Below are 71,808 nucleotides of genomic sequence, written 5' to 3'. Positions count from 1 at the left end.
CCCTTTGGAGACTACAGGGCCAAAGGAAATATCCTCCGATAACAAAGAGAAAGAAGCTTTCTGAGAAACTTCTTTGTGTTCTGTGAAATCATCTCACAGAGTTACAGCTTTCCCCTCAAGAAGCCTTTCGCTAAGACAGTTCTTGTGGAATTGGCCAAGTGATATTTGGAAGCCCATAGAGGGCTATGGAGAAAAAGGAAATATCCTCAGATGAAATCTGGAAAGAAGATTTCTGAGAAACTGCTTAGTGTTCTGTTAATTCATCTCACAGAGTTACATCTGTATTTCGTGGATCTCTTTGTTAGACTTATTTCTGTGGAATCTGAGAACAGATATTTCGGATCCCTGTGGAGACTATAAGGCCAAGGAAATATACTCCGATAACAAAGAGAAAGAAGCTTTCTGAGAAACTTCTTTGTGTTCTGTGAAATCATCTCACAGAGTTACAGCTTTCCCCTCAAGAAGCCTTTCGCTAAGACAGTTCTTGTAGATTTGGCAAAGTGATATTTGGAAGCCCATAGAGGGCTATGGTGAAAAAGGAAATATCCTCAGATGAAATCTGGAAAGAAGCTTTCTGAGAAACTGCTTAGTGTTCTGTTAATTCATCTCACAGAGTTACATCTGTATTTCGTGGATCTCTTTGCTACCCTTATTTCTGTGGAATCTGAGAACAGATATTTCTGTTCCCTTTGGAGCCTATAGGGCCAAAGGAAATATCCTCCGATAACAAAGAGAAAGAAGCTTTCTGAGAAACTTCTTTGTGTTCTGTGAAATCATCTCACAGAGTTACAGCTTTCCCCTCAAGAAGCCTTTCGCTAAGACAGTTCTTGTGGAATTGGCAAAGTGATATTTGGAAGCCCATAGAGGGCTATGGTGAAAAAGGAAATATCCTCAGATGAAATCTGGAAAGAAGCTTTCTGAGAAACTGCTTAGTGTTCTGTTAATTCATCTCACAGAGTTACATCTGTATTTAGTGGATCTCTTTGCTAGCCTTATTTCTGTGGAATCTGAGAACAGATATTTCGGATCCCTTTGGAGACTATAGGGCCAAAGGAAATATCCTCCGATAACAAAGAGAAAGAAGCTTTCTGAGAAACTTCTTTGTGTTCTGTGAAATCATCTCACAGAGTTACAGCTTTCCCCTCAAGAAGCCTTTCGCTAAGACAGTTCTTGTACATTTGGCAAAGTGATATTTGGAAGCCCATAGAGGGCTATGGTGAAAAAGGAAATATCCTCAGATGAAATCTGGAAAGAAGCTTTCTGAGAAACTGCTTAGTGTTCTGTTAATTCATCTCACAGAGTTACATCTGTATTTCGTGGATCTCTTTGCTAGCCTTATTTCTGTGGAATCTGAGAACAGATATTTCGGTTTCCTTTGGAGACTATAGGGCCAAAGGAAATATCCTCCGATAACAAAGAGAAAGAAGCTTTCTGAGAAACTTCTTTGTGTTCTGTGAAATCATCTCACAGAGTTACAGCTTTCCCCTCAAGAAGCCTTTCGCTAAGACAGTTCTTGTGGAATTGGCAAAGTGATATTTGGAAGCCCATAGAGGGCTATGGTGAAAAAGGAAATATCCTCAGATGAAATCTGGAAAGAAGCTTTCTGAGAAACTGCTTAGTGTTCTGTTAATTCATCTCACAGAGTTACATCTGTATTTCGTGGATCTCTTTGCTACCCTTATTTTTGTGGAATCTGAGAACAGATATTTCTGTTCCCTTTGGAGACTACAGGGCCAAAGGAAATATCCTCCGATAACAAAGAGAAAGAAGCTTTCTGAGAAACTTCTTTGTGTTCTGTGAAATCATCTCACAGAGTTACAGCTTTCCCCTCAAGAAGCCTTTCGCAAAGACAGTTCTTGTGGAATTGGCAAAGTGATATTTGGAAGCCCATAGAGGGCTATGGTGAAAAAGGAAATATACTCAGATGAAATCTGGAAAGAAGCTTTCTGAGAAACTGCTTAGTGTTCTGTTAATTCATCTCACAGAGTTACATCCGTATTTCGTGGATCTGTTTGCGACCCTTATTTTTGTTGAATCTGAGAACAGATATTTCTGTTCCCTTTGGAGACTACAGGGCCAAAGGAAATATCCTCCGATAACAAAGAGAAAGAAGCTTTCTGAGAAACTTCTTTGTGTTCTGTGAAATCATCTCACAGAGTTACAGCTTTCCCCTCAAGAAGCCTTTCGCTATGACAGTTCTTGTGGAATTGGCCAAGTGATATTTGGAAGCCCATAGAGGGCTATGGAGAAAAAGGAAATATCCTCAGATGAAATCTGGAAAGAAGATTTCTGAGAAACTGCTTAGTGTTCTGTTAATTCATCTCACAGAGTTACATCTGTATTTCGTGGATCTCTTTGTTAGACTTATTTCTGTGGAATCTGAGAACAGATATTTCGGATCCCTGTGGAGACTATAAGGCCAAAGGAAATATACTCCGATAACAAAGAGAAAGAAGCTTTCTGAGAAACTTCTTTGTGTTCTGTGAAATCATCTCACAGAGTTACAGCTTTCCCCTCAAGAAGCCTTTCGCTAAGACAGTTCTTGTAGATTTGGCAAAGTGATATTTGGAAGCCCATAGAGGGCTATGGTGAAAAAGGAAATATCCTCAGATGAAATCTGGAAAGAAGCTTTCTGAGAAACTGCTTAGTGTTCTGTTAATTCATCTCACAGAGTTACATCTGTATTTCGTGGATCTCTTTGCTGGCCTTATTTCTGTGGAATCTGAGAACAGATATTTCTGTTCCCTTTGGAGACTACAGGGCCAAAGGAAATATCCTCCGATAACAAAGAGAAAGAAGCTTTCTGAGAAACTTCTTTGTGTTCTGTGAAATCATCTCACAGAGTTACAGCTTTCCCCTCAAGAAGCCTTTCGCTAAGACAGTTCTTGTGGAATTGGCAAAGTGATATTTGGAAGCCCATAGAGGGCTATGGTGAAAAAGGAAATATCCTCAGATGAAATCTGGAAAGAAGCTTTCTGAGAAACTGCTTAGTGTTCTGTTAATTCATCTCACAGAGTTACATCTGTATTTCGTGGATCTCTTTGCTAGCCTTATTTCTGTGGAATATGAGAACAGATATTTCGGATCCCTTTGGAGACTATAGGGCCAAAGGAAATATCCTCCGATAACAAAGAGAAAGAAGCTTTCTGAGAAACTTCTTTGTGTTCTGTGAATCATCTCACAGAGTTACAGCTTTCCCCTCAAGAAGCCTTTCGCTAAGACAGTTCTTGTGGAATTGGCAAAGTGATATTTGGAAGCCCATAGAGGGCTATGGTGAAAAAGGAAATATCCTCAGATGAAATCTGGAAAGAAGCTTTCTGAGAAACTGCTTAGTGTTCTGTTAATTCATCTCACAGAGTTACATCTGTATTTCGTGGATCTCTTGCTAGCCTTATTTCTGTGGAATCTGAGAACAGATATTTCGGATCCCTTTGGAGACTATAGGGCCAAAGGAAATATCCTCCGATAACAAAGAGAAAGAAGCTTTCTGAGAAACTTCTTTGTGTTCTGTGAAATCATCTCACAGAGGTACAGCTTTCCCCTCAAGAATCCTTTCGCTAAGACAGTTCTTGTGGAATTGGCAAAGTGATATTTGGAAGCCCTTAGAGGGCTATGGTGAAAAAGGAAATATCCTCAGATGAAATCTGGAAAGAAGATTTCTGAGAAACTGCTAAGTGTTCTGTTAATTCATCTCACAGAGTTACATCTGTATTTCGTGGATCTCTTTGCTAGCCTTATTTCTGTGGAATCTGAGAACAGATATTTCGGATCCCTTTGGAGACTATAGGGCCAAAGGAAATATCCTCCGATAACAAAGAGAAAGAAGCTTTCTGAGAAACTTCTTTGTGTTCTGTGAAATCATCTCACAGAGTTACAGCTTTCCCCTCAAGAAGCCTTTCGCTAAAACAGTTCTTGTGGAATTGGCAAGGTGATATTTGGAAGCCCATAGAGGTCTATGGTGAGAAAGGAAATATCCTCAGATGAAATCTGGGAAGAAGCTTTCTGAGAAACTGCTTAGTGTTCTGTTAATTCATCTCACAGAGTTACATCTGTATTTCGTGGATCTCTTTGCTAGCCTTATTTCTGTGGAATCTGAGAACAGATATTTCGGATCCCTGTGGAGACTATATGGCCAAAGGAAATATCCTCCGATAACAAAGAGAAAGAAGCTTTCTGAGAAACTTCTTTGTGTTCTGTGAAATCATCTCACAGAGTTACAGCATTCCCCTCAAGAAGCCTTTCGCTAAGACACTTCTTGTAGATTTGGCAAAGTGATATTTGGAAGCCCATAGAGGGCTATGGTGAAAAAGGAAATATCCTCAGATGAAATCTGGAAAGAAGCTTTCTGAGAAACTGCTTAGTGTTCTGTTAATTCATCTCACAGAGTTAGATCTGTATTTCGTGGATGTCTTTGCTAGCGTTATTTCTGTGGAATCTGAGAACAGATATTTCGGATCCCTTTGGAGACTATAGGGCCAAAGGAAATATCCTCCGATAACAAAGAGAAAGAAGCTTTCTGAGAAACTTCTTTCTGTTCTGTGAAATCATCTCACAGAGTTACAGCTTTCCCCTCAAGAAGCCTTTCGCTAAGACAGTTCTTGTAGATTTGGCAAAGTGATATTTGGAAGCCCATAGAGGGCTATGGAGAAAAAGGAAATATCCTCAGATGAAATCTGGAAAGAAGCTTTCTGAGAAACTGCTTAGTGTTCTGTTAATTCATCTCACAGAGTTACATCTGTATTTCGTGGATCTCTTTGCTACCCTTATTTTTGTGGAATCTGAGAACAGATATTTCGGTTCCCTTTGGAGACTACAGGGCCAAAGGAAATATCCTCCGATAACAAAGAGAAAGAATCTTTCTGAGAAACTTCTTTGTGTTCTGTGAAATCATCTCACAGAGTTACAGCTTTCCCCTCAAGAAGCCTTTCGCTAAGACAGTTCTTGTGGAATTGGCAAAGTGATATTTGGAAGCCCATAGAGGGCTATGGAGAAAAAGGAAATATCCTCAGATGAAATCTGGAAAGAAGCTTGCTGAGAAACTGCTTAGTGTTCTGTTAATTCATCTCACAGAGTTACATCTGTATTTCGTGGATCTCTTTGCTAGCCTTATTTCTGTGGAATCTGAGAACAGATATTTCTGTTCCCTTGGAGACTACAGGGCCAAAGGAAATATACTCCGATAACAAAGAGAAAGAAGCTTTCTGAGAAACTTCTTTGTGTCTGTGAAATCATCTCACAGAGTTACAGCTTTCCCCTCAAGAAGCATTTCGCTAAGACAGTTCTTGTGGAATTTGCAAAGTGATATTTGGAAGCCCATAGAGGGCTATGGTGAAAAAGGAAATATCCTCAGATGAAATCTGGAAAGAAGCTTTCTGAGAAACTGCTTAGTGTTCTGTTAATTCATCTCACAGAGTTACATCTGTATTTCGTGGATCTCTTTGCTAGCCTTATTTCTGTGGAATGTGAGAACAGATATTTCGGTTCCCTTTGGAGACTATAGGGCCAAAGGAAATATCCTCCGATAACAAAGAGAAAGAAGCTTTCTGAGAAACTTCTTTGTGTTCTGTGAAATCATCTCACAGAGTTACAGCTTTCCCCTCAAGAAGCCTTTCGCTAAGACACTTCTTGAGGAATTGGCAAAGTGATATTTGGAAGCCCATAGAGGGCTATGGTGAAAAAGGAAATATCATCAGATGAAATCTGGAAAGAAGCTTTCTGAGAAACTGCTTAGTGTTCTGTTAATTCATCTCACAGAGTTACATCTGTATTTCGTGGATCTCTTTGCTAGCCTTATTTCTGTGGAATCTGAGAACAGATATTTCGGTTCCCTTTGGAGACTATAGGGCCAAAGGAAATATCCTCCGATAACAAAGAGAAAGAAGCTTTCTGAGAAACTTCTTTGTGTTCTGTGAAATCATCTCACAGAGTTACAGCTTTCCCCTCAAGAAGCCTTTCGCTAAGACAGTTCTTGTGGAATTGGCAAAGTGATATTTGGAAGCCCATAGAGGGCTATGGTGAAAAAGGAAATATCCTCAGATGAAATCTGGAAAGCAGCTTTCTGAGAAACTGCTTAGTGTTCTGTTAATTCATCTCACAGAGTTACATCTGTATTTCGTGGATCTCTTTGCTAGCCTTATTTCTGTGGAATCTGAGAACAGATATTTCGGATCCCTTTGGAGACTATAGGGCCAAAGGAAATGTCCTCCGATAACAAAGAGAAAGAAGCTTTCTGAGAAACTTCTTTGTATTCTGTGAAATCATCTCACAGAGGTACAGCTTTCCCCTCAAGAAGCCTTTCGCTAAGACAGTTCTTGTGGAATTGGCAAAGTGATATTTGGAAGCCCATAGAGGGCTATGGTGAAAAAGGAAATATCCTCAGATGAAATCTGGAAAGAAGATTTCTGAGAAACTGCTAAGTGTTCTGTTAATTCATCTCACAGAATTACATCTGTATTTCGTGGATCTCCTTGCTAGCCTTATTTCTGTGGAATCTGAGAACAGATATTTCGGTTAACTTTGGAGCCTATAGGGCCAAAGGAAATATCCTCCGATAACAAAGAGAAAGAAGCTTTCTGAGAAACTTCTTTGTGTTCTGTGAAATCATCTCACAGAGTTACAGCTTTCCCCTCAAGAAGCCTTTCGCTAAGACAGTTCTTGTGGGTTTGGCAAAGTGATATTTGGAAGCCCTTAGAGGGCTATGGTGAAAAAGGAAATATCCTCAGATGAAATCTGGAAAGAAGCTTTCTGAGAAACTGCTTAGTGTTCTGTTAATTCATCTCACAGAGTTACATCTGTATTTCGTGGATCTCTTTGCTAGCCTTATTTCTGTGGAATCTGAGAACAGATATTTCGGATCCCTTTGGAGACTATAGGGCCAAAGGAAATATCCTCCGATAACAAAGAGGAAGAAGCTTTCTGAGAAACTTCTTTGTGTTCTGTGAAATCATCTCACAGAGTTACAGCTTTCCCCTCAAGAAGCCTTTCGCTAAGACAGTTCTTGTAGATTTGGCAAAGTGATATATGGAAGCCCATAGAGGGCTATGGTGAAAAAGGAAATATCCTCAGATGAAATCTGGAAAGAAGCTTTCTGAGAAACTGCTTAGTGTTCTGTTAATTCATCTCACAGAGTTACATCCGTATTTCGTGGATCTCTTTGCTAGCCTTATTTCTGTGGATTCTGAGAACAGATATTTCGGTTCCCTTTGGAGACTATAGGGCCAAAGGAAATATCCTCCGATAACAAAGAGAAAGAAGCTTTCTGAGAAACTTCTTTGTGTTCTGTGAAATCATCTCACAGAGTTACAGCTTTCCCCTCAAGAAGCCTTTCGCTAAGACAGTTCTTGTGGAATTGGCAAAGTGATATTTGGAAGCCCATAGAGGGCTATGGTGAAAAAGGAAATATCCTCAGATGAAATCTGGAAAGAAGCTTTCTGAGAAACTGCTTAGTGTTCTGTTAATTCATCTCACAGAGTTACATCCGTATTTCGTGGATCTGTTTGCGACCCTTATTTTTGTGGAATCTGAGAACAGATATTTCTGTTCCCTTTGGAGACTACAGGGCCAAAGGAAATATCCTCCGATAACAAAGAGAAAGAAGCTTTCTGAGAAACTTCTTTGTGTTCTGTGAAATCATCTCACAGAGTTACAGCTTTCCCCTCAAGAAGCCTTTCGCTAAGACAGTTCTTGTGGAATTGGCCAAGTGATATTTGGAAGCCCATAGAGGGCTATGGAGAAAAAGGAAATATCCTCAGATGAAATCTGGAAAGAAGATTTCTGAGAAACTGCTTAGTGTTCTGTTAATTCATCTCACAGAGTTACATCTGTATTTCGTGGATCTCTTTGTTAGACTTATTTCTGTGGAATCTGAGAACAGATATTTCGGATCCCTGTGGAGACTATAAGGCCAAAGGAAATATACTCCGATAACAAAGAGAAAGAAGCTTTCTGAGAAACTTCTTTGTGTTCTGTGAAATCATCTCACAGAGTTACAGCTTTCCCCTCAAGAAGCCTTTCGCTAAGACAGTTCTTGTAGATTTGGCAAAGTGATATTTGGAAGCCCATAGAGGGCTATGGTGAAAAAGGAAATATCCTCAGATGAAATCTGGAAAGAAGCTTTCTGAGAAACTGCTTAGTGTTCTGTTAATTCATCTCACAGAGTTACATCTGTATTTCGTGGATCTCTTTGCTGGCCTTATTTCTGTGGAATCTGAGAACAGATATTTCTGTTCCCTTTGGAGACTACAGGGCCAAAGGAAATATCCTCCGATAACAAAGAGAAAGAAGCTTTCTGAGAAACTTCTTTGTGTTCTGTGAAATCATCTCACAGAGTTACAGCTTTCCCCTCAAGAAGCCTTTCGCTAAGACAGTTCTTGTGGAATTGGCAAAGTGATATTTGGAAGCCCATAGAGGGCTATGGTGAAAAAGGAAATATCCTCAGATGAAATCTGGAAAGAAGCTTTCTGAGAAACTGATTAGTGTTCTGTTAATTCATCTCACAGAGTTACATCTGTATTTCGTGGATCTCTTTGCTAGCCTTATTTCTGTGGAATATGAGAACAGATATTTCGGATCCCTTTGGAGACTATAGGGCCAAAGGAAATATCCTCCGATAACAAAGAGAAAGAAGCTTTCTGAGAAACTTCTTTGTGTTCTGTGAATCATCTCACAGAGTTACAGCTTTCCCCTCAAGAAGCCTTTCGCTAAGACAGTTCTTGTGGAATTGGCAAGGTGATATTTGGAAGCCCATAGAGGTCTATGGTGAAAAAGGAAATATCCTCAGATGAAATCTGGAAAGAAGCTTTCTGAGAAACTGCTTAGTGTTCTGTTAATTCATCTCACAGAGTTACATCTGTATTTCGTGGATCCTTTTGCTAGCCTTATTTCTTTGGAATCTGAGAACAGATATTTCGGATCCCTGTGGAGACTATATGGCCAAAGGAAATATCCTTCGATAAAAAAGAGAAAGAAGATTTCTGAGAAACTTCTTTGTGTTCTGTGAAATCGTCTCACAGAGTTACAGCATTCCCCTCAAGAAGCCTTTCGCTAAGACACTTCTTGTAGATTTGGCAAAGTGATATTTGGAAGCCCATAGAGGGCTATGGTGAAAAAGGAAATATCCTCAGATGAAATCTGGAAAGAAGCTTTCTGAGAAACTGCTTAGTGTTCTGTTAATTCATCTCACAGAGTTACATCTGTATTTCGTGGATGTCTTTGCTAGCCTTATTTCTGTGGAATCTGAGAACAGATATTTCGGATCCCTTTGGAGACTATAGGGCCAAAGGAAATATCCTCCGATAACAAAGAGAAAGAAGCTTTCTGAGAAACTTCTTTCTGTTCTGTGAAATCATCTCACAGAGTTACAGCTTTCCCCTCAAGAAGCCTTTCGCTAAGACAGTTCTTGTAGATTTGGCAAAGTGATATTTGGAAGCCCATAGAGGGCTATGGAGAAAAAGGAAATATCCTCAGATGAAATCTGGAAAGAAGCTTTCTGAGAAACTGCTTAGTGTTCTGTTAATTCATCTCACAGAGTTACATCTGTATTTCGTGGATCTCTTTGCTACCCTTATTTTTGTGGAATCTGAGAACAGATATTTCGGTTCCCTTTGGAGACTACAGGGCCAAAGGAAATATCCTCCGATAACAAAGAGAAAGAATCTTTCTGAGAAACTTCTTTGTGTTCTGTGAAATCATCTCACAGAGTTACAGCTTTCCCCTCAAGAAGCCTTTCGCTAAGACAGTTCTTGTGGAATTGGCAAAGTGATATTTGGAAGCCCATAGAGGGCTATGGAGAAAAAGGAAACATCCTCAGATGAAATCTGGAAAGAAGCTTGCTGAGAAACTGCTTAGTGTTCTGTTAATTCATCTCACAGAGTTACATCTGTATTTCGTGGATCTCTTTGCTAGCCTTATTTCTGTGGAATCTGAGAACAGATATTTCGGTTCCCTTTGGAGACTACAGGGCCAAAGGAAATATCCTCCGATAACAAAGAGAAAGAATCTTTCTGAGAAACTTCTTTGTGTTCTGTGAAATCATCTCACAGAGTTACAGCTTTCCCCTCAAGAAGCCTTTCGCTAAGACAGTTCTTGTGGAATTGGCAAAGTGATATTTGGAAGCCCATAGAGGGCTATGGAGAAAAAGGAAATATCCTCAGATGAAATCTGGAAAGAAGCTTTCTGAGAAACTGCTTAGTGTTCTGTTAATTCATCTCACAGAGTTACATCTGTATTTCGTGGATCTCTTTGCTAGCCTTATTTCTGTGGAATCTGAGAACAGATATTTCGGTTCCCTTTGGAGACTATAGGGCCAAAGGAAATATCCTCCGATAACAAAGAGAAAGAAGCTTTCTGAGAAACTTCTTTGTGTTCTGTGAAATCATCTCACAGAGTTACAGCTTTCCCCTCAAGAAGCCTTTCGCTAAGACAGTTCTTGTGGAATTGGCAAAGTGATATTTGGAAGCCCATAGAGGGCTATGGAGAAAAAGGAAATATCCTCAGATGAAATCTGGAAAGAAGCTTTCTGAGAAACTGCTTAGTGTTCTGTTAATTCATCTCACAGAGTTACATCTGTATTTCGTGGATCTCTTTGCTAGCCTTATTTCTGTGGAATCTGAGAACAGATATTTCGGATCCCTGTGGACACTATAGGGCCAAAGGAAATATCCTCCGATAACAAAGAGAAAGAAGCTTTCTGAGAAACTTCTTTGTGTTCTGTGAAATCATCTCACAGAGTTACAGCTTTCCCCTCAAGAAGCCTTTCGCTAAGACAGTTCTTGTACATTTGGCAAAGTGATATATGGAAGCCCATAGAGGGCTATGGTGAAAAAGGAAATATCCTCAGATGAAATCTGGAAAGAAGATTTCTGAGAATCTGCTTAGTGTTCTGTTAATTCATCTCACAGAGTTACATCTGTATTTCGTGGATCTCTTTGCTAGCCTTATTTCTGTGGAATCTGAGAACAGATATTTCGGATCCCTTTGGAGACTGTAGGGCCAAAGGAAATATCCTCCGATAACAAAGAGAAAGAATCTTTCTGAGAAACTTCTTTGTGTTCTGCGAAATCATCTCACAGAGTTACAGCTTTCCCCTCAAGAAGCCTTTCGCTAAGACAGTTCTTGTACATTTGGCAAAGTGATATTTGGAAGCCCATAGAGGGCTATGGTGAAAAAGGAAATATCCTCAGATGAAATCTGGAAAGAAGATTTCTGAGAAACTGCTTAGTGTTCTGTTAATTCATCTCACAGAGTTACATCTGTATTTCGTGGATCTCTTTGCTAGCCTTATTTCTGTGGAATCTGAGAACAGATATTTCGGTTCCCTTTGGAGACTATAGGGCCAAAGGAAATATCCTCCGATAACAAAGAGAAAGAAGCTTTCTGAGAAACTTCTTTGTGTTCCGTGAAATCATCTCACAGAGTTACAGCTTTCCCCTCAAGAAGCCTTTCGCTAAGACAGTTCTTGTGGAATTGGCAAAGTGATATTTGGAAGCCCATAGAGGGCTATGGTGAAAAAGGAAATATCCTCAGATGAAATCTGGAAAGAAGCTTTCTGAGAAACTGCTTAGTGTTCTGTTAATTCATCTCACAGAGTTACATCTGTATTTCGTGGATCTCTTTGCTACCCTTATTTTTGTGGAATCTGAGAACAGATATTTCGGTTCCCTTTGGAGACTACAGGGCCAAAGGAAATATCCTCCGATAACAAAGAGAAAGAATCTTTCTGAGAAACTTCTTTGTGTTCTGTGAAATCATCTCACAGAGTTACAGCTTTCCCCTCAAGAAGCCTTTCGCTAAGACAGTTCTTGTGGAATTGGCAAAGTGATATTTGGAAGCCCATAGAGGGCTATGGAGAAAAAGGAAATATCCTCAGATGAAATCTGGAAAGAAGCTTTCTGAGAAACTGCTTAGTGTTCTGTTAATTCATCTCACAGAGTTACATCTGTATTTCGTGGATCTCTTTGCTAGCCTTATTTCTGTGGAATCTGAGAACAGATATTTCGGTTCCCTTTGGAGACTATAGGGCCAAAGGAAATATCCTGCGATAACAAAGAGAAAGAAGCTTTCTGAGAAACTTCTTTGTGTTCTGTGAAATCATCTCACAGAGTTACAGCTTTCCCCTCAAGAAGCCTTTCGCTAAGACAGTTCTTGTGGAATTGGCCAAGTGATATTTGGAAGCCCATAGAGGGCTATGGAGAAAAAGGAAATATCCTCAGATGAAATCTGGAAAGAACCTTTCTGAGAAACTGCTTAGTGTTCTGTTAATTCATCTCACAGAGTTACATATGTATTTCGTGGATCTCTTTGCTAGCCTTATTTCTGTGGAATCTGAGAACAGATATTTCGGATCCCTGTGGACACTATATGGCCAAAGGAAATATACTCCGATAACAAAGAGAAAGAAGCTTTCTGAGAAACTTCTTTGTGTTCTGTGAAATCATCTCACAGAGTTACAGCTTTCCCCTCAAGAAGCCTTTCGCTAAGACAGTTCTTGTAGATTTGGCAAAGTGATATTTGGAAGCCCATAGAGGGCTATGGTGAAAAAGGAAATATCCTCAGATGAAATCTGGAAAGAAGCTTTCTGAGAAACTGCTTAGTGTTCTATAATTCATCTCACAGAGTTACATCTGTATTTCGTGGATCTCTTTGCTAGCCTTATTTCTGTGGAATCTGAGAACAGATATTTCTGTTCCCTTTGGAGACTACAGGGCCAAAGGAAATATACTCCGATAACAAAGAGAAAGAAGCTTTCTGAGAAACTTCTTTGTGTTCTGTGAAATCATCTCACAGAGTTACAGCTTTCCCCTCAAGAAGCCTTTCGCTAAGACAGTTCTTGTGGAATTGGCAAAGTGATATTTGGAAGCCCATAGAGGGCTACGGTGAAAAAGGAAATAACCTCAGATGAAATCTGGAAAGAAGCTTTCTGAGAAACTGCTTAGTGTTCTGTTAATTCATCTCACAGAGTTACATCTGTATTTCGTGGATCTCTTTGCTAGCATTATTTCTGTGGAATCTGAGAACAGATATTTCGGATCCCTTTGGAGACTATAGGGCCAAAGGAAATATCCTCCGATAACAAAGAGAAAGAAGCTTTCTGAGAAACTTCTTTGTGTTCTGTGAAATCATCTCACAGAGTTACAGCTTTCCCCTCAAGAAGCTTTTCGCTAAGACAGTTCTTGTGGAATTGGCACAGTGATATTTGGAAGCCGATAGAGGGCTATGGTGAAAAAGGAAATATCCTCAGATGAAATCTGGAAAGAAGCTTTCTGAGAAACTGCTTAGTGTTCTGTTAATTCATCTCACAGAGTTACATCTGTATTTCGTGGATCTCTTTGCTACCCTTATTTCTGTGGAATCTGAGAACAGATATTTCTGTTCCCTTTGGAGCCTATAGGGCCAAAGGAAATATCCTCCGATAACAAAGAGAAAGAAGCTTTCTGAGAAACTTCTTTGTGTTCTGTGAAATCATCTCACAGAGTTACAGCTTTCCCCTCAAGAAGCCTTTCGCTAAGACAGTTCTTGTGCAATTGGCAAAGTGATATTTGGAAGCCCATAGAGGGCTATGGTGAAAAAGGAAATATCCTCAGATGAAATCTGGAAAGAAGCTTTCTGAGAAACTGCTTAGTGTTCTGTTAATTCATCTCACAGAGTTACATCTGTATTTAGTGGATCTCTTTGCTAGCCTTATTTCTGTGGAATCTGAGAACAGATATTTCGGATCCCTTTGGAGACTATAGGGCCAAAGGAAATATCCTCCGATAACAAAGAGAAAGAAGCTTTCTGAGAAACTTCTTTGTGTTCTGTGAAATCATCTCACAGAGTTACAGCTTTCCCCTCAAGAAGCCTTTCGCTAAGACAGTTCTTGTACATTTGGCAAAGTGATATTTGGAAGCCCATAGAGGGCTATGGTGAAAAAGGAAATATCCTCAGATGAAATCTGGAAAGAAGCTTTCTGAGAAACTGCTTAGTGTTCTGTTAATTCATCTCACAGAGTTACATCTGTATTTCGTGGATCTCTTTGCTAGCCTTATTTCTGTGGAATCTGAGAACAGATATTTCGGTTCCCTTTGGAGACTATAGGGCCAAAGGAAATATCCTCCGATAACAAAGAGAAAGAAGCTTTCTGAGAAACTTCTTTGTGTTCTGTGAAATCATCTCACAGAGTTACAGCTTTCCCCTCAAGAAGCCTTTCGCTAAGACAGTTCTTGTGGAATTGGCAAAGTGATATTTGGAAGCCCATAGAGGGCTATGGTGAAAAAGGAAATATCCTCAGATGAAATCTGGAAAGAAGCTTTCTGAGAAACTGCTTAGTGTTCTGTTAATTCATCTCACAGAGTTACATCTGTATTTCGTGGATCTCTTTGCTACCCTTATTTTTGTGGAATCTGAGAACAGATATTTCTGTTCCCTTTGGAGACTACAGGGCCAAAGGAAATATCCTCCGATAACAAAGAGAAAGAAGCTTTCTGAGAAACTTCTTTGTGTTCTGTGAAATCATCTCACAGAGTTACAGCTTTCCCCTCAAGAAGCCTTTCGCAAAGACAGTTCTTGTGGAATTGGCAAAGTGATATTTGGAAGCCCATAGAGGGCTATGGTGAAAAAGGAAATATCCTCAGATGAAATCTGGAAAGAAACTTTCTGAGAAACTGCTTAGTGTTCTGTTAATTCATCTCACACAGTTACATCTGTATTTCGTGGATCTCTTTGCTAGCCTTATTTCTGTGGAATCTGAGAACAGATATTTCGGATCCCTGTGGACACTATATGGCCAAAGGAAATATACTCCGATAACAAAGAGAAAGAAGCTTTCTGAGAAACTTCTTTGTGTTCTGTGAAATCATCTCACAGAGTTACAGCTTTCCCCTCAAGAAGCCTTTCGCTAAGACAGTTCTTGTGGATTTGGCAAAGTGATATTTGGAAGCCCATAGAGGGCTATGGGGAAAAAGGAAATATCCTCAGATGAAATCTGGAAAGAAGCTTTCTGACAAACTGCTTAGTGTTCTGTTAATTCATCTCACAGAGTTACATCTGCATTTCGTGAATCTCTTTGCTAGCCTTATTTCTGTGGAATCTGAGAACAGATATTTCGGATCCCTTTGGAGACTATAGGGCCAAAGGAAATATCCTCCGATAACAAAGAGAAAGAAGCTTTCTGAGAAACTTCTTCGTGTTCTGTGAAATCATCTCACAGAGTTACAGCTTTCCCCTCAAGAAGCCTTTCGCTAAGACAGTTCTTGTAGATTTGGCAAAGTGATATTTGGAAGCCCATAGAGGGCTATGGTGAAAAAGGAAATATCCTCAGATGAAATCTGGAAAGAAGATTTCTGAGAAACTGCTTAGTGTTCTGTTAATTCATCTCACAGAGTTACATCTGTATTTCGTGGATCTCTTTGCTAGCCTTATTTCTGTGGAATCTGAGAACAGATATTTCGGTTCCCTTTGGAGACTATAGGGCCAAAGGAAATATCCTCCGATAACAAAGAGAAAGAAGCTTTCTGAGAAACTTCTTTGTGTTCTTTGAAATCATCTCACAGAGTTACAGCTTTCCCCTCAAGAAGCCTTTCGCTAAGACAGTTCTTGTAGATTTGGCAAAGTGATATTTGGAAGCCCATAGAGGGCTATGGTGAAAAAGGAAATATCCTCAGATGAAATCTGGAAAGAAGCTTTCTGAGAAACTGCTTAGTGTTCTCTTAATTCATCTCACAGAGTTACATCTGTATTTCGTGGATCTCTTTGCTAGCCTTATTTCTGTGGAATCTGAGAACAGATATTTCGGATCCCTTTGCAGACGTTAGGGCCAAAGGAAATATCCTCCGATAACAAAGAGAAAGAAGCTTTCTGAGAAACTTCTTTGTGTTCTGTGAAACCATCTCACAGAGTTACAGCTTTCCCCTCAAGAAGCCTTTCGCTAAGACAGTTCTTGTGTATTTGGCAAAGTGATATTTGGAAGCCCATAGAGGGCTATGGTGAAAAAGGAAATATCCTCAGATGAAATCTGGAAAGAAGCTTTCTGACAAACTGCTTAGTGTTCTGTTAATTCATCTCACAGAGTTACATCTGCATTTCGTGGATCTCTTTGCTAGCCTTATTTCTGTGGAATCTGAGAACAGATATTTCTGTTCCCTTTGGAGACTACAGGGCCAAAGGAAATATCCTCCGATAACAAAGAGAAAGAAGCTTTCTGAGAAACTTCTTTGTGTTCTGTGAAATCATCTCACAGAGTTACAGCTTTCCCCTCAGGAAGCCTTTCGCTAAGACAGTTCTTGTGGAATTGGCAAAGTGATATTTGGAAGCCCATAGAGGGCTATGGTGAAAAAGGAAATATCCTCAGATGAAATCTGGAAAGAAGCTTTCTGAAAAACTGCTTAGTGTTCTGTTAATTCATCTCACAGAGTTACATCTGTATTTCGTGGATCTCTTTGCTAGCCTTATTTCTGTGGAATCTGAGAACAGATATTTCGGATCCCTGTGGAGACTATAGGGCCAAAGGAAATATCCTCCGATAACAAAGAGAAAGAAGCTTTCTGAGAAACTTCTTTGTGTTCTGTGAAATCATCTCACAGAGTTACAGCTTTCCCCTCAAGAAGCCTTTCGCTAAGACAGTTCTTGTGGATTTGGCAAAGTGATATTTGGAAGCCCATAGAGGGCCATGGTGAAAAAGGAAATATCCTCAGATGAAATCTGGAAAGAAGCTTTCTGACAAACTGCTTAGTGTTCTGTTAATTCATCTCACAGAGTTACATCTGCATTTCGTGAATCTCTTTGCTAGCCTTATTTCTGTGGAATCTGAGAACAGATATTTCGGATCCCTTTGGAGACTATAGGGCCAAAGGAAATATCCTCCGATAACAAAGAGAAAGAAGCTTTCTGAGAAACTTCTTCGTGTTCTGTGAAATCATCTCACAGAGTTACAGCTTTCCCCTCAAGAAGCCTTTCGCTAAGACAGTTCTTGTAGATTTGGCAAAGTGATATTTGGAAGCCCATAGAGGGCTATGGTGAAAAATTAAATATCCTCAGATGAAATCTGGAAAGAAGATTTCTGAGAAACTGCTTAGTGTTCTGTTAATTCATCTCACAGAGTTACATCTGTATTTCGTGGATCTCTTTGCTAGCCTTATTTCTGTGGAATCTGAGAACAGATATTTCGGTTCCCTTTGGAGACTATAGGGCCAAAGGAAATATCCTCCGATAACAAAGAGAAAGAAGCTTTCTGAGAAACTTCTTTGTGTTCTTTGAAATCATCTCACAGAGTTACAGCTTTCCCCTCAAGAAGCCTTTCGCTAAGACAGTTCTTGTAGATTTGGCAAAGTGATATTTGGAAGCCCATTGAGGGCTATGGTGAAAAAGGAAATATCCTCAGATGAAATCTGGAAAGAAGCTTTCTGAGAAACTGCTTAGTGTTCTCTTAATTCATCTCACAGAGTTACATCTGTATTTCGTGGATCTCTTTGCTAGCCTTATTTCTGTGGAATCTGAGAACAGATATTTCGGATCCCTGTGGAGACTATAGGGCCAAAGGAAATATCCTGCGATAACAAAGAGAAAGAAGCTTTCTGAGAAACTTCTTTGTGTTCTGTGAAATCATCTCACAGAGTTACAGCTTTCCCCTCAAGAAGCCTTTCGCTAAGACAGTTCTTGTGGAATTGGCAAAGTGATATATGGAAGCCCATAGAGGGCTATGGTGAAAAAGGAAATATCCTCAGATGAAATCTGGAAAGAAGATTTCTGAGAAACTGCTTAGTGTTCTGTTAATTCATCTCACAGAGTTACATCTGTATTTCGTGGATCTCTTTGCTAGCCTTATTTCTGTGGAATCTGAGAACAGATATTTCGGTTCCCTTTGGAGACTATAGGGACAAAGGAAATATCCTCCCATAACAAAGAGAAAGAAGCTTTCTGAGAAACTTCTTTGTGTTCTGTGAAATCATCTCACAGAGTTACAGCTTTCCCCTCAAGAAGCCTTTCGCTAAGACAGTTCTTGTAGATTTGGCAAAGTGATATTTGGAAGCCCATAGAGGGCTATGGTGAAAAAGGAAATATCCTCAGATGAAATCTGGAAAGAAGCTTTCTGAGAAACTGCTTAGTGTTCTGTTAATTCATCTCACAGAGTTACATCTGTATTTCGTGGATCTCTTTGCTAGCCTTATTTCTGTGGAATCTGAGAACAGATATTTCGGATCCCTTTGGAGACTATAGGGCCAAAGGAAATATCCTCCGATAACAAAGAGAAAGAAGCTTTCTGAGAAACTTCTTTGTGTTCTGTGAAATCATCTCACAGAGTTACAGCTTTCCCCTCAAGAAGCCTTTCGCTAAGACAGTTCTTGTAGATTTGGCAAAGTGATATTTGGAAGCCCATAGAGGGCTATGGTGAAAAAGGAAATATCCACAGATGAAATCTGGAAAGAAGCTTTCTGAGAAACTTCTTAGTGTTCTGTTAATTCATCTCACAGAGTTACATCTGTATTTCGTGGATCTCTTTGCTAGCCTTATTTCTGTGGAATCTGAGAACAGATATTTCGGATCCCTTTGGAGACTATATGGCCAAAGGAAATATCCTCCGATAACAAAGAGAAAGAAGCTTTCTGAGAAACTTCTTTGTGTTCTGTGAAATCATCTCACAGAGTTACAGCTTTCCCCTCAAGAAGCCTTTCGCTAAGACAGTTCTTGTAGATTTGGCAAAGTGATATTTGGAAGCCCATTTAGGGCTATGGTGAAAAAGGAAATATCCTCAGATGAAATCTGGAAAGAAGATTTCTGAGAAACTGCTTAGTGTTCTGTTAATTCATCTCACAGAGTTACATCTGTATTTCGTGGATCTCTTTGCTGGCCTTATTTCTGTGGAATCTGAGAACAGATATTTCGGATCCCTTTGGAGACTATAGGGCCAAAGGAAATATCCTCCGATAACAAAGAGAAAGAAGCTTTCTGAGAAACTTCTTTGTGTTCTGTGAAATCATCTCACAGAGTTACAGCTTTCCCCGCAAGAAGCCTTTCGCTAAGACAGTTCTTGTAGATTTGACAAAGTGATATTTGGAAGCCCATAGAGGGCTATGGTGAAAAAGGAAATATCCTCAGATGAAATCTGGAAAAAAGCTTTCTGAGAAACTGCTTAGTGTTCTGTTAATTCATCTCACAGAGTTACATCTGTATTTCGTGGATCTCTTTGCTAGCCTTATTTCTGTGGAATCTGAGAACAGATATTTCGGTTCCCTTTGGAGACTATAGGGCCAAAGGAAATATCCTCCGATAACAAAGAGAAAGAAGCTTTCTGAGAAACTTCTTTGTGTTCTGTGAAATCATCTCACAGAGTTACAGCTTTCCCCTCAAGAAGCCTTTCGCTAAGACAGTTCTTGTGGAATTGGCAAAGTGATATTTGGAAGCCCATAGAGGGCTATGGTGAAAAAGGAAATATCCTCAGATGAAATCTGGAAAGAAGCTTTCTGAGAAACTGCTTAGTGTTCTGTTAATTCATCTCACAGAGTTACATCTGTATTTCGTGGATCTCTTTGCTACCCTTATTTTTGTGGAATCTGAGAACAGATATTTCTGTTCCCTTGGAGACTACAGGGCCAAAGGAAATATCCTCCGATAACAAAGAGAAAGAAGCTTTCTGAGAAACTTCTTTGTGTTCTGTGAAATCATCTCACAGAGTTACAGCTTTCCCCTCAAGAAGCCTTTCGCTAAGACAGTTCTTGTGGAATTGGCAAAGTGATATTTGGAAGCCCATAGAGGGCTATGGTGAAAAAGGAAATATCCTCAGATGAAATCTGGAAAGAAGCCTTCTGAGAAACTGCTTAGTGTTCTGTTAATTCATCTTACAGAGTTTCATCCGTATTTCGTGGATCTCTTTGCTAGCCTTTTTTCTGTGGAATCTGAGAACAGATATTTCGGATCCCTGTGGACACTATATGGCCAAAGGAAATATACTCCGATAACAAAGAGAAAGAAGCTTTCTGAGAAACTTCTTTGTGTTCTGTGAAACCATCTTACAGAGTTACAGCTTTCCCCTCAAGAAGCCTTTCGCTAAGACAGTTCTTTTGGATTTGGCAAAGTGATATTTGGAAGCCCATAGAGGGCTATGGTGAAAAAGGAAATATCCTCAGATGAAATCTGGAAAGAAGCTTTCTGACAAACTGCTTAGTGTTCTGTTAATTCATCTCACAGAGTTACATCTGCATTTCGTGGATCTCTTTGCTAGCCTTATTTCTGTGGAATCTGAGAACAGATATTTCTGTTCCCTTTGGAGACTACAGGGCCAAAGGAAATATCCTCCGATAACAAAGAGAAAGAAGCTTTCTGAGAAACTTCTTTGTGTTCTGTGAAATCATCTCACAGAGTTACAGCTTTCCCCTCAGGAAGCCTTTCGCTAAGACAGTTCTTGTGGAATTGGCAAAGTGATATTTGGAAGCCCATAGAGGGCTATGGTGAAAAAGGAAATATCCTCAGATGAAATCTGGAAAGAAGCTTTCTGAGAAACTGCTTAGTGTTCTGTTAATTCATCTCACAGAGTTACATCTGTATTTCGTGGATCTCTTTGCTAGCCTTATTTCTGTGGAATCTGAGAACAGATATTTCGGATCCCTGTGGAGACTATAGGGCCAAAGGAAATATCCTCCGATAACAAAGAGAAAGAAGCTTTCTGAGAAACTTCTTTGTGTTCTGTGAAATCATCTCACAGAGTTACAGCTTTCCCCTCAAGAAGCCTTTCGCTAAGACAGTTCTTGTGGAATTGGCAAAGTGATATTTGGAAGCCCATAGAGGGGTTTGGTGAAAAAGGAAATATCCTCAGATGAAATCTGGAAAGAAGCTTTCTGAGAAACTGCTTAGTGTTCTGCTAATTCATCTCACAGAGTTACATCTGTATTTCGTGGATCTCTTTGCTAGCCTTATTTCTGTGGAATCTGAGAACAGATATTTCGGTTCCCTTTGGAGAATATAGGGCCAAAGGAAATATCCTCCGATAACAAAGAGAAAGAATCTTTCTGAGAAACTTCTTTGTGTTCTGTGAAATCATCTCACAGAGTTACAGCTTTCCCCTCAAGAAGCCTTTCGCTAAGACAGTTCTTGTAGATTTGGCAAAGTGATATTTGGAAGCCCATAGACGGCTATGGTGAAAAAGGAAATATCCTCAGATGAAATCTGGAAAGAAGCTTTCTGACAAACTGCTTAGTGTTCTGTTAATTCATCTCACAGAGTTACATCTGTATTTCGTGGATCTCTTTGCTAGCCTTATTTCTGTGGAATCTGAGAACAGATATTTCGGATCCCTTTGGAGACTATAGGGCCAAAGGAAATATCCTCCGATAACAAAGAGAAAGAAGCTTTCTGAGAAACTTCTTTGTGTTCTGTGAAATCATCTCACAGAGTTACAGCTTTCCCCTCAAGAAGCCTTTCGCTAAGACAGTTCTTCTAGATTTGGCAAAGTGATATATGGAAGCCCATAGAGGGCTATGGTGAAAAAGGAAATATCCTCAGATGAAATCTGGAAAGAAGCTTTCTGAGAAACTGCTTAGTGTTCTGTTAATTCATCTCACAGAGTTACATCTGTATTTCGTGGATGTCTTTGCTAGCCTTATTTCTGTGGATTCTGAGAACAGATATTTCGGTTCCCTTTGGAGACTATAGGGCCAAAGGAAATATCCTCCGATAACAAAGAGAAAGAAGCTTTCTGAGAAACTTCTTTGTGTTCTGTGAAATCATCTCACAGAGTTACAGCTTTCCCCTCAAGAAGCCTTTCGCTAAGACAGTTCTTGTGGAATTGGCAAAGTGATATTTGGAAGCCCATAGAGGGCTATGGTGAAAAAGGAAATATCCTCAGATGAAATCTGGAAAGAAGCTTTCTGAGAAACTGCTTAGTGTTCTGTTAATTCATCTCACAGAGTTACATCTGTATTTCGTGGATCTGTTTGCTACCCTTATTTTTGTGGAATCTGAGAACAGATATTTCTCTTCCCTTTGCAGACTACAGGGCCAAAGGAAATATCCTCCGATAACAAAGAGAAAGAAGCTTTCTGAGAAACTTCTTTGTGTTCTGTGAAATCATCTCACAGAGTTACAGCTTTCCCCTCAAGAAGCCTTTCGCTAAGACAGTTCTTTTGGAATTGGCAAAGTGATATTTGGAAGCCCATAGAGGGCTATGGTGAAAAAGGAAATATCCTCAGATGAAATCTGGAAAGAAGCTTTCTGAGAAACTGCTTAGTGTTCTGTTAATTCATCTCACAGAGTTACATCTGTATTTCGTGGATCTCTTTGCTACCCTTATTTTTGTGGAATCTGAGAACAGATATTTCTGTTCCCTTTGGAGACTACAGGGCCAAAGGAAATATCCTCCGATAACAAAGAGAAAGAAGCTTTCTGAGAAACCTTTTGTGTTCTGTGAAATCATCTCACAGAGTTACAGCTTTCCCCTCAAGAAGCCTTTCGCTAAGACAGTTCTTGTGGAATTGGCAAAGTGATATTTGGAAGCCCATAGAGGGCTATGGTGAAAAAGGAAGTATCCTCAGATGAAATCTGGAAAGAAGCTTTCTGAGAAACTGCTTAGTGTTCTGTTAATTCATCTCACAGAGTTACATCTGTATTTCGTGGATCTCTTTGCTACCCTTATTTTTGTGGAATCTGAGAACAGATATTTCTGTTCCCTTTGGAGACTACAGGGCCAAAGGAAATATCCTCCGATAACAAAGAGAAAGAAGCTTTCTGAGAAACTTCTTTGTGTTCTGTGAAATCATCTCACAGAGTTACAGCTTTCCCCTCAAGAAGCCTTTCGCTAAGACAGTTCTTGTAGATTTGGAAAAGTGATATTTGGAAGCCCATAGAGGGCTATCGTGAAAAAGGAAATATCCTCAGATGAAATCTGGAAAGAAGCTTTCTGAGAAACTGCTTAGTGTTCTGTTAATTCATCTCACAGAGTTACATCTGTATTTCGTGGATCTCTTTGCTAGCCTTATTTCTGTGGAATCTGAGAACAGATATTTCGGTTCCCTTTGGAGACTACAGGGCCAAAGGAAATATCCTCCGATAACAAAGAGAAAGAAGCTTTCTGAGAAACTTCTTTGTGTTCTGTGAAATCATCTCACAGAGTTACAGCTTTCCCCTCAAGAAGCCTTTCGCTAAGACAGTTCTTGTGGAATTGGCAAAGTGATATTTGGAAGCCCATAGAGGGCTATGGTGAAAAAGGAAATATCCTCAGATGAAATCTGGAAAGAAGCTTTCTGAGAAACTGCTTAGTGTTCTGTTAATTCATCTCACAGAGTTACATCTGTATTTCGTGGATCTCTTTGCTAGCCTTGTTTCTGTGGAATCTGAGAACAGATATTTCGGATCCCTTTGGAGACTATAGGGCCAAAGGAAATATCCTGCGATAACAAAGATAAAGAAGCTTTCTGAGAAACTTCTTTGTGTTCTGTGAAATCATCTCACAGAGTTACAGCTTTGCCCTCAAGAAGCCTTTCGCTAAGACAGTTCTTGTGGAATTGGCAAAGTGATATTTGGAAGCCCATAGAGGGCTATGGTGAAAAAGGAAATATCCTCAGATGAAATCTGGAAAGAAGCTTTCTGAGAAACTGCTAAGTGTTCTGTTAATTCATCTCACAGAGTTACATCTGTATTTCGTGGATCTCTTTGCTAGCCTTATTTCTGTGGAATCTGAGAACAGATATTTCGGTTCCCTTTGGAGCCTATAGGGCCAAAGGAAATATTCTTCGATAACAAAGAGAAAGAAGCTTTCTGAGAAACTTCTTTGTGTTCTGTGAAATCATCTCACAGAGTTACAGCTTTCCCCTCAAGAAGCCTTTCGCTAAGACAGTTCTTGTGGATTTGGCAAAGTGATATTTGGAAGCCCATAGAGGGCTATGGTGAAAAAGGAAATATCCTCAGATGAAATCTGGAAAGAAGCTTTCTGAGAAACTGTTTAGTGTTCTCTTAATTCATCTCACAGAGTTACATCTGTATTTCGTGGATCTCTTTGCTAGCCTTATTTTGGTGGAATCTGAGAACAGATATTTCGGATCCCTTTGGAGACTATAGGGCCAAAGGAAATATCCTCCGATAACAAAGAGAAAGAAGCTTTCTGAGAAACTTCTTTGTGTTCTGTGAAATCATCTCACAGAGTTACAGCTTTCCCCTCAAGAAGCCTTTCGCTAAGACAGTTCTTGTGGAATTGGCAAAGTGATATTTGGAAGCCCATAGAGGGCTATGGTGAAAAAGGAAATATCCTCAGATGAAAACTGGAAAGAAGCTTTCTGAGAAACTGCTTAGTGTTCTGTTAATTCATCTCACAGAGTTACATCTGTATTTCGTGGATCTCTTTGCTAGCCTTATTTCTGTGGAATCTGAGAACAGATATTTCGGTTCCCTTTGGAGACTATAGGGCCAAAGGAAATATCCTCCGATAACAAAGAGAAAGAAGCTTTCTGAGAAACTTCTTTGTGTTCTGTGAAATCATCTCACAGAGTTACAGCTTTCCCCTCAGGAAGGCTTTCGCTAAGACAGTTCTTTTGGAATTGGCAAAGTGATATTTGGAAGCCCATAGAGGGCTATGGTGAAAAAGGAAATATCCTCAGATGAAATCTGGAAAGAAGCTTTCTGAGAAACTGCTTAGTGTTCTGTTAATTCATCTCACAGAGTTACATCTGTATTTCGTGGATCTCTTTGCTAGCCTTATTTCTGTAGAATCTGAGAACAGATATTTCGGTTCCCTTTGGAGCCTATAGGGCCAAAGGAAATATCCTCCGATAACAAAGAGAAAGAAGCTTTCTGAGAAACTTCTTTGTGTTCTGTGAAATCATCTCACAGAGTTACAGCTTTCCCCTCAAGAAGCCTTTCGCTAAGACAGTTCTTGTGGAATTGGCAAAGTGATATTTGGAAGCCCATAGAGGGCTATGGTGAAAAAGGAAATATCCTCAGATGAAATCTGGAAAGAAGCTTTCTGAGAAACTGCTTAGTGTTCTGTTAATTCATCTCACAGAGTTACATCTGTATTTCGTGGATCTCTTTGCTACCCTTATTTTTGTGGAATCTGAGAACAGATATTTCTGTTCCCTTTGGAGACTACAGGGCCAAAGGAAATATCGTCCGATAACAAAGAGAAAGAAGCTTTCTGAGAAACTTCTTTGTGTTCTGTGAAATCATCTCACAGAGTTACAGCTTTCCCCTCAAGAAGCCTTTCGCTAAGACAGTTCTTGTGGAATTGGCAAAGTGATATTTGGAAGCCCATAGAGGGCTATGGAGAAAAAGGAAATATCCTCAGGTGAAATCTGGAAAGAAGCTTTCTGAGAAACTGCTTAGTGTTCTGTTAATTCATCTCACAGAGTTACATCTGTATTTCGTGGATCTCTTTGCTAGCCTTATTTCTGTGGAATCTGAGAACAGATATTTCGGTTCCCTTTGGAGCCTATAGGGCCAAATTAAATATCCTTCGATAACAAAGAGAAAGAAGCTTTCTGAGAAACTTCTTTGTGTTCTGTGAAATCATCTCACAGAGTTACAGCTTTCCCCTCAAGAAGCCTTTCGCTAAGACAGTTCTTGTGGATTTGGCAAAGTGATATTTGGAAGCCCTTAGAGGGCTATGGTGAAAAAGGAAATATCCTCAGATGAAATCTGGAAAGAAGCTTTCTGAGAAACTGCTTAGTGTTCTCTTAATTCATCTCACATAGTTACATCTGTATTTCGTGGATCTCTTTGCTAGCCTTATTTCTGTGGAATCTGAGAACAGATATTTCGGATCCCTTTGGAGACTATAGGGCCAAAGGAAATATCCTCCGATAACAAAGAGAAAGAAGCTTTCTGAGAGACTTCTTTGTGTTCTGTGAAATCATCTCACAGAGTTACAGCTTTCCCCTCAAGAAGCCTTTCGCTAAGACAGTTCTTGTGGAATTGGCAAAGTAATATTTGGAAGCCCATAGAGGGCTATGGTGAAAAAGGAAATATCCTCAGATGAAATCTGGAAAGAAGCTTTCTGAGAAACTGCTAAGTGTTCTGTTAATTCATCTCACAGAGTTACATCTGTATTTCGTGGATCTCTTTGCTAGCCTTATTTCTGTGGAATCTGAGAACAGATATTTCGGTTCCCTTTGGAGCCTATAGGGCCAAAGGAAATATCCTTCGATAACAAAGAGAAAGAAGCTTTCTGAGAAACTTCTTTGTGTTCTGTGAAATCATCTCACAGAGTTACAGCTTTCCCCTCAAGAAGCCTTTCGCTAAGACAGTTCTTGTGGATTTGGCAAAGTGATATTTGGAAGCCCATAGAGGGCTATGGTGAAAAAGGAAATATCCTCAGATGAAATCTGGAAAGAAACTTTCTGAGAAACTGCTTAGTGTTCTCTTAATTCATCTCACAGAGTTACATCTGTATTTCGTGGATCTCTTTGCTAGCCTTATTTCTGTGGAATCTGAGAACAGATATTTCGGATCCCTGTGGAGACTATATGGCCACAGGAAATATCCTCCGATAACAAAGAGAAAGAAGCTTTCTGAGAAACTTCTTTGTGTTCTGTGAAATCATCTCACAGAGTTACAGCTTTCCCCTCAAGAAGCCTTTCGCTAAGACAGTTCTTGTAGATTTGGCAAAGTGATATTTGGAAGCCCATAGAGGGCTTTCGTGAAAAAGGAAATATCCTCAGATGAAATCTGGAAAGAAGCTTTCTGAGAAACTGCTTAGTGTTCTGTTAATTCATGTCACAGAGTTACATCTGTATTTCGTGGATCTCTTTTCTAGCCTTATTTCTGTGGAATCTGAGAACAGATATTTCGGATCCCTTTGGAGACTATAGGGCCAAAGGAAATATCCTCCGATAACAAAGAGAAAGAAGCTTTCTGAGAAACTTCTTTGTGTTCTGTGACATCATCTCACAGAGTTACAGCTTTCCCCTCAAGAAGCCTTTCGCTAAGACAGTTCTTGTAGATTTGGCAAAGTGATATTTGGAAGCCCATACAGGGCTATGGTGAAAAAGGAAATATCCTCAGATGAAATCTGGAAAGAAGCTTTCTGAGAAACTGCTTAGTGTTCTGTTAATTCATCTCACAGAGTTACATCTGTATTTCGTGGATCTCTTTGCTAGCCTTATTTCTGTGGAATCTGAGATCAGATATTTCGGTTCCCTTTGGAGACTATAGGGCCAAAGGAAATATCCTCCGATAATAAAGAGAAAGAAGCTTTCTGAGAAACTTCTTTGTGTTCTGTGAAATCATCTCACAGAGTTACAGCTTTCCCCTCAAGAAGCCTTTCGCTAAGACAGTTCTTGTGGAATTGGCAAAGTGATATTTGGAAGCCCATAGAGGGCTATGGTGAAAAAGGAAATATCCTCAGATGAAAACTGGAAAGAAGCTTTCTGAGAAACTGCTTAGTGTTCTGTTAATTCATCTCACAGAGTTACATCTGTATTTCGTGGATCTCTTTGCTAGCCTTATTTCTGTGGAATCTGAGAACAGATATTTCGGTTCCCTTTGGAGACTATAGGGCCAAAGGAAATATCCTCCGATAACAAAGAGAAAGAAGCTTTCTGAGAAACTGCTTTGTGTTCTGTGAAATCATCTCACAGAGTTACAGCTTTCCCCTCAGGAAGGCTTTCGCTAAGACAGTTCTTTTGGAATTGGCAAAGTGATATTTGGAAGCCCATAGAGGGCTATGGTGAAAAAGGAAATATCCTCAGATGAAATCTGGAAAGAAGCTTTCTGAGAAACTGCTTAGTGTTCTGTTAATTCATCTCACAGAGTTACATCTGTATTTCGTGGATCTCTTTGCTAGCCTTATTTCTGTAGAATCTGAGGACAGATATTTCGGTTCCCTTTGGAGCCTATAGGGCCAAAGGAAATATCCTCCGATAACAAAGAGAAAGAAGCTTTCTGAGAAACTTCTTTGTGTTCTGTGAAATCATCTCACAGAGTTACAGCTTTCCCCTCAAGAAGCCTTTCGCTAAGACAGTTCTTGTGGAATTGGCAAAGTGATATTTGGAAGCCCATAGAGGGCTATGGTGAAAAAGGAAATATCCTCAGATGAAATCTGGAAAGAAGCTTTCTGAGAAACTGCTTAGTGTTCTGTTAATTCATCTCACAGAGTTACATCTGTATTTCGTGGATCTCTTTGCTACCCTTATTTTTGTGGAATCTGAGAACAGATATTTCTGTTCCCTTTGGAGACTACAGGGCCAAAGGAAATATCGTCCGATAACAAAGAGAAAGAAGCTTTCTGAGAAACTTCCTTGTGTTCTGTGAAATCATCTCACAGAGTTACAGCTTTCCCCTCAAGAAGCCTTTCGCTAAGACAGTTCTTGTGGAATTGGCAAAGTGATATTTGGAAGCCCATAGAGGGCTATGGAGAAAAAGGAAATATCCTCAGGTGAAATCTGGAAAGAAGCTTTCTGAGAAACTGCTTAGTGTTCTGTTAATTCATCTCACAGAGTTACATCTGTATTTCGTGGATCTCTTTGCTAGCCTTATTTCTGTGGAATCTGAGAACAGATATTTCGGTTCCCTTTGGAGCCTATAGGGCCAAATTAAATATCCTTCGATAACAAAGAGAAAGAAGCTTTCTGAGAAACTTCTTTGTGTTCTGTGAAATCATCTCACAGAGTTACAGCTTTCCCCTCAAGAAGCCTTTCGCTAAGACAGTTCTTGTGGATTTGGCAAAGTGATATTTGGAAGCCCTTAGAGGGCTATGGTGAAAAAGGAAATATCCTCAGATGAAATCTGGAAAGAAGCTTTCTGAGAAACTGCTTAGTGTTCTCTTAATTCATCTCACATAGTTACATCTGTATTTCGTGGATCTCTTTGCTAGCCTTATTTCTGTGGAATCTGAGAACAGATATTTCGGATCCCTTTGGAGACTATAGGGCCAAAGGAAATATCCTCCGATAACAAAGAGAAAGAAGCTTTCTGAGAGACTTCTTTGTGTTCTGTGAAATCATCTCACAGAGTTACAGCTTTCCCCTCAAGAAGCCTTTCGCTAAGACAGTTCTTGTGGAATTGGCAAAGTAATATTTGGAAGCCCATAGAGGGCTATGGTGAAAAAGGAAATATCCTCAGATGAAATCTGGAAAGAAGCTTTCTGAGAAACTGCTAAGTGTTCTGTTAATTCATCTCACAGAGTTACATCTGTATTTCGTGGATCTCTTTGCTAGCCTTATTTCTGTGGAATCTGAGAACAGATATTTCGGTTCCCTTTGGAGCCTATAGGGCCAAAGGAAATATCCTTCGATAACAAAGAGAAAGAAGCTTTCTGAGAAACTTCTTTGTGTTCTGTGAAATCATCTCACAGAGTTACAGCTTTCCCCTCAAGAAGCCTTTCGCTAAGACAGTTCTTGTGGATTTGGCAAAGTGATATTTGGAAGCCCATAGAGGGCTATGGTGAAAAAGGAAATATCCTCAGATGAAATCTGGAAAGAAACTTTCTGAGAAACTGCTTAGTGTTCTCTTAATTCATCTCACAGAGTTACATCTGTATTTCGTGGATCTCTTTGCTAGCCTTATTTCTGTGGAATCTGAGAACAGATATTTCGGATCCCTGTGGAGACTATATGGCCACAGGAAATATCCTCCGATAACAAAGAGAAAGAAGCTTTCTGAGAAACTTATTTGTGTTCTGTGAAATCATCTCACAGAGTTACAGCTTTCCCCTCAAGAAGCCTTTCGCTAAGACAGTTCTTGTAGATTTGGCAAAGTGATATTTGGAAGCCCATAGAGGGCTTTCGTGAAAAAGGAAATATCCTCAGATGAAATCTGGAAAGAAGCTTTCTGAGAAACTGCTTAGTGTTCTGTTAATTCATGTCACAGAGTTACATCTGTATTTCGTGGATCTCTTTGCTAGCCTTATTTCTGTGGAATCTGAGAATAGATATTTCGGATCCCTTTGGAGACTATAGGGCCAAAGGAAATATCCTCCGATAACAAAGAGAAAGAAGCTTTCTGAGAAACTTCTTTGTGTTCTGTGACATCATCTCACAGAGTTACAGCTTTCCCCTCAAGAAGCCTTTCGCTAAGACAGTTCTTGTAGATTTGGCAAAGTGATATTTGGAAGCCCATACAGGGCTATGGTGAAAAAGGAAATATCCTCAGATGAAATCTGGAAAGAAGCTTTCTGAGAAACTGCTTAGTGTTCTGTTAATTCATCTCACAGAGTTACATCTGTATTTCGTGGATCTCTTTGCTAGCCTTATTTCTGTGGAATCTGAGATCAGATATTTCGGTTCCCTTTGGAGACTATAGGGCCAAAGGAAATATCCTCCGATAATAAAGAGAAAGAAGCTTTCTGAGAAACTTCTTTGTGTTCTGTGAAATCATCTCACAGAGTTACAGCTTTCCCCTCAAGAAGCCTTTCGCTAAGACAGTTCTTGTGGAATTGGCAAAGTGATATTTGGAAGCCCATAGAGGGCTATGGTGAAAAAGGAAATATCCTCAGATGAAATCTGGAAAGAAGCTTTCTGAGAAACTGCTTAGTGTTCCGTTAATTCATCTCACAGAGTTACATCTGTATTTCGTGGATCTCTTTGCTAGCCTTATTTCTGTGGAATCTGAGAACAGATATTTCTGTTCCCTTTGGAGACTACAGGGCCAAAGGAAATATCCTCCGATAACAAAGAGAAAGAAGCTTTCTGAGAAACTTCTTTGTGTTCTGTGAAATCATCTCACAGAGTTACAGCTTTCCCCTCAAGAAGCCTTTCGCTAAGACAGTTCTTGTGGAATTGGCAAAGTGATATTTGGAAGCCCATAGAGGGCTATGGTGAAAAAGGAAATATCCTCAGATGAAATCTGGAAAGAAGCTTTCTGAGAAACTGCTTAGTGTTCTGTTAATTCATCTCACAGAGTTACATCTGTATTTCGTGGATCTCTTTGCTAGCCTTATTTCTGTGGAATCTGAGAACAGATATTTCGGATCCCTTTGGAGACTATAGGGCCAAAGGAAATATCCTCCGATAACAAAGAGAAAGAAGCTTTCTGAGAAACTTCTTTGTGTTCTGTGAAATCATCTCACAGAGTTACAGCTTTCCCCTCAAGAAGCCTTTCGCTAAGACAGTTCTTGTGGAATTGGCAAAGTGATATTTGGAAGCCGATAGAGGGCTATGGTGAAAAAGGAAATATCCTCAGATGAAATCGGGAAAGAAGCTTTCTGAGAAACTGCTTAGTGTTCTGTTAATTCATCTCACAGAGTTACATCTGTATTTCGTGGATCTCTTTGCTAGCCTTATTTCTGTGGAATCTGAGAACAGATATTTCTGTTCCCTTTGGAGACTACAGGGCCAAAGGAAATATCCTCCGATAACAAAGAGAAAGAAGCTTTCTGAGAAACTTCTTTGTGTTCTGTGAAATCATCTCACAGAGTTACAGCTTTCCCCTCAAGAAGCCTTTCACTAAGACAGTTCTTGTAGATTTGGCAAAGTGATATTTGGAAGCCCATAGAGGGCTATGGTGAAAAAGGAAATATCCTCAGATGAAATCTGGAAAGAAGCTTTCTGAGAAACTGCTTAGTGTTCTGTTAATTCATCTCACCGAGTTACATCTGTATTTCGTGGATCTCTTTGCTAGCCTTATTTCTGTGGAATCTGAGAACAGATATGTCGGATTCCTTTGGAGACTATAGGGCCAAAGGAAATATCCTCCGATAACAAAGATAAAGAAGCTTTCTGAGAAACTTATTTGTGTTCTGTGAAATCATCTCACAGAGTTACAGCTTTCCCCTCAAGAAGCCTTTCGCTAAGACAGTTCTTGTGGAATTGGCAAAGTGATATTTGGAAGCCCCTAGAGGGCTATGGTGAAAAAGGAAATATCCTGAGATGAAATCTGGAAAGAAGATTTCTGAGAAACTGCTTAGTGTTCTGTTAATTCATCTCACAGAGTTACATCTGTATTTCGTGGATCTCTTTGCTAGCCTTATTTCTGTGGAATCTGAGAACAGATATTTCGGATCCCAGTGGAGACTATATGGCCAAAGGAAATATCCTCCGATAACAAAGAGAAAGAAGCTTTCTTAGAAACTTCTTTGTGTTCTGTGAAATCATCTCACAGAGTTACAGCTTTCCCCTCAAGAAGCCTTTCACTGAGACAGTTCTTGTAGATTTGGCAAAGTGATATTTGGAAGCCCATAGAGGGCTATGGTGAAAAAGGAAACATCCTCAGATGAAATCTGGAAAGAAGCTTTCTGAGAAACTGCTTAGTGTTCCGTTAATTCATCTCACAGAGTTACATTTGTATTTCGTGGATCTCTTTGCTAGCCTTATTTCTGTGGAATCTGAGAACAGATATTTCGGTTCCCTTTGGAGCCTATAGGGCCAAAGGAAATATCCTTCGATAACAAAGAGATAGAAGCTGTCTGAGAAACTTCTTTGTGTTCTGTGAAATCATCTCACAGAGTTACAGCTTTCCCCTCAAGAAGCCTTTCGCTAAGACAGTTCTTGTGGAATTGGCAAAGTGATATTTGGAAGCCCATAGAGGGCTATGGTGAAAAAGGAAATATCCTCAGATGAAATCTGGAAAGAAGCTTTCTGAGAAACTGCTAAGTGTTCTGTTAATTCATCTCACAGAGTTACATCTGTATTTCGTGGATCTCTTTGCTAGCCTTATTTCTGTGGAATCTGAGAACAGATATTTCGGTTCCCTTTGGAGACTATAGGGCCAAAGGAAATATCCTCCGATAACAAAGAGAAAGAAGCTTTCTGAGAAACTTCTTTGTGTTCTGTGAAATCATCTCACAGAGTTACAGCTTTCCCCTCAAGAAGCCTTTCGCTAAGACAGTTCTTGTGGAATTGGCAAAGTGATATTTGGAAGCCCATAGAGTGCTATGGTGAAAAAGGAAATATCCTCAGATGAAACCTGGAAAGAAGCTTTCTGAGAAACTGCTTAGTGTTCTGTTAATTCATCTCACAGAGTTACATCTGTATTTCGTGGATCTCTTTGCTAGCCTTATTTCTGTGGAATCTGAGAACAGATATTTCGGATCCCAGTGGAGACTATATGGCCAAAGGAAATATCCTCCGATAACAAAGAGAAAGAAGCTTTCTTAGAAACTTCTTTGTGTTCTGTGAAATCATCTCACAGAGTTACAGCTTTCCCCTCAAGAAGCCTTTCACTGAGACAGTTCTTGTAGATTTGGCAAAGTGATATTTGGAAGCCCATAGAGGGCTATGGTGAAAAAGGAAACATCCTCAGATGAAATCTGGAAAGAAGCTTTCTGAGAAACTGCTTAGTGTTCCGTTAATTCATCTCACAGAGTTACATTTGTATTTCGTGGATCTCTTTGCTAGCCTTATTTCTGTGGAATCTGAGAACAGATATTTCGGTTCCCTTTGGAGCCTATAGGGCCAAAGGAAATATCCTTCGATAACAAAGAGATAGAAGCTGTCTGAGAAACTTCTTTGTGTTCTGTGAAATCATCTCACAGAGTTACAGCTTTCCCCTCAAGAAGCCTTTCGCTAAGACAGTTCTTGTGGAATTGGCAAAGTGATATTTGGAAGCCCATAGAGGGCTATGGTGAAAAAGGAAATATCCTCAGATGAAATCTGGAAAGAAGCTTTCTGAGAAACTGCTAAGTGTTCTGTTAATTCATCTCACAGAGTTACATCTGTATTTCGTGGATCTCTTTGCTAGCCTTATTTCTGTGGAATCTGAGAACAGATATTTCGGTTCCCTTTGGAGACTATAGGGCCAAAGGAAATATCCTCCGATAACAAAGAGAAAGAAGCTTTCTGAGAAACTTCTTTGTGTTCTGTGAAATCATCTCACAGAGTTACAGCTTTCCCCTCAAGAAGCCTTTCGCTAAGACAGTTCTTGTGGAATTGGCAAAGTGATATTTGGAAGCCCATAGAGTGCTATGGTGAAAAAGGAAATATCCTCAGATGAAACCTGGAAAGAAGCTTTCTGAGAAACTGCTTAGTGTTCTGTTAATTCATCTCACAGAGTTACATCTGTATTTCGTGGATCTCTTTGCTAGCCTTATTTCTGTGGAATATAAGAACAGATATTTCGGATCCCTTTTTTAGACTATAGGGCCAAAGGAAATATCCTCCGATAACAAAGAGAAAGAAGCTTTCTGAGAAACTTCTTTGTATTCTGTGAAATCATCTCACAGAGTTACAGCTTTCCTCTCAAGAAGCCTTTGCTAAGACAGTTCTTGTAGATTTGGCAAAGTGATATTTGGAAGCCCATAGAGGGCTATGGTGAAAAAGGAAATATCCTCAGATGAAATCTGGAAAGAAGCTTTCTGAGAAACTGCTTAGTGTTCTGTTAATTCATCTCACAGAGTTACATCTGTATTTCGTGGATCTCTTTGCTAGCCTTATTTCTGTGGAATCTGAGAACAGATATTTCGGTTCCCTTTGGAGACTATAGGGCCAAAGGAAATATCCTCCGATAACAAAGAGAAAGAAGCTTTCTGAGAAACTTCTTTGTGTTCTGTGAAATCATCTCACAGAGTTACAGCTTTCCCCTCAGGAAGCCTTTCGCTAAGACAGTTCTTGTGGAATTGGCAAAGTGATATTTGGAAGCCCATAGAGGGCTATGGTGAAAAAGGAAATATCCTCAGATGAAATCTGGAAAGAAGCTTTCTGAGAAACTGCTTAGTGTTCTGTTAATTCATCTCACAGAGTTACATCTGTATTTCGTGGATCTCTTTGCTACCCTTATTTTTGTGGAATCTGAGAACAGATATTTCTGTTCCCTTTGGAGACTAGGGGCCAAAGGAAATATCCTCCGATAACAAAGAGAAAGAAGCTTTCTGAGAAACTTCTTTGTGTTCTGTGAAATCATCTCACAGAGTTACAGCTTTCCCCTCAAGAAGCCTTTCGCTAAGACAGTTCTTGTGGATTTGGCAAAGTGATATTTGGAAGCCCTTAGAGGGCTATGGTGAAAAAGGAAATATCCTCAGATGAAATCTGGAAAGAAGCTTTCTGAGAAACTGCTTAGTGTTCTCTTAATTCATCTCACATAGTTACATCTGTATTTCGTGGATCTCTTTGCTAGCCTTATTTCTGTGGAATCTGAGAACAGATATTTCGGATCCCTTTGGAGACTATAGGGCCAAAGGAAATATCCTCCGATAACAAAGAGAAAGAAGCTTTCTGAGAGACTTCTTTGTGTTCTGTGAAATCATCTCACAGAGTTACAGCTTTCCCCTCAAGAAGCCTTTCGCTAAGACAGTTCTTGTGGAATTGGCAAAGTAATATTTGGAAGCCCATAGAGGGCTATGGTGAAAAAGGAAATATCCTCAGATGAAATCTGGAAAGAAGCTTTCTGAGAAACTGCTAAGTGTTCTGTTAATTCATCTCACAGAGTTACATCTGTATTTCGTGGATCTCTTTGCTAGCCTTATTTCTGTGGAATCTGAGAACAGATATTTCGGTTCCCTTTGGAGCCTATAGGGCCAAAGGAAATATCCTTCGATAACAAAGAGAAAGAAGCTTTCTGAGAAACTTCTTTGTGTTCTGTGAAATCATCTCACAGAGTTACAGCTTTCCCCTCAAGAAGCCTTTCGCTAAGACAGTTCTTGTGGATTTGGCAAAGTGATATTTGGAAGCCCATAGAGGGCTATGGTGAAAAAGGAAATATCCTCAGATGAAATCTGGAAAGAAACTTTCTGAGAAACTGCTTAGTGTTCTCTTAATTCATCTCACAGAGTTACATCTGTATTTCGTGGATCTCTTTGCTAGCCTTATTTCTGTGGAATCTGAGAACAGATATTTCGGATCCCTGTGGAGACTATATGGCCACAGGAAATATCCTCCGATAACAAAGAGAAAGAAGCTTTCTGAGAAACTTCTTTGTGTTCTGTGAAATCATCTCACAGAGTTACAGCTTTCCCCTCAAGAAGCCTTTCGCTAAGACAGTTCTTGTAGATTTGGCAAAGTGATATTTGGAAGCCCATAGAGGGCTTTCGTGAAAAAGGAAATATCCTCAGATGAAATCTGGAAAGAAGCTTTCTGAGAAACTGCTTAGTGTTCTGTTAATTCATGTCACAGAGTTACATCTGTATTTCGTGGATCTCTTTGCTAGCCTTATTTCTGTGGAATCTGAGAACAGATATTTCGGATCCCTTTGGAGACTATAGGGCCAAAGGAAATATCCTCCGATAACAAAGAGAAAGAAGCTTTCTGAGAAACTTCTTTGTGTTCTGTGACATCATCTCACAGAGTTACAGCTTTCCCCTCAAGAAGCCTTTCGCTAAGACAGTTCTTGTAGATTTGGCAAAGTGATATTTGGAAGCCCATACAGGGCTATGGTGAAAAAGGAAATATCCTCAGATGAAATCTGGAAAGAAGCTTTCTGAGAAACTGCTTAGTGTTCTGTTAATTCATCTCACAGAGTTACATCTGTATTTCGTGGATCTCTTTGCTAGCCTTATTTCTGTGGAATCTGAGATCAGATATTTCGGTTCCCTTTGGAGACTATAGGGCCAAAGGAAATATCCTCCGATAATAAAGAGAAAGAAGCTTTCTGAGAAACTTCTTTGTGTTCTGTGAAATCATCTCACAGAGTTACAGCTTTCCCCTCAAGAAGCCTTTCGCTAAGACAGTTCTTGTGGAATTGGCAAAGTGATATTTGGAAGCCCATAGAGGGCTATGGTGAAAAAGGAAATATCCTCAGATGAAATCTGGAAAGAAGCTTTCTGAGAAACTGCTTAGTGTTCCGTTTATTCATCTCACAGAGTTACATCTGTATTTCGTGGATCTCTTTGCTAGCCTTATTTCTGTGGAATCTGAGAACAGATATTTCTGTTCCCTTTGGAGACTACAGGGCCAAAGGAAATATCCTCCGATAACAAAGAGAAAGAAGCTTTCTGAGAAACTTCTTTGTGTTCTGTGAAATCATCTCACAGAGTTACAGCTTTCCCCTCAAGAAGCCTTTCGCTAAGACAGTTCTTGTGGAATTGGCAAAGTGATATTTGGAAGCCCATAGAGGGCTATGGTGAAAAAGGAAATATCCTCAGATGAAATCTGGAAAGAAGCTTTCTGAGAAACTGCTTAGTGTTCTGTTAATTCATCTCACAGAGTTACATCTGTATTTCGTGGATCTCTTTGCTAGCCTTATTTCTGTGGAATCTGAGAACAGATATTTCGGATCCCTTTGGAGACTATAGGGCCAAAGGAAATATCCTCCGATAACAAAGAGAAAGAAGCTTTCTGAGAAACTTCTTTGTGTTCTGTGAAATCATCTCACAGAGTTACAGCTTTCCCCTCAAGAAGCCTTTCGCTAAGACAGTTCTTGTGGAATTGGCAAAGTGATATTTGGAAGCCGATAGAGGGCTATGGTGAAAAAGGAAATATCCTCAGATGAAATCTTGAAAGAAGCTTTCTGAGAAACTGCTTAGTGTTCTGTTAATTCATCTCACAGAGTTACATCTGTATTTCGTGGATCTCTTTGCTAGCCTTATTTCTGTGGAATCTGAGAACAGATATTTCTGTTCCCTTTGGAGACTACAGGGCCAAAGGAAATATCCTCCGATAACAAAGAGAAAGAAGCTTTCTGAGAAACTTCTTTGTGTTCTGTGAAATCATCTCACAGAGTTACAGCTTTCCCCTCAAGAAGCCTTTCACTAAGACAGTTCTTGTAGATTTGGCAAAGTGATATTTGGAAGCCCATAGAGGGCTATGGTGAAAAAGGAAATATCCTCAGATGAAATCTGGAAAGAAGCTTTCTGAGAAACTGCTTAGTGTTCTGTTAATTCATCTCACCGAGTTACATCTGTATTTCGTGGATCTCTTTGCTAGCCTTATTTCTGTGGAATCTGAGAACAGATATGTCGGATTCCTTTGGAGACTATAGGGCCAAAGGAAATATCCTCCGATAACAAAGATAAAGAAGCTTTCTGAGAAACTTATTTGTGTTCTGTGAAATCATCTCACAGAGTTACAGCTTTCCCCTCAAGAAGCCTTTCGCTAAGACAGTTCTTGTGGAATTGGCAAAGTGATATTTGGAAGCCCCTAGAGGGCTATGGTGAAAAAGGAAATATCCTGAGATGAAATCTGGAAAGAAGATTTCTGAGAAACTGCTTAGTGTTCTGTTAATTCATCTCACAGAGTTACATCTGTATTTCGTGGATCTCTTTGCTAGCCTTATTTCTGTGGAATCTGAGAACAGATATTTCGGATCCCAGTGGAGACTATATGGCCAAAGGAAACATCCTCCGATAACAAAGAGAAAGAAGCTTTCTTAGAAACTTCTTTGTGTTCTGTGAAATCATCTCACAGAGTTACAGCTTTCCCCTCAAGAAGCCTTTCACTGAGACAGTTCTTGTAGATTTGGCAAAGTGATATTTGGAAGCCCATAGAGGGCTATGGTGAAAAAGGAAACATCCTCAGATGAAATCTGGAAAGAAGCTTTCTGAGAAACTGCTTAGTGTTCCGTTAATTCATCTCACAGAGTTACATTTGTATTTCGTGGATCTCTTTGCTAGCCTTATTTCTGTGGAATCTGAGAACAGATATTTCGGTTCCCTTTGGAGCCTATAGGGCCAAAGGAAATATCCTTCGATAACAAAGAGATAGAAGCTGTCTGAGAAACTTCTTTGTGTTCTGTGAAATCATCTCACAGAGTTACAGCTTTCCCCTCAAGAAGCCTTTCGCTAAGACAGTTCTTGTGGAATTGGCAAAGTGATATTTGGAAGCCCATAGAGGGCTATGGTGAAAAAGGAAATATCCTCAGATGAAATCTGGAAAGAAGCTTTCTGAGAAACTGCTAAGTGTTCTGTTAATTCATCTCACAGAGTTACATCTGTATTTCGTGGATCTCTTTGCTAGCCTTATTTCTGTGGAATCTGAGAACAGATATTTCGGTTCCCTTTGGAGACTATAGGGCCAAAGGAAATATCCTCCGATAACAAAGAGAAAGAAGCTTTCTGAGAAACTTCTTTGTGTTCTGTGAAATCATCTCACAGAGTTACAGCTTTCCCCTCAAGAAGCCTTTCGCTAAGACAGTTCTTGTGGAATTGGCAAAGTGATATTTGGAAGCCCATAGAGTGCTATGGTGAAAAAGGAAATATCCTCAGATGAAACCTGGAAAGAAGCTTTCTGAGAAACTGCTTAGTGTTCTGTTAATTCATCTCACAGAGTTACATCTGTATTTCGTGGATCTCTTTGCTAGCCTTATTTCTGTGGAATCTGAGAACAGATATTTCGGATCCCAGTGGAGACTATATGGCCAAAGGAAATATCCTCCGATAACAAAGAGAAAGAAGCTTTCTTAGAAACTTCTTTGTGTTCTGTGAAATCATCTCACAGAGTTACAGCTTTCCCCTCAAGAAGCCTTTCACTGAGACAGTTCTTGTAGATTTGGCAAAGTGATATTTGGAAGCCCATAGAGGGCTATGGTGAAAAAGGAAACATCCTCAGATGAAATCTGGAAAGAAGCTTTCTGAGAAACTGCTTAGTGTTCCGTTAATTCATCTCACAGAGTTACATTTGTATTTCGTGGATCTCTTTGCTAGCCTTATTTCTGTGGAATCTGAGAACAGATATTTCGGTTCCCTTTGGAGCCTATAGGGCCAAAGGAAATATCCTTCGATAACAAAGAGATAGAAGCTGTCTGAGAAACTTCTTTGTGTTCTGTGAAATCATCTCACAGAGTTACAGCTTTCCCCTCAAGAAGCCTTTCGCTAAGACAGTTCTTGTGGAATTGGCAAAGTGATATTTGGAAGCCCATAGAGGGCTATGGTGAAAAAGGAAATATCCTCAGATGAAATCTGGAAAGAAGCTTTCTGAGAAACTGCTAAGTGTTCTGTTAATTCATCTCACAGAGTTACATCTGTATTTCGTGGATCTCTTTGCTAGCCTTATTTCTGTGGAATCTGAGAACAGATATTTCGGTTCCCTTTGGAGACTATAGGGCCAAAGGAAATATCCTCCGATAACAAAGAGAAAGAAGCTTTCTGAGAAACTTCTTTGTGTTCTGTGAAATCATCTCACAGAGTTACAGCTTTCCCCTCAAGAAGCCTTTCGCTAAGACAGTTCTTGTGGAATTGGCAAAGTGATATTTGGAAGCCCATAGAGTGCTATGGTGAAAAAGGAAATATCCTCAGATGAAACCTGGAAAGAAGCTTTCTGAGAAACTGCTTAGTGTTCTGTTAATTCATCTCACAGAGTTACATCTGTATTTCGTGGATCTCTTTGCTAGCCTTATTTCTGTGGAATATAAGAACAGATATTTCGGATCCCTTTTTTAGACTATAGGGCCAAAGGAAATATCCTCCGATAACAAAGAGAAAGAAGCTTTCTGAGAAACTTCTTTGTATTCTGTGAAATCATCTCACAGAGTTACAGCTTTCCTCTCAAGAAGCCTTTGCTAAGACAGTTCTTGTAGATTTGGCAAAGTGATATTTGGAAGCCCATAGAGGGCTATGGTGAAAAAGGAAATATCCTCAGATGAAATCTGGAAAGAAGCTTTCTGAGAAACTGCTTAGTGTTCTGTTAATTCATCTCACAGAGTTACATCTGTATTTCGTGGATCTCTTTGCTAGCCTTATTTCTGTGGAATCTGAGAACAGATATTTCGGTTCCCTTTGGAGACTATAGGGCCAAAGGAAATATCCTCCGATAACAAAGAGAAAGAAGCTTTCTGAGAAACTTCTTTGTGTTCTGTGAAATCATCTCACAGAGTTACAGCTTTCCCCTCAGGAAGCCTTTCGCTAAGACAGTTCTTGTGGAATTGGCAAAGTGATATTTGGAAGCCCATAGAGGGCTATGGTGAAAAAGGAAATATCCTCAGATGAAATCTGGAAAGAAGCTTTCTGAGAAACTGCTTAGTGTTCTGTTAATTCATCTCACAGAGTTACATCTGTATTTCGTGGATCTCTTTGCTACCCTTATTTTTGTGGAATCTGAGAACAGATATTTCTGTTCCCTTTGGAGACTAGGGGCCAAAGGAAATATCCTCCGATAACAAAGAGAAAGAAGCTTTCTGAGAAACTTCTTTGTGTTCTGTGAAATCATCTCACAGAGTTACAGTTTTCCCCTCAAGAAGCCTTTCGCTAAGACAGTTCTGGTGGAATTGGCAAAGTGATATTTGGAAGCCCATAGAGGGCTATGGAGAAAAAGGAAATATCCTCAGATGAAATCTGGAAAGAAGCTTTCTGAGAAACTGCTTAGTGTTCTGTTAATTCATCTCACAGAGTTACATCTGTATTTCGTGGATCTCTTTGCTACCCTTATTTCTGTGGAATCTGAGAACAGATATTTCTGTTCCCTTTGGAGACTACAGGGCCAAAGGAAATATCATCCTATAACAAAGAGAAAGAAGCTTTCTGAGAAACTTCTTTGGGTTCTGTGAAATCACCTCACAGAGTTACAGCTTTCCCCTCAAGAAGCCTTTCGCTAAGACAGTTCTTGTGGAATTGGCAAAGTGATATTTGGAAGCCCATAGAGGGCTATGGTGAAAAAGGAAATATCCTCAGATGAAATCTGGAAAGAAGCTTTCTGAGAAACTGCTTAGTGTTCTGTTAATTCATCTCACAGAGTTACATCTGTATTTCGTGGATCTCTTTGCTAGCCTTATTTCTGTGGAATCTGAGAACAGATATTTCGGATCCCTTTTTTAGACTATAGGGCCAAAGGAAATATCCTCCGATAACAAAGAGAAAGAAGCTTTCTGAGAAACTTCTTTGTGTTCTGTGAAATCATCTCACAGAGTTACAGCTTTCCCCTCAGGAAGCCTTTCGCTAAGACAGTTCTTGTAGATTTGGCAAAGTGATATTTGGAAGCCCATAGAGGGCTATGGTGAAAAAGGAAATATCCTCAGATGAAATCTGGAAAGAAGCTTTCTGAGAAACTGCTTAGTGTTCTGTTAATTCATCTCACAGAGTTACATCTGTATTTCGTGGATCTCTTTGCTAGCCTTATTTCTGTGGAATCTGAGAACAGATATTTCGGTTCCCTTTGGAGACTATAGGGCCAAAGGAAATATCCTCCGATAACAAAGAGAAAGAAGCTTTCTGAGAAACTTCTTTGTGTTCTGTGAAATCATCTCACAGAGTTACAGCTTTCCCCTCAGGAAGCCTTTCGCTAAGACAGTTCTTGTGGAATTGGCAAAGTGATATTTGGAAGCCCATAGAGGGCTATGGTGAAAAAGGAAATATCCTCAGATGAAATCTGGAAAGAAGCTTTCTGAGAAACTGCTTAGTGTTCTGTTAATTCATCTCACAGAGTTACATCTGTATTTCGTGGATCTCTTTGCTACCCTTATTTTTGTGGAATCTGAGAACAGATATTTCTGTTCCCTTTGGAGACTGGGGGCCAAAGGAAATATCCTCCGATAACAAAGAGAAAGAAGCTTTCTGAGAAACTTCTTTGTGTTCTGTGAAATCATCTCACAGAGTTACAGTTTTCCCCTCAAGAAGCCTTTCGCTAAGACAGTTCTGGTGGAATTGGCAAAGTGATATTTGGAAGCCCATAGAGGGCTATGGAGAAAAAGGAAATATCCTCAGATGAAATCTGGAAAGAAGCTTTCTGAGAAACTGCTTAGTGTTCTGTTAATTCATCTCACAGAGTTACATCTGTATTTCGTGGATCTCTTTGCTACCCTTATTTCTGTGGAATCTGAGAACAGATATTTCTGTTCCCTTTGGAGACTACAGGGCCAAAGGAAATATCATCCTATAACAAAGAGAAAGAAGCTTTCTGAGAAACTTCTTTGGGTTCTGTGAAATCACCTCACAGAGTTACAGCTTTCCCCTCAAGAAGCCTTTCGCTAAGACAGTTCTTGTGGAATTGGCAAAGTGATATTTGGAAGCCCATAGAGGGCTATGGTGAAAAAGGAAATATCCTCAGATGAAATCTGGAAAGAAGCTTTCTGAGAAACTGCTTAGTGTTCTGTTAATTCATCTCACAGAGTTACATCTGTATTTCGTGGATCTCTTTGCTAGCCTTATTTCTGTGGAATCTGAGAACAGATATTTCGGATCCCTTTTTTAGACTATAGGGCCAAAGGAAATATCCTCCGATAACAAAGAGAAAGAAGCTTTCTGAGAAACTTCTTTGTGTTCTGTGAAATCATCTCACAGAGTTACAGCTTTCCCCTCAGGAAGCCTTTCGCTAAGACAGTTCTTGTAGATTTGGCAAAGTGATATTTGGAAGCCCATAGAGGGCTATGGTGAAAAAGGAAATATCCTCAGATGAAATCTGGAAAGAAGCTTTCTGAGAAACTGCTTAGTGTTCTGTTAATTCATCTCACAGAGTTACATCTGTATTTCGTGGATCTCTTTGCTAGCCTTATTTCTGTGGAATCTGAGAACAGATATTTCGGTTCCCTTTGGAGACTATAGGGCCAAAGGAAATATCCTCCGATAACAAAGAGAAAGAAGCTTTCTGAGAAACTTCTTTGTGTTCTGTGAAATCATCTCACAGAGTTACAGCTTTCCCCTCAGGAAGCCTTTCGCTAAGACAGTTCTTGTGGAATTGGCAAAGTGATATTTGGAAGCCCATAGAGGGCTATGGTGAAAAAGGAAATATCCTCAGATGAAATCTGGAAAGAAGCTTTCTGAGAAACTTCTTAGTGTTCTGTTAATTCATCTCACAGAGTTACATCTGTATTTCGTGGATCTCTTTGCTACCCTTATTTTTGTGGAATCTGAGAACAGATATTTCTGTTCCCTTTGGAGACTAGGGGCCAAAGGAAATATCCTCCGATAACAAAGAGAAAGAAGCTTTCTGAGAAACTTCTTTGTGTTCTGTGAAATCATCTCACAGAGTTACAGCTTTCCCCTCAAGAAGCCTTTCGCTTAGTCAGTTCTTGTGGAATTGGCTAAGTGATATTTGGAAGCCGATAGAGGGCTATGGTGAAAAAGGAAATATCCTCAGATGAAATCTTGAAAGAAGCTTTCTGAGAAACTGCTTAGTGTTCTGTTAATTCATCTCACAGAGTTACATCTGTATTTCGTGGATCTCTTTGCTAGCCTTATTGCTGTGGAATCTGAGAACAGATATTTCTGTTCCCTTTGGAGACTACAGGGCCAAAGGAAATATCCTCCGATAACAAAGAGAAAGAAGCTTTCTGAGAAACTTCTTTGTGTTCTGTGAAATCATCTCACAGAGTTACAGCTTTCCCCTCAAGAAGCCTTTCACTAAGACAGTTCTTGTAGATTTGGCAAAGTGATATTTGGAAGCCCATAGAGGGCTATGGTGAAAAAGGAAATATCCTCAGATGAAATCTGGAAAGAAGCTTTCTGAGAAACTGCTTAGTGTTCTGTTAATTCATCTCACAGAGTTACATCTGTATTTCGTGGATCTCTTTGCTAGCCTTATTTCTGTGGAATCTGAGAACAGATATTTCGGATTCCTTTGGAGACTATAGGGCCAAAGGAAATATCCTCCGATAACAAAGATAAAGAAGCTTTCTGAGAAACTTCTTTGTGTTCTGTGAAATCATCTCACAGAGTTACAGCTTTCCCCTCAAGAAGCCTTTCGCTAAGACAGTTCTTGTGGAATTGGCAAAGTGATATTTGGAAGCCCCTAGAGGGCTATGGTGAAAAAGGAAATATCCTGAGATGAAATCTGGAAAGAAGATTTCTGGGAAACTGCTTAGTGTTCTGTTAATTCATCTCACAGAGTTACATCTGTATTTCGTGGATCTCTTTGCTAGCCTTATTTCTGTGGAATCTGAGAACAGATATTTCGGAACCCAGTGGAGACTATATGGCCAAAGGAAATATACTCCGATAACAAAGAGAAAGAAGCTTTCTTAGAAACTTCTTTGTGTTCTGTGAAATCATCTCACAGAGTTACAGCTTTCCCCTCAAGAAGCCTTTCACTAAGACAGTTCTTGTAGATTTGGCAAAGTGATATTTGGAAGCCCATAGAGGGCTATGGTGAAAAAGGAAATATCCTCAGATGAAATCTGGAAAGAAGCTTTCTGAGAAACTGCTTAGTGTTCCGTTAATTCATCTCACAGAGTTACATCTGTATTTCGTGGATCTCTTTGCTAGCCTTATTTCTGTGGAATCTGAGAACAGATATTTCGGTTCCCTTTTCAGACTATAGGGCCAAAGGAAATATCCTCCGATAACAAAGAGAAAGAAGCTTTCTGAGAAACTTCTTTGTGTTCTGTGAAATCATCTCACAGAGTTACAGCTTTCCCCTCAAGAAGCCTTTCGCTAAGACAGTTCTTGTGGAATTGGCAAAGTGATATTTGGAAGCCCATAGAGGGCTATGGTGAAAAAGGAAATATCCTCAGATGAAATCGGGAAAGAAGCTTTCTGAGAAACTGCTTAGTGTTCTGTTAATTCATCTCACAGAGTTACATCTGTATTTCGTGGATCTCTTTGCTAGCCTTATTTCTGTGGAATCTGAGAACAGATATTTCGGATCCCTTTGGAGACTATAGGGCCAAAGGAAATATCCTGCGATAACAAAGAGAAAGAAGCTTTCTGAGAAACTTCTTTGTGTTCTGTGAAATCATCTCACAGAGTTACAGCTTTCCCCTCAAGAAGCCTTTCGCTAAGACAGTTCTTGTGGAATTGGCAAAGTGATATTTGGAAGCCCATAGAGGGCTATGGTGAAAAAGGAAATATCCTCAGATGAAATCTGGAAAGAAGCTTTCTGAGAAACTGCTTAGTGTTCTGTTAATTCATCTCACAGAGTTACATCTGTATTTCGTGGATCTCTTTGCTAGCCTTATTTCTGTGGAATCTGAGAACAGATATTTCGGTTCCCTTTGGAGACTATAGGGCCAAAGGAAATATCCTCCGATAACAAAGAGAAAGAAGCTTTCTGAGAAACTTCTTTGTGTTCTGTGAAATCATCTCACAGAGTTACAGCTTTCCCCTCAGGAAGCCTTTCGCTAAGACAGTTCTTGTGGAATTGGCAAAGTGATATTTGGAAGCCCATAGAGGGCTATGGTGAAAAAGGAAATATCCTCAGATGAAATCTGGAAAGAAGCTTTCTGAGAAACTGCTTAGTGTTCTGTTAATTCATCTCACAGAGTTACATCTGTATTTCGTGGATCTCTTTGCTACCCTTATTTTTGTGGAATCTGAGAACAGATATTTCTGTTCCCTTTGGAGACTACAGGGCCAAAGGAAATATCCTCCGATAACAAAGAGAAAGAAGCTTTCTGAGAAACTTCTTTGTGTTCTGTGAAATCATCTCACAGAGTTACAGCTTTCCCCTCAAGAAGCCTTTCGCTAAGACAGTTCTTGTGGAATTGGCAAAGTGATATTTGGAAGCCCCTAGAGGGCTATGGTGAAAAAGGAAATATCCTGAGATGAAATCTGGAAAGAAGATTTCTGGGAAACTGCTTAGTGTTCTGTTAATTCATCTCACAGAGTTACATCTGTATTTCGTGGATCTCTTTGCTAGCCTTATTTCTGTGGAATCTGAGAACAGATATTTCGGAACCCAGTGGAGACTATATGGCCAAAGGAAATATACTCCGATAACAAAGAGAAAGAAGCTTTCTTAGAAACTTCTTTGTGTTCTGTGAAATCATCTCACAGAGTTACAGCTTTCCCCTCAAGAAGCCTTTCACTAAGACAGTTCTTGTAGATTTGGCAAAGTGATATTTGGAAGCCCATAGAGGGCTATGGTGAAAAAGGAAATATCCTCAGATGAAATCTGGAAAGAAGCTTTCTGAGAAACTGCTTAGTGTTCCGTTAATTCATCTCACAGAGTTACATCTGTATTTCGTGGATCTCTTTGCTAGCCTTATTTCTGTGGAATCTGAGAACATATATTTCGGTTCCCTTTTCAGACTATAGGGCCAAAGGAAATATCCTCCGATAACAAAGAGAAAGAAGCTTTCTGAGAAACTTCTTTGTGTTCTGTGAAATCATCTCACAGAGTTACAGCTTTCCCCTCAAGAAGCCTTTCGCTAAGACAGTTCTTGTGGAATTGGCAAAGTGATATTTGGAAGCCCATAGAGGGCTATGGTGAAAAAGGAAATATCCTCAGATGAAATCGGGAAAGAAGCTTTCTGAGAAACTGCTTAGTGTTCTGTTAATTCATCTCACAGAGTTACATCTGTATTTCGTGGATCTCTTTGCTAGCCTTATTTCTGTGGAATCTGAGAACAGATATTTCGGATCCCTTTGGAGACTATAGGGCCAAAGGAAATATCCTGCGATAACAAAGAGAAAGAAGCTTTCTGAGAAACTTCTTTGTGTTCTGTGAAATCATCTCACAGAGTTACAGCTTTCCCCTCAAGAAGCCTTTCGCTAAGACAGTTCTTGTGGAATTGGCAAAGTGATATTTGGAAGCCCATAGAGGGCTATGGTGAAAAAGGAAATATCCTCAGATGAAATCTGGAAAGAAGCTTTCTGAGAAACTGCTTAGTGTTCTGTTAATTCATCTCACAGAGTTACATCTGTATTTCGTGGATCTCTTTGCTAGCCTTATTTCTGTGGAATCTGAGAACAGATATTTCGGTTCCCTTTGGAGACTATAGGGCCAAAGGAAATATCCTCCGATAACAAAGAGAAAGAAGCTTTCTGAGAAACTTCTTTGTGTTCTGTGAAATCATCTCACAGAGTTACAGCTTTCCCCTCAGGAAGCCTTTCGCTAAGACAGTTCTTGTGGAATTGGCAAAGTGATATTTGGAAGCCCATAGAGGGCTATGGTGAAAAAGGAAATATCCTCAGATGAAATCTGGAAAGAAGCTTTCTGAGAAACTGCTTAGTGTTCTGTTAATTCATCTCACAGAGTTACATCTGTATTTCGTGGATCTCTTTGCTACCCTTATTTTTGTGGAATCTGAGAACAGATATTTCTGTTCCCTTTGGAGACTACAGGGCCAAAGGAAATATCCTCCGATAACAAAGAGAAAGAAGCTTTCTGAGAAACTTCTTTGTGTTCTGTGAAATCATCTCACAGAGTTACAGTTTTCCCCTCAAGAAGCCTTTCGCTAAGACAGTTCTGGTGGAATTGGCAAAGTGATATTTGGAAGCCCATAGAGGGCTATGTAGAAAAAGGAAATATCCTCAGATGAAATCTGGAAAGAAGCTTTCTGAGAAACTGCTTAGTGTTCTGTTAATTCATCTCACAGAGTTACATCTGTATTTCGTGGATCTCTTTGCTAGCCTTATTTCTGTGGAATCTGAGAACAGATATTTCGGATCCCTGTGGAGACTATATGGCCAAAGGAAATATACTCCGATAACAAAGAGAAAGAAGCTTTCTGAGAAACTTCTTTGTGTTCCGTGAAATCATCTCACAGAGTTACAGCTTTCCCCTCAAGAAGCCTTTCGCGAAGACTGTTCTTGTAGATTTGGCAAAGTGATATTTGGAAGCCCTTAGAGGGCTATGGTGAAAAAGGAAATATCCTCAGATGAAATCTGGAAAGAAGCTTTCTGAGAAACTGCTTAGTGTTCTGTTAATTCATCTCACAGAGTTACATCTGTATTTCGTGGATCTCTTTGCTAGCCTTATTTCTGTGGAATCTGAGAACAGATATTTCTGTTCCCTTTGGAGACTACAGGGCCAAAGGAAATATCCTCCGATAACAAAGAGAAAGAAGCTTTCTGAGAAACTTCTTTGTGTTCTGTGAAATCATCTCACAGAGTTACAGCTTTCCCCTCAGGAAGCCTTTCGCTAAGACAGTTCTTGTGGAATTGGCAAAGTGATATTTGGAAGCCGATAGAGGGCTATGGTGAAAAAGGAAATATCCTCAGATGAAATCTGGAAAGAAGCTTTCTGAGAAACTGCTTAGTGTTCTGTTAATTCATCTCACAAAGTTACATCTGTATTTCGTGGATCTCTTTGCTAGCCTTATTTCTGTGGAATCTGAGAACAGATATTTCGGTTCCCTTTGGAGCCTATAGGGCCAAAGGAAATATCCTCCGATAACAAAGAGAAAGAAGCTTTCTGATAAACTTCTTTGTGTTCTGTGAAATCATCTCACAGAGTTACAGCTTTCCCCTCAAGAAGCCTTTCGCTAAGACAGTTCTTGTGGAATTGGCAAAGTGATATTTGGAAGCCCATAGAGGGCTATGGTGAAAAAGGAAATATCCTCAGATGAAATCTGGAAAGAAGCTTTCTGAGAAACTGCTTAGTGTTCTGTTAATTCATCTCACAGAGTTACATCTGTATTTCGTGGATCTCTTTGCTAGCCTTATTTCTGTGGAATCTTAGAACAGATATTTCGGATCCCAGTGGAGAGTATATGGCCAAAGGAAATATATTCCGATAACAAAGAGAAAGAAGCTTTCTGAGAAACTTCTTTGTGTTCTGTGAAATCATCTCACAGAGTTACAGCTTTCCCCTCAATAGGCCTTTCACTAAGACAGTTCTTGTAGATTTGGCAAAGTGATATTTGGAAGCCCATAGAGGGCTATGGTGAAAAAGGAAATATCCTCAGATGAAATCTGGAAAGAAGCTTTCTGAGAAACTGCTTAGTGTTCTGTTAATTCATCTCACAGAGTTACATCTGTATTTCGTGGATCTCTTTGCTAGCCTTATTTCTGTGGAATCTGAGAACAGATATTTCGGTTCCCTTTGGAGACTATAGGGCCAAAGGAAATATCCTCCGATAACAAAGAGAAAGAAGCTTTCTGAGAAACTTCTTTGTGTTCTGTGAAATCATCTCACAGAGTTACAGCTTTCCCCTCAAGAAGCCTTTCGCTAAGACAGTTCTTGTGGAATTGGCTAAGTGATATTTGGAAGCCCATAGAGGGCTATGGTGAAAAAGGAAATATCCTCAGATGAAATCTGGAAAGAAGCTTTCTGAGAAACTGCTTAGTGTTCTGTTAATTCATCTCACAGAGTTATATCTGTATTTCGTGGATCTCTTTGCTAGCCTTATTTCTGTGGAATCTGAGAACAGATATTTCGGATCCCTTTGGAGACTATAGGGCCAAAGGAAATATCCTCCGATAACAAAGAGAAAGAAGCTTTCTGAGAAACTTCTTTGTGTTCTGTGAAATCATCTCACAGAGTTACAGCTTTCCCCTCAAGAAGCCTTTCGCTAAGACAGTTCTTATGGAATTGGCAAAGTGATATTTGGAAGCCCATAGAGGGCTATGGTGAAAAAGGAAATATCCTGAGATGAAATCTGGAAAGAAGCTTTCTGAGAAACTGCTTAGTGTTCTGTTAATTCATCTCACAGAGTTACATCTGTATTTCGTGGATCTCTTTGCTAGCCTTATTTCTGTGGAATCTGAGAACAGATATTTCGGATCCCTTTGGAGACTGTAGGGCCAAAGGAAATATCCTCCGATAACAAAGAGAAAGAAGCTTTCTGAGAAACTTCTTTGTGTTCCGTGAAATCATCTCACAGAGTTACAGCTTTCCCCTCAAGAAGACTTTCGCTAAGACAGTTCTTGTGGAATTGGCAAAGTGATATTTGGAAGCCCATAGAGGGCTATGGTGAAAAAGGAAATATCCTCAAATGAAATCTGGAAAGAAGCTTTCTGAGAAACTGCTTAGTGTTCCGTTAATTCAGCTCACAGAGTTACATCTGTATTTGGATCTCTTTGCTAGCCTTATTTCTGTGGAATCTGAGAACAGATATTTCGGTTCCCTTTGGAGCCTATAGGGCCAAAGGAAATATCCTCCGATAACAAAGACAAAGAAGCTTTCTGAGAAACTTCTTTGTGTTCTGTGAAATCATCTCACAGAGTTACAGCTTTCCCCTCAAGAAGCCTTTCGCTAAGACAGTTCTTGTGGAATTGGCAAAGTGATATATGGAAGCCCATAGAGGGCTATGGTGAAAAAGGAAATATCCTCAGATGAAATCTGGAAAGAAGATTTCTGAGAAACTGCTTAGTGTGCTGTTAATTCATCTCACAGAGTTACATCTCTATTTCGTGGATCTCTTTGCTAGCCTTATTTCTGTGGAATCTGAGAACAGATATTTCGGTTCCCTTTGGAGCCTATAGGGCCAAAGGAAATATCCTCCGATAACAAAGAGAAAGAAGCTTTCTGAGAAACTTCTTTGTGTTCTGTGAAATCATCTCACAGAGTTACAGCTTTCCCCTCAAGAAGCCTTTCGCTAAGATAGTTCTTGTGGATTTGGCAAAGTTATATTTGGAAGCCCATAGAGGGCTAGGGTGAAAAAGGAAATATCCTCAGATGAAATCTGGAAAGAAGCTTTCTGAGAAACTGCTAAGTGTTCTGTTAATTCATCTCACAGAGTTACATCTGTATTTCGTGGATCTCTTTGCTAGCCTTATTTCTGTGGAATCTGAGAACAGATATTTCGGTTCCCTTTGGAGACTATAGGGCCAAAGGAAATATCCTCCGATAACAAAGAGAAAGAAGCTTTCTGAGAAACTTCTTTGTGTTCTGTGAAATCATCTCACAGAGTTACAGCTTTCCCCTCAAGAAGCCTTTCGCTAAGACAGTTCTTGTGGAATTGGCAAAGTGATATTTGGAAGCCCATAGAGTGCTATGGTGAAAAAGGAAATATCCTCAGATGAAACCTGGAAAGAAGCTTTCTGAGAAACTGCTTAGTGTTCTGTTAATTCATCTCACAGAGTTACATCTGTATTTCGTGGATCTCTTTGCTAGCCTTATTTCTGTGGAATATAAGAACAGATATTTCGGATCCCTTTTTTAGACTATAGGGCCAAAGGAAATATCCTCCGATAACAAAGAGAAAGAAGCTTTCTGAGAAACTTCTTTGTATTCTGTGAAATCATCTCACAGAGTTACAGCTTTCCTCTCAAGAAGCCTTTCGCTAAGACAGTTCTTGTAGATTTGGCAAAGTGATATTTGGAAGCCCATAGAGGGCTATGGTGAAAAAGGAAATATCCTCAGATGAAATCTGGAAAGAAGCTTTCTGAGAAACTGCTTAGTGTTCTGTTAATTCATCTCACAGAGTTACATCTGTATTTCGTGGATCTCTTTGCTAGCCTTATTTCTGTGGAATCTGAGAACAGATATTTCGGTTCCCTTTGGAGACTATAGGGCCAAAGGAAATATCCTCCGATAACAAAGAGAAAGAAGCTTTCTGAGAAACTTCTTTGTGTTCTGTGAAATCATCTCACAGAGTTACAGCTTTCCCCTCAGGAAGCCTTTCGCTAAGACAGTTCTTGTGGAATTGGCAAAGTGATATTTGGAAGCCCATAGAGGGCTATGGTGAAAAAGGAAATATCCTCAGATGAAATCTGGAAAGAAGCTTTCTGAGAAACTGCTTAGTGTTCTGTTAATTCATCTCACAGAGTTACATCTGTATTTCGTGGATCTCTTTGCTACCCTTATTTTTGTGGAATCTGAGAACAGATATTTCTGTTCCCTTTGGAGACTAGGGGCCAAAGGAAATATCCTCCGATAACAAAGAGAAAGAAGCTTTCTGAGAAACTTCTTTGTGTTCTGTGAAATCATCTCACAGAGTTACAGTTTTCCCCTCAAGAAGCCTTTCGCTAAGACAGTTCTGGTGGAATTGGCAAAGTGATATTTGGAAGCCCATAGAGGGCTATGGAGAAAAAGGAAATATCCTCAGATGAAATCTGGAAAGAAGCTTTCTGAGAAACTGCTTAGTGTTCTGTTAATTCATCTCACAGAGTTACATCTGTATTTCGTGGATCTCTTTGCTACCCTTATTTCTGTGGAATCTGAGAACAGATATTTCTGTTCCCTTTGGAGACTACAGGGCCAAAGGAAATATCATCCTATAACAAAGAGAAAGAAGCTTTCTGAGAAACTTCTTTGGGTTCTGTGAAATCACCTCACAGAGTTACAGCTTTCCCCTCAAGAAGCCTTTCGCTAAGACAGTTCTTGTGGAATTGGCAAAGTGATATTTGGAAGCCCATAGAGGGCTATGGTGAAAAAGGAAATATCCTCAGATGAAATCTGGAAAGAAGCTTTCTGAGAAACTGCTTAGTGTTCTGTTAATTCATCTCACAGAGTTACATCTGTATTTCGTGGATCTCTTTGCTAGCCTTATTTCTGTGGAATCTGAGAACAGATATTTCGGATCCCTTTTTTAGACTATAGGGCCAAAGGAAATATCCTGCGATAACAAAGAGAAAGAAGCTTTCTGAGAAACTTCTTTGTGTTCTGTGAAATCATCTCACAGAGTTACAGCTTTCCCCTCAGGAAGCCTTTCGCTAAGACAGTTCTTGTAGATTTGGCAAAGTGATATTTGGAAGCCCATAGAGGGCTATGGTGAAAAAGGAAATATCCTCAGATGAAATCTGGAAAGAAGCTTTCTGAGAAACTGCTTAGTGTTCTGTTAATTCATCTCACAGAGTTACATCTGTATTTCGTGGATCTCTTTGCTAGCCTTATTTCTGTGGAATCTGAGAACAGATATTTCGGTTCCCTTTGGAGACTATAGGGCCAAAGGAAATATCCTCCGATAACAAAGAGAAAGAAGCTTTCTGAGAAACTTCTTTGTGTTCTGTGAAATCATCTCACAGAGTTACAGCTTTCCCCTCAGGAAGCCTTTCGCTAAGACAGTTCTTGTGGAATTGGCAAAGTGATATTTGGAAGCCCATAGAGGGCTATGGTGAAAAAGGAAATATCCTCAGATGAAATCTGGAAAGAAGCTTTCTGAGAAACTGCTTAGTGTTCTGTTAATTCATCTCACAGAGTTACATCTGTATTTCGTGGATCTCTTTGCTACCCTTATTTTTGTGGAATCTGAGAACAGATATTTCTGTTCCCTTTGGAGACTAGGGGCCAAAGGAAATATCCTCCGATAACAAAGAGAAAGAAGCTTTCTGAGAAACTTCTTTGTGTTCTGTGAAATCATCTCACAGAGTTACAGTTTTCCGCTCAAGAAGCCTTTCGCTAAGACAGTTCTGGTGGAATTGGCAAAGTGATATTTGGAAGCCCATAGAGGGCTATGGAGAAAAAGGAAATATCCTCAGATGAAATCTGGAAAGAAGCTTTCTGAGAAACTGCTTAGTGTTCTGTTAATTCATCTCACAGAGTTACATCTGTATTTCGTGGATCTCTTTGCTACCCTTATTTCTGTGGAATCTGAGAACAGATATTTCTGTTCCCTTTGGAGACTACAGGGCCAAAGGAAATATCATCCTATAACAAAGAGAAAGAAGCTTTCTGAGAAACTTCTTTGGGTTCTGTGAAATCACCTCACAGAGTTACAGCTTTCCCCTCAAGAAGCCTTTCGCTAAGACAGTTCTTGTGGAATTGGCAAAGTGATATTTGGAAGCCCATAGAGGGCTATGGTGAAAAAGGAAATATCCTCAGATGAAATCTGGAAAGAAGCTTTCTGAGAAACTGCTTGGTGTTCTGTTAATTCATCTCACAGAGTTACATCTGTATTTCGTGGATCTCTTTGCTAGCCTTATTTCTGTGGAATCTGAGAACAGATATTTCGGATCCCTTTTTTAGACTATAGGGCCAAAGGAAATATCCTCCGATAACAAAGAGAAAGAAGCTTTCTGAGAAACTTCTTTGTGTTCTGTGAAATCATCTCACAGAGTTACAGCTTTCCCCTCAGGAAGCCTTTCGCTAAGACAGTTCTTGTAGATTTGGCAAAGTGATATTTGGAAGCCCATAGAGGGCTATGGTGAAAAAGGAAATATCCTCAGATGAAATCTGGAAAGAAGCTTTCTGAGAAACTGCTTAGTGTTCTGTTAATTCATCTCACAGAGTTACATCTGTATTTCGTGGATCTCTTTGCTAGCCTTATTTCTGTGGAATCTGAGAACAGATATTTCGGTTCCCTTTGGAGACTATAGGGCCAAAGGAAATATCCTCCGATAACAAAGAGAAAGAAGCTTTCTGAGAAACTTCTTTGTGTTCTGTGAAATCATCTCACAGAGTTACAGCTTTCCCCTCAGGAAGCCTTTCGCTAAGACAGTTCTTGTGGAATTGGCAAAGTGATATTTGGAAGCCCATAGAGGGCTATGGTGAAAAAGGAAATATCCTCAGATGAAATCTGGAAAGAAGCTTTCTGAGAAACTTCTTAGTGTTCTGTTAATTCATCTCACAGAGTTACATCTGTATTTCGTGGATCTCTTTGCTACCCTTATTTTTGTGGAATCTGAGAACAGATATTTCTGTTCCCTTTGGAGACTAGGGGCCAAAGGAAATATCCTCCGATAACAAAGAGAAAGAAGCTTTCTGAGAAACTTCTTTGTGTTCTGTGAAATCATCTCACAGAGTTACAGTTTTCCCCTCAAGAAGCCTTTCGCTAAGACAGTTCTGGTGGAATTGGCAAAGTGATATTTGGAAGCCCATAGAGGGCTATGGAGAAAAAGGAAATATCCTCAGATGAAATCTGGAAAGAAGCTTTCTGAGAAACTGCTTAGTGTTCTGTTAATTCATCTCACAGAGTTACATCTGTATTTCGTGGATCTCTTTGCTACCCTTATTTCTGTGGAATCTGAGAACAGATATTTCTGTTCCCTTTGGAGACTACAGGGCCAAAGGAAATATCATCCTATAACAAAGAGAAAGAAGCTTTCTGAGAAACTTCTTTGGGTTCTGTGAAATCACCTCACAGAGTTACAGCTTTCCCCTCAAGAAGCCTTTCGCTAAGACAGTTCTTGTGGAATTGGCAAAGTGATATTTGGAAGCCCATAGAGGGCTATGGTGAAAAAGGAAATATCCTCAGATGAAATCTGGAAAGAAGCTTTCTGAGAAACTGCTTAGTGTTCTGTTAATTCATCTCACAGAGTTACATCTGTATTTCGTGGATCTCTTTGCTAGCCTTATTTCTGTGGAATCTGAGAACAGATATTTCGGATCCCTTTTTTAGACTATAGGGCCAAAGGAAATATCCTCCGATAACAAAGAGAAAGAAGCTTTCTGAGAAACTTCTTTGTGTTCTGTGAAATCATCTCACAGAGTTACAGCTTTCCCCTCAAGAAGCCTTTCGCTAAGACAGTTCTTGTGGAATTGGCAAAGTGATATTTGGAAGCCGATAGAGGGCTATGGTGAAAAAGGAAATATCCTCAGATGAAATCTGGAAAGAAGCTTTCTGAGAAACTGCTTAGTGTTCTGTTAATTCATCTCACAGAGTTACATCTGTATTTCGTGGATCTCTTTGCTAGCCTTATTTCTGTGGAATATGAGAACAGATATTTCGGTTCCCTTTGGAGACAATAGGGCCAAAGGAAATATCCTCCGATAACAAAGAGAAAGAAGCTTTCTGAGAAACTTCTTTGTGTTCTGTGAAATCATCTCACAGAGTTACAGCTTTCCCCTCAAGAAGCCTTTCGCTAAGACAGTTCTTGTGGAATTGACAAAGTGATATATGGAAGCCCATAGAGGGCTATGGTGAAAAAGGAAATATCCTCAGATGAAATCTGGAAAGAAGATTTCTGAGAAACTGCTTAGTGTTCTGTTAATTCATCTCACAGAGTTACATCTGTATTTCGTGGATCTCTTTGCTAGCCTTATTTCTGTGGAATCTGAGAACAGATATTTCGGATCCCTTTGGAGACTATAGGGCCAAAGGAAATATCCTCCGATAACAAAGAGAAAGAAGCTTTCTGAGAAACTTCTTTGTGTTCTGTGAAATCATCTCACAGAGTTACAGCTTTCCCCTCAAGAAGCCTTTCGCTTAGTCAGTTCTTGTGGAATTGGCTAAGTGATATTTGGAAGCCGATAGAGGGCTATGGTGAAAAAGGAAATATCCTCAGATGAAATCTTGAAAGAAGCTTTCTGAGAAACTGCTTAGTGTTCTGTTAATTCATCTCACAGAGTTACATCTGTATTTCGTGGATCTCTTTGCTAGCCTTATTGCTGTGGAATCTGAGAACAGATATTTCTGTTCCCTTTGGAGACTACAGGGCCAAAGGAAATATCCTCCGATAACAAAGAGAAAGAAGCTTTCTGAGAAACTTCTTTGTGTTCTGTGAAATCATCTCACAGAGTTACAGCTTTCCCCTCAAGAAGCCTTTCACTAAGACAGTTCTTGTAGATTTGGCAAAGTGATATTTGGAAGCCCATAGAGGGCTATGGTGAAAAAGGAAATATCCTCAGATGAAATCTGGAAAGAAGCTTTCTGAGAAACTGCTTAGTGTTCTGTTAATTCATCTCACAGAGTTACATCTGTATTTCGTGGATCTCTTTGCTAGCCTTATTTCTGTGGAATCTGAGAACAGATATTTCGGATTCCTTTGGAGACTATAGGGCCAAAGGAAATATCCTCCGATAACAAAGATAAAGAAGCTTTCTGAGAAACTTCTTTGTGTTCTGTGAAATCATCTCACAGAGTTACAGCTTTCCCCTCAAGAAGCCTTTCGCTAAGACAGTTCTTGTGGAATTGGCAAAGTGATATTTGGAAGCCCCTAGAGGGCTATGGTGAAAAAGGAAATATCCTGAGATGAAATCTGGAAAGAAGATTTCTGGGAAACTGCTTAATGTTCTGTTAATTCATCTCACAGAGTTACATCTGTATTTCGTGGATCTCTTTGCTAGCCTTATTTCTGTGGAATCTGAGAACAGATATTTCGGAACCCAGTGGAGACTATATGGCCAAAGGAAATATACTCCGATAACAAAGAGAAAGAAGCTTTCTTAGAAACTTCTTTGTGTTCTGTGAAATCATCTCACAGAGTTACAGCTTTCCCCTCAAGAAGCCTTTCACTAAGACAGTTCTTGTAGATTTGGCAAAGTGATATTTGGAAGCCCATAGAGGGCTATGGTGAAAAAGGAAATATCCTCAGATGAAATCTGGAAAGAAGCTTTCTGAGAAACTGCTTAGTGTTCCGTTAATTCATCTCACAGAGTTACATCTGTATTTCGTGGATCTCTTTGCTAGCCTTATTTCTGTGGAATCTGAGAACAGATATTTCGGTTCCCTTTTCAGACTATAGGGCCAAAGGAAATATCCTCCGATAACAAAGAGAAAGAAGCTTTCTGAGAAACTTCTTTGTGTTCTGTGAAATCATCTCACAGAGTTACAGCTTTCCCCTCAAGAAGCCTTTCGCTAAGACAGTTCTTGTGGAATTGGCAAAGTGATATTTGGAAGCCCATAGAGGGCTATGGTGAAAAAGGAAATATCCTCAGATGAAATCGGGAAAGAAGCTTTCTGAGAAACTGCTTAGTGTTCTGTTAATTCATCTCACAGAGTTACATCTGTATTTCGTGGATCTCTTTGCTAGCCTTATTTCTGTGGAATCTGAGAACAGATATTTCGGATCCCTTTGGAGACTATAGGGCCAAAGGAAATATCCTGCGATAACAAAGAGAAAGAAGCTTTCTGAGAAACTTCTTTGTGTTCTGTGAAATCATCTCACAGAGTTACAGCTTTCCCCTCAAGAAGCCTTTCGCTAAGACAGTTCTTGTGGAATTGGCAAAGTGATATTTGGAAGCCCATAGAGGGCTATGGTGAAAAAGGAAATATCCTCAGATGAAATCTGGAAAGAAGCTTTCTGAGAAACTGCTTAGTGTTCTGTTAATTCATCTCACAGAGTTACATCTGTATTTCGTGGATCTCTTTGCTAGCCTTATTTCTGTGGAATCTGAGAACAGATATTTCGGTTCCCTTTGGAGACTATAGGGCCAAAGGAAATATCCTCCGATAACAAAGAGAAAGAAGCTTTCTGAGAAACTTCTTTGTGTTCTGTGAAATCATCTCACAGAGTTACAGCTTTCCCCTCAGGAAGCCTTTCGCTAAGACAGTTCTTGTGGAATTGGCAAAGTGATATTTGGAAGCCCATAGAGGGCTATGGTGAAAAAGGAAATATCCTCAGATGAAATCTGGAAAAAAGCTTTCTGAGAAACTGCTTAGTGTTCTGTTAATTCATCTCACAGAGTTACATCTGTATTTCGTGGATCTCTTTGCTACCCTTATTTTTGTGGAATCTGAGAACAGATATTTCTGTTCCCTTTGGAGACTACAGGGCCAAAGGAAATATCCTCCGATAACAAAGAGAAAGAAGCTTTCTGAGAAACTTCTTTGTGTTCTGTGAAATCATCTCACAGAGTTACAGCTTTCCCCTCAAGAAGCCTTTCGCTAAGACAGTTCTTGTGGAATTGGCAAAGTGATATTTGGAAGCCCCTAGAGGGCTATGGTGAAAAAGGAAATATCCTGAGATGAAATCTGGAAAGAAGATTTCTGGGAAACTGCTTAGTGTTCTGTTAATTCATCTCACAGAGTTACATCTGTATTTCGTGGATCTCTTTGCTAGCCTTATTTCTGTGGAATCTGAGAACAGATATTTCGGAACCCAGTGGAGACTATATGGCCAAAGGAAATATACTCCGATAACAAAGAGAAAGAAGCTTTCTTAGAAACTTCTTTGTGTTCTGTGAAATCATCTCACAGAGTTACAGCTTTCCCCTCAAGAAGCCTTTCACTAAGACAGTTCTTGTAGATTTGGCAAAGTGATATTTGGAAGCCCATAGAGGGCTATGGTGAAAAAGGAAATATCCTCAGATGAAATCTGGAAAGAAGCTTTCTGAGAAACTGCTTAGTGTTCCGTTAATTCATCTCACAGAGTTACATCTGTATTTCGTGGATCTCTTTGCTAGCCTTATTTCTGTGGAATCTGAGAACAGATATTTCGGTTCCCTTTGGAGACTGTAGGGCCAAAGGAAATATCCTGCGATAACAAAGAGAAAGAAGCTTTCTGAGAAACTTCTTTGTGTTCTGTGAAATCATCTCACAGAGTTACAGCTTTCCCCTCAAGAAGCCTTTCGCTAAGACAGTTCTTGTGGAATTGGCAAAGTGATATTTGGAAGCCCATAGAGGGCTATGGTGAAAAAGGAAATATCCTCAGATGAAATCGGGAAAGAAGCTTTCTGAGAAACTGCTTAGTGTTCTGTTAATTCATCTCACAGAGTTACATCTGTATTTCGTGGATCTCTTTGCTAGCCTTATTTCTGTGGAATCTGAGAACAGATATTTCGGATCCCTTTGGAGACTGTAGGGCCAAAGGAAATATCCTGCGATAACAAAGAGAAAGAAGCTTTCTGAGAAACTTCTTTGTGTTCTGTGAAATCATCTCACAGAGTTACAGCTTTCCCCTCAGGAAGCCTTTCGCTAAGACAGTTCTTGTGGAATTGGCAAAGTGATATTTGGAAGCCCATAGAGGGCTATGGTGAAAAAGGAAATATCCTCAGATGAAATCTGGAAAGAAGCTTTCTGAGAAACTGCTTAGTGTTCTGTTAATTCATCTCACAGAGTTACATCTGTATTTCGTGGATCTCTTTGCTACCCTTATTTTTGTGGAATCTGAGAACAGATATTTCTGTTCCCTTTGGAGACTACAGGGCCAAAGGAAATATCCTCCGATAACAAAGAGAAAGAAGCTTTCTGAGAAACTTCTTTGTGTTCTGTGAAATCATCTCACAGAGTTACAGTTTTCCCCTCAAGAAGCCTTTCGCTAAGACAGTTCTGGTGGAATTGGCAAAGTGATATTTGGAAGCCCATAGTGGGCTATGTAGAAAAAGGAAATATCCTCAGATGAAATCTGGAAAGAAGCTTTCTGAGAAACTGCTTAGTGTTCTGTTAATTCATCTCACAGAGTTACATCTGTATTTCGTGGATCTCTTTGCTAGCCTTATTTCTGTGGAATCTGAGAACAGATATTTCGGATCCCTGTGGAGACTATATGGCCAAAGGAAATATACTCCGATAACAAAGAGAAAGAAGCTTTCTGAGAAACTTCTTTGTGTTCCGTGAAATCATCTCACAGAGTTACAGCTTTCCCCTCAAGAAGCCTTTCGCTAAGACTGTTCTTGTAGATTTGGCAAAGTGATATTTGGAAGCCCTTAGAGGGCTATGGTGAAAAAGGAAATATCCTCAGATGAAATCTGGAAAGAAGCTTTCTGAGAAACTGCTTAGTGTTCTGTTAATTCATCTCACAGAGTTACATCTGTATTTCGTGGATCTCTTTGCTAGCCTTATTTCTGTGGAATCTGAGAACAGATATTTCTGTTCCCTTTGGAGACTACAGGGCCAAAGGAAATATCCTCCGATAACAAAGAGAAAGAAGCTTTCTGAGAAACTTCTTTGTGTTCTGTGAAATCATCTCACAGAGTTACAGCTTTCCCCTCAGGAAGCCTTTCGCTAAGACAGTTCTTGTGGAATTGGCAAAGTGATATTTGGAAGCCGATAGAGGGCTATGGTGAAAAAGGAAATATCCTCAGATGAAATCTGGAAAGAAGCTTTCTGAGAAACTGCTTAGTGTTCTGTTAATTCATCTCACAGAGTTACATCTGTATTTCGTGGATCTCTTTGCTAGCCTTATTTCTGTGGAATCTGAGAACAGATATTTCGGTTCCCTTTGGAGCCTATAGGGCCAAAGGAAATATCCTCCGATAACAAAGAGAAAGAAGCTTTCTGATAAACTTCTTTGTGTTCTGTGAAATCATCTCACAGAGTTACAGCTTTCCCCTCAAGAAGCCTTTCGCTAAGACAGTTCTTGTGGAATTGGCAAAGTGATATTTGGAAGCCGATAGAGGGCTATGGTGAAAAAGGAAATATCCTCAGATGAAATCTGGAAAGAAGCTTTCTGAGAAACTGCTTAGTGTTCTGTTAATTCATCTCACAGAGTTACATCTGTATTTCGTGGATCTCTTTGCTAGCCTTATTTCTGTGGAATCTTAGAACAGATATTTCGGATCCCAGTGGAGAGTATATGGCCAAAGGAAATATATTCCGATAACAAAGAGAAAGAAGCTTTCTGAGAAACTTCTTTGTGTTCTGTGAAATCATCTCACAGAGTTACAGCTTTCCCCTCAATAGGCCTTTCACTAAGACAGTTCTTGTAGATTTGGCAAAGTGATATTTGGAAGCCCATAGAGGGCTATGGTGAAAAGGGAAATATCCTCAGATGAAATCTGGAAAGAAGCTTTCTGAGAAACTGCTTAGTGTTCTGTTAATTCATCTCACAGAGTTACATCTGTATTTCGTGGATCTCTTTGCTAGCCTTATTTCTGTGGAATCTGAGAACAGATATTTCGGTTCCCTTTGGAGACTATAGGGCCAAAGGAAATATCCTCCGATAACAAAGAGAAAGAAGCTTTCTGAGAAACTTCTTTGTGTTCTGTGAAATCATCTCACAGAGTTACAGCTTTCCCCTCAAGAAGCCTTTCGCTAAGACAGTTCTTGTGGAATTGGCTAAGTGATATTTGGAAGCCCATAGAGGGCTATGGTGAAAAAGGAAATATCCTCAGATGAAATCTGGAAAGAAGCTTTCTGAGAAACTGCTTAGTGTTCTGTTAATTCATCTCACAGAGTTATATCTGTATTTCGTGGATCTCTTTGCTAGCCTTATTTCTGTGGAATCTGAGAACAGATATTTCGGATCCCTTTGGAGACTATAGGGCCAAAGGAAATATCCTCCGATAACAAAGAGAAAGAAGCTTTCTGAGAAACTTCTTTGTGTTCTGTGAAATCATCTCACAGAGTTACAGCTTTCCCCTCAAGAAGCCTTTCGCTAAGACAGTTCTTGTGGAATTGGCAAAGTGATATTTGGAAGCCCATAGAGGGCTATGGTGAAAAAGGAAATATCCTGAGATGAAATCTGGAAAGAAGCTTTCTGAGAAACTGCTTAGTGTTCTGTTAATTCATCTCACAGAGTTACATCTGTATTTCGTGGATCTCTTTGCTAGCCTTATTTCTGTGGAATCTGAGAACAGATATTTCGGATCCCTTTGGAGACTGTAGGGCCAAAGGAAATATCCTCCGATAACAAAGAGAAAGAAGCTTTCTGAGAAACTTCTTTGTGTTCTGTGAAATCATCTCACAGAGTTACAGCTTTCCCCTCAAGAAGACTTTCGCTAAGACAGTTCTTGTGGAATTGGCAAAGTGATATTTGGAAGCCCATAGAGGGCTATGGTGAAAAAGGAAATATCCTCAAATGAAATCTGGAAAGAAGCTTTCTGAGAAACTGCTTAGTGTTCCGTTAATTCAGCTCACAGAGTTACATCTGTATTTGGATCTCTTTGCTAGCCTTATTTCTGTGGAATCTGAGAACAGATATTTCGGTTCCCTTTGGAGCCTATAGGGCCAAAGGAAATATCCTCCGATAACAAAGACAAAGAAGCTTTCTGAGAAACTTCTTTGTGTTCTGTGAAATCATCTCACAGAGTTACAGCTTTCCCCTCAAGAAGCCTTTCGCTAAGACAGTTCTTGTGGAATTGGCAAAGTGATATATGGAAGCCCATAGAGGGCTATGGTGAAAAAGGAAATATCCTCAGATGAAATCTGGAAAGAAGATTTCTGAGAAACTGCTTAGTGTGCTGTTAATTCATCTCACAGAGTTACATCTCTATTTCGTGGATCTCTTTGCTAGCCTTATTTCTGTGGAATCTGAGAACAGATATTTCGGTTCCCTTTGGAGCCTATAGGGCCAAAGGAAATATCCTTCGATAACAAAGAGAAAGAAGCTTTCTGAGAAACTTCTTTGTGTTCTGTGAAATCATCTCACAGAGTTACAGCTTTCCCCTCAAGAAGCCTTTCGCTAAGATAGTTCTTGTGGATTTGGCAAAGTTATATTTGGAAGCCCATAGAGGGCTAGGGTGAAAAAGGAAATATCCTCAGATGAAATCTGGAAAGAAGCTTTCTGAGAAACTGCTTAGTGTTCTGTTAATTCATCTCACAGAGTTACATCTGTATTTCGTGGATCTCTTTGCTAGCCTTATTTCTGTGGAATCTGAGAACAGATATTTCGGTTCCCTTTGGAGCCTATAGGGCCAAAGGAAATATCCTTCGATAACAAAGAGAAAGAAGCTTTCTGAGAAACTTCTTTGTGTTCTGTGAAATCATCTCACAGAGTTACAGCTTTCCCCTAAAGAAGCCTTTCGCTAAGACAGTTCTTGTGGATTTGGCAAAGTGATATTTGGAAGCCGATAGATGGCTATGGTGAAAAAGGAAATATCCTCAGATGAAATCTGGAAAGAAGCTTTCTGAGAAACTGCTTAGTGTTCTGTTAATTCATCTCACAGAGTTACATCTGTATTTCGTGGATCTCTTTGCTGGCCTTATTTCTGTGGAATCTGAGAACAGATATTTCGGATCCCTTTTGAGACTATAGGGCCAAAGGAAATATCCTCCGATAACAAAGAGAAAGAAGCTTTCTGAGAAACTTCTTTGTGTTCTGTGAAATCATCTCACAGATTTACAGCGTTCCCCTCAAGAAGCCTTTCGCTAAGACAGTTCTGGTGGAATTGGCAAAGTGATATTTGGAAGCCCATAGAGGGCTATTGTGAAAAAGGAAATACCCTCAGATGAAATCTGGAAAGAAGCTTTCTGAGAAACTGCTTAGTGTTCTGTTAATTCATCTCACAGAGTTACATCTGTATTTCATGGATCTCTTTGCTAGCCTTATTTCTGTGGAATCTGAGAACAGATATTTCGGATCCCTGTGGAGACTATATGGCCTAAGGAAATATCCTTCGATAACAAAGAGAAAGAAGCTTTCTGAGAAACTTCTTTGTGTTCTGTGAAATCATCTCACAGAGTTACAGCTTTCCCCTCAAGAAGCCTTTCGCTACACAGTTCTTGTGGAATTGGCAAAGTGATATTTGGAAGCCCATAGAGGTCTATGGTGAAAAAGGAAATATCCTCAGATGAAATCTGGAAAGAAGCTTTCTGAGAAACTGCTTAGTGTTCTGTTAATTCATCTCACAGAGTTACATCTGTATTTCGTGGATCTCTTTGCTAGCCTTATTTCTGTGGATTCTGAGAACAGTTATTTCGGATCCCTGTGGAGACTATATGGCCAAAGGAAATATACTCCGATAACAAAGAGAAAGAAGCTTTCTGAGAAACTTGTTTGTGTTCTGTGAAATCATCTCACAGAGTTACAGCTTTCCCCTCAAGAAGTCTTTCACTAAGACAGTTCTTGTAGATTTGGCAAAGTGATATTTGGAAGCCCATAGAGGGCTATGGTGAAAAAGGAAATATCCTCAGATGAAATCTGGAAAGAAGCTTTCTGAGAAACTGCCTAGTGTTCTGTTAATTCATCTCACAGAGTTACATCTGTATTTCGTGGATCTCTTTGCTAGCCTTATTTCTATGGAATCTGAGAACAGATATTTCGGATCCCTGTGGAGACTACAAGGCCAAAGGAAATATCCTTCGATAAAAAAGAGAAAGAAGCTTTCTGAGAAACTTCTTTGTGTTCTGTGAAATCATCTCACAGAGTTACAGCTTTCCCCTCAAGAAGCCTTTCGCTAAGACAGTTCTTGTGGAATTGGCAAAGTGATATTTGGAAGCCCATAGAGGGCTATGGTGAAAAAGGAAATATCCTGAGATGAAATCTGGAAAGAAGCTTTCTGAGAAACTGCTTAGTGTTCTGTCAATTCATCTCACAGAGTTACATCTGTATTTCGTGGATCTCTTTGCTAGCCTTATTTCTGTGGAATCTGAGAACAGATATTTCGGATCCCTGTGGAGACTATATGGCCAAAGGAAATATACTCCGATAACAAAGAGAAAGAAGCTTTCTGAGAAACTTCTTTGTGTTCTGTGAAATCATCTCACAGAGTTACAGCTTTCCCCTCAAGAAGCCTTTCACTAAGACAGTTCTTGTAGATTTGGCAAAGTGATATTTGGAAGCCCATAGAGGGCTATGGTGAAAAAGGAAATATCCTCAGATGAAATCTGGAAAGAAGCTTTCTGAGAAACTGCTTAGTGTTCTGTAACTTCATCTCACAGAGTTACATCTGTATTTCGTGGATCTCTTTGCTAGCCTTATTTCTGTGGAATCTGAGAACAGATATTTCGGATCCCTTTGGAGACTATAGGGCCAAAGGAAATATCCTCCGTTAACAAAGAGAAAGAAGCTTTCTAAGAAACTTCTTTGTGTTCTGTGAAATCATCTCACAGAGTTACAGCTTTCCCCTCAAGAAGCCTTTCGCTAAGACAGTTCTTGTGGAATAGGCAAAGTAATATTTGGAAGCCCATAGAGGGCTATGGTGAAAAAGGAAATATCCTCAGATGAAATATGGAAAGAAGCTTTCTGAGAAACTGCTTAGTGTTCTGTTAATTCATCTCACAGAGTTACATCTGTATTTCGTGGATCTCTTTGCTAGCCTTATTTCTGTGGAATCTTAGAACAGATATTTCGGATCCCAGTGGAGAGTATATGGCCAAAGGAAATATACTCCGATAACAAAGAGAAAGAAGCTTTCTGAGAAACTTCTTTGTGTTCTGTGAAATCATCTCACAGAGTTACAGCTTTCCCCTCAAGAAGCCTTTCACTAAGACAGTTCTTGTAGATTTGGCAAAGTGATATTTGGAAGCCCATAGAGGGCTATGGTGAAAAAGGAAATATCCTCAGATGAAATCTGGAAAGAAGCTTTCTGAGAAACTGCTTAGTGTTCTGTTAATTCATCTCACAGAGTTACATCTGTGTTTCGTGGATCTCTTTGCTAGCCTTATTTCTGTGGAATCTGAGAACAGATATTTCGGTTCCCTTTGGAGACTATAGGGCCAAAGGAAATATCCTCCGATAACAAAGAGAAAGAATCTTTCTGAGAAACTTCTTTTTGTTCTGTGAAATCATCTCACAGAGTTACAGCTTTCCCCTCAAGAAGCCTTTCGCTAAGACAGTTCTTGTGGAATTGGCAAAGTGATATTTGGAAGCCCATAGAGGGCTATGGTGAAAAAGGAAATATCCTCAGATGAAATCAGGAAAGAAGCTTTCTGAGAAACTGCTAAGTGTTCTGTTAATTCATCTCACAGAGTTACCTCTGTATTTCGTGGATCTCTTTGCCAGCCTTATTTCTGTGGAATCTGATAACAGATATTTCGGATCCCTTTGGAGACTATAGGGCCAAAGGAAATATCCTCCGATAACAAAGAGAAAGAAGCTTTCTGAGAAACTTCTTTGTGTTCTGTGAAATCATCTCACAGAGTTACAGCTTTCCACTCAAGAAGCCTTTCGCTAAGATAGTTCTTGTGGAATTGGCAAAGTGATATTTGGAAGCCCATAGAAGGCTATGGTGAAAAAGGAAATATCCTCAGATGAAATCTGGAAAGAAGCTTTCTGAGAAACTGCGTAGTGTTCCGTTAATTCATCTCACAGAGTTACATCTGTATTTCGTGGATCTCTTTGCTAGCCTTATTTCTGTGGAATCTGAGAACAGATATTTCGGATCCCTATGGAGACTATAGGGTCAAAGGAAATATCCTCCGATAACAAAGAGAAAGAAGCTTTCTGAGAAACTTCTTTGTGTTCTGTGAAATCATCTCACAGAGTTACAGCTTTCCCCTCAAGAAGCCTGTCGCTAAGAGAGTTCTTGTGGAATTGGCAAAGTGATATTTGGAAGCCCATAGAGGGCTAGGGTGAAAAAGGAAATATCCTCAGATGAATTCTGGAAAGAAGCTTTCTGAGAAACTGCTTAGTGTTCTGTTAATTCATCTCACAGAGTTACATCTGTATTTCGTGGATCTCTTTGCTAGCCTTATTTCTGTGGAATCTGAGAACAGATATTTCGGTTCCCTTTGGAGCCTATAGTGCCAAAGGAAATATCCTCCGATAAAAAAGAGAAAGAAGCTTTCTGAGAAACTTCTTTGTGTTCTGTGAAATCATCTCACAGAGTTACAGCTTTCCCCTCAAGAAGCCTTTCGCTAAGACAGTTCTTGTGGAATTGGCAAAGTGATATTTGGAAGCCCATAGAGGGCTATGGTGAAAAAGGAAATATCCTCAGATGAAATCTGGAAAGAAGCTTTCTGAGAAACTGCTTAGTGTTCTGTTAATTCATCTCACAGAGTTACATCTGTATTTCGTGGATCTCTTTGCTAGCCTTATTTCTGTGGAATCTCAGAACAGATATTTCGGATCCCTTTGGAGACTGTAGGGCCAAAGGAAATATCCTCCGATAACAAAGAGAAAGAAGCTTTCTGAGAAACTTCTTTGTGTTCTGTGAAATCATCTCACAGAGTTACAGCTTTCCCCTCAAGAAGCCTTTCGCTAAGACAGTTCTTGTGGAATTGGCAAAGTGATATTTGGAAGCCCATAGAGGGCTATGGTGAAAAAGGAAATATCCTCAGATGAAATCTGGAAAGAAGCTTTCTGAGAAACTGCTTAGTGTTCCGTTAATTCATCTCACAGAGTTACATCTGCATTTCGTGGATCTCTTTGCTAGCCTTATTTCTGTGGAATCTGAGAACAGATATTTCGGTTCCCTTTGGAGCCTATAGGGCCAAAGGAAATATCCTCCGATAATAAAGAGAAAGAAGCTTTCTGAGAAACTTCTTTGTGTTCTGTGAAATCATCTCACAGAGTTACAGCTTTCCCCTCAAGAAGCCTTTCGCTAAGACAGTTCTTGTGGAATTGGCAAAGTGATATATGGAAGCCCATAGAGGGCTATGGTGAAAAAGGAAATATCCTCAGATGAAATCTGGAAAGAAGATTTCTGAGAAACTGCTTAGTGTTCTGTTAATTCATCTCACAGAGTTACATCTGTATTTCGTGGATCTCTTTGCTAGCCTTATTTCTGTGGAATCTGAGAACAGATATTTCGGATCCCTTTGGAGACTATAGGGCCAAAGGAAATATCCTCCGATAACAAAGAGAAAGAAGCTTTCTGAGAAACTTCTTTGTGTTCTGTGAAATCATCTCACAGAGTTACAGCTTTCCCCTCAAGAAGCCTTTCGCTAAGACAGTTCTTGTGGAATTGGCAAAGTGATATTTGGAAGCCCATAGAGGGCTATGGTGAAAAAGGAAATATCCTCAGATGAAATCTGGAAAGAAGCTTTCTGAGAAACTGCTTAGTGTTCCGTTAATTCATCTCACAGAGTTACATCTGTATTTCGTGGATCTCTTTGCTAGCCTTATTTCTGTGGAATCTGAGAACAGATATTTCGGTTCCCTTTGGAGCCTATAGGGCCAAAGGAAATATCCTCCGATAACAAAGAGAAAGAAGCTTTCTGAGAAACTTCTTTGTGTTCTGTGAAATCATCTCACAGAGTTACAGCTTTCCCCTCAAGAAGCCTTTCGCTAAGACAGTTCTTGTGGAATTGGCAAAGTGATATATGGAAGCCCATAGAGGGCTATGGTGAAAAAGGAAATATCCTCAGATGAAATCTGGAAAGAAGATTTCTGAGAAACTGCTTAGTGTTCTGTTAATTCATCTCACAGAGTTACATCTGTATTTCGTGGATCTCTTTGTTAGCCTTATTTCTGTGGAATCTGAGAACAGATATTTCGGTTCCCTTTGGAGCCTATAGGGCCAAAGGAAATATCCTTCGATAACAAAGAGAAAGAAGCTTTCTGAGAAACTTCTTTGTGTTCTGTGAAATCATCTCACAGAGTTACAGCTTTCCCCTCAAGAAGCCTTTCGCTAAGACAGTTCTTGTGGATTTGGCAAAGTGATATTTGGAAGCCCATAGAGGGCTATTGTGAAAAAGGAAATATCCTCAGAAGAAATCTGGAAAGAAGCTTTCTGAGAAACTGCTTAGTGTTCTGTTAATTCATCTCACAGAGTTACATCTGTATTTCGTGGATCTCTTTGCTAGCCTTATTTCTGTGGAATCTGAGAACAGATATTTCGGTTCCCTTTGGAGACTATAGGGCCAAAGGAAATATCCTCCGATAACAAAGAGAAAGAAGCTTTCTGAGAAACTTCTTTGTGTTCTGTGAAATCATCTCACAGAGTTACAGCTTTCCCCTCAAGAAGCCTTTCGCTAAGACAGTTCTTGTGGAATTGGCAAAGTGATATTTGGAAGCCCATAGAGGGCTATGGTGAAAAAGGAAATATCCTCAGATGAAATCTGGAAAGAAGCTTTCTGAGAAACTGCTTAGTGTTCTGTTAATTCATCTCACAGAGTTACATCTGTATTTCGTGGATCTCTTTGCTAGCCTTATTTCTGTGGAATCTGAGAACAGATATTTCGGATCCCTTTGGAGACTGTAGGGCCAAAGGAAATATCCTTCGATAACAAAGAGAAACAAGCTTTCTGAGAAACTTCTTTGTGTTCTGTGAAATCATCTCACAGAGTTACAGCTTTCCCCTCAAGAAGCCTTTCGCTAAGACAGTTCTTGTGGAATTGGCAAAGTGATATTTGGAAGCCCATAGAGGGCTATGGTGAAAAAGGAAATATCCTCAGATGAAATCTGGAAAGAAGCTTTCTGAGAAACTGCTTAGTGTTCTGTTAATTCATCTCACAGAGGTACATCTGTATTTCGTGGATCTCTTTGCTAGCCTTATTTCTGTGGAATCTGAGAACAGATATTTCGGATCCCTTTTGAGACTATAGGGCCAAAGGAAATATCCTCCGATAACAAAGAGAAAGAAGCTTTCTGAGAAACTTCTTTGTGTTCTGTGAAATCATCTCACAGATTTACAGCGTTCCCCTCAAGAAGCCTTTCGCTAAGACAGTTCTGGTGGAATTGGCAAAGTGATATTTGGAAGCCCATAGAGGGCTATTGTGAAAAAGGAAATACCCTCAGATGAAATCTGGAAAGAAGCTTTCTGAGAAACTGCTTAGTGTTCTGTTAATTCATCTCACAGGGTTACATCTGTATTTCGTGGATCTCTTTGCTAGCCTTATTTCTATGGAATCTGAGAACAGTATTTCGGATCCCTGTGGAGACTATATGGCCTAAGGAAATATCCTTCGATAAAAAAGAGAAAGAAGCTTTCTGAGAAACTTCTTTGTGTTCTGTGAAATCATCGCACAGAGTTACAGCTTTCCCCTCAAGAAGCCTTTCGCTAAGACAGTTCTTGTGGAATTGGCAAAGTGATATTTGGAAGCCCATAGAGGGCTATGGTGAAAAAGGAAATATCCTCAGATGAAATCTGGAAAGCAGCTTTCTGAGAAACTGCTTAGTGTTCTGTTAATTCATCTCACAGAGTTACATCTGTATTTCGTTTATCTCTTTGCTAGCCTTATTTCTGTGGAATCTGAGAACAGATATTTCGGATCCCTGTGGAGACTATATGGCCAAAGGAAATATACTCCGATAACAAAGAGAAAGAAGCTTTCTGAGAAACTTCTTTGTGTTCTGTGAAATCATCTCACAGAGTTACAGCTTTCCCCTCAAGAAGCCTTTCACTAAGACAGTTCTTGTAGATTTGGCAAAGTGATATTTGGAAGCCCATAGAGGGCTATGGTGAAAAAGGAAATATCCTCAGATGAAATCTGGAAAGAAGCTTTCTGAGAAACTGCTTAGTGTTCTGTTAATTCATCTCACAGAGTTACATCTGTATTTCGTGGATCTCTTTGCTGGCCTTATTTCTGTGGAATCTGAGAACAGATATTTCGGATCCCTTTGGAGACTATAGGGCCAAAGGAAATATCCTCCGATAACAAAGAGAAAGAAGCTTTCTGAGAAACTTCTTTGTGTTCTGTGAAATCATCTCACAGAGTTACAGCTTTCTCCTCAAGAAGCCTTTCGCTAAGACAGTTCTTGTGGAATTGGCAAAGTGATATTTGGAAGCCCATAGAGGGCTATGGTGAAAAAGGAAATATCCTCAGATGAAATCTGGAAAGAAGCTTTCTGAGAAACTGCTTAGTGTTCTGTTAATTCATCTCACAGAGTTACATCTGTATTTCGTGGATCTCTTTGCTAGCCTTATTTCTATGGAATCTGAGAACAGATATTTCGGATCCCTGTGGAGACTTATATGGCCAAAGGAAATATCCTTCGATAAAAAAGAGAAAGAAGCTTTCTGAGAAACTTCTTTGTGTTCTGTGAAATCATCTCACAGAGTTACAGCTTTCCCCTCAAGAAGCCTTTCGCTAAGACAGTTCTTGTGGAATTGGCAAAGTGATATTTGGAAGCCCATAGAGGGCTATGGTGAAAAAGGAAATATCCTCAGATGAAATCTGGAAAGAAGCTTTCTGAGAAACTGCTTAGTGTTCTGTTAATTCATCTCACAGAGTTACATCTGTATTTCGTTTATCTCTTTGCTAGCCTTATTTCTGTGGAATCTGAGAACAGATATTTCGGATCCCTGTGGAGACTATATGGCCAAAGGAAATATACTCCGATATCAAAGAGAAAGAAGCTTTCTGAGAAACTTCTTTGTGTTCTGTGAAATCATCTCACAGAGTTACAGCTTTCCCCTCAAGAAGCCTTTCACTAAGACA

Source organism: Macaca mulatta, chromosome 20 (assembly GCF_049350105.2).
Source record: "Macaca mulatta isolate MMU2019108-1 chromosome 20, T2T-MMU8v2.0, whole genome shotgun sequence".
NCBI classification, from domain to species: Eukaryota; Metazoa; Chordata; class Mammalia; order Primates; family Cercopithecidae; genus Macaca; species Macaca mulatta.
This window is presented reverse-complemented; position numbering follows the sequence as displayed.